General features: G+C 42.2%; 1 protein-coding gene across 1 annotated transcript; it reads right to left on the bottom strand.

Moving 5' to 3' along the window:
* Positions 1 to 8,109: 8,109 nt before the first annotated feature.
* Positions 8,110 to 47,770, bottom strand: dalrd3 (DALR anticodon binding domain containing 3). The gene is given in 14 exon segments (XM_063068333.1): positions 8,110 to 8,709; positions 14,261 to 14,329; positions 19,191 to 19,304; positions 22,710 to 22,768; positions 28,567 to 28,693; positions 31,458 to 31,540; positions 32,864 to 32,922; positions 33,526 to 33,596; positions 33,785 to 33,901; positions 35,590 to 35,642; positions 41,193 to 41,488; positions 41,624 to 41,925; positions 47,205 to 47,594; positions 47,714 to 47,770. Coding segments are annotated over 14 exon segments (1,917 nt in total). The 3' UTR covers positions 8,110 to 8,589.
* Between the last annotated feature and the right edge of the window lie 16,465 nt (positions 47,771 to 64,235).

Below are 64,235 nucleotides of genomic sequence, written 5' to 3' on the forward strand. Positions count from 1 at the left end.
AGGAAGCTGAATAGGCTAAAGGTCGATAAATCTCCTGGACCAGATGGAATGCACCCTCGTGTTCTGAAGGAAGTAGCTGTGGATTGCGGAGGCATTAGCAATGATCTTTCAAAAGTCGATAGATTCTGGCATGGTTCTGTAAGACTGGAAGATTGCAAATGTCACTCCGCTATTTTAGAAGGGGGCAAGGAAGCAAAAGGAAATTATAGACCTGTTAGCTTGACGTCGGTGGTTGGGAAGTTGTTGGAGTCGATTGTCAAGGATGAGGTTACAGAGTACCTGGAGGCATATGACAAGATAGGCAGAACTCAGCATGGATTCCTTAAAGGAAAATCCTGCCTGACAAACCTATTACAATTTTTTGAGGAAATTACCAGTAGGCTAGACAAGGGAGATGCAGTGGATGTTGTATATTTGGGTTTTCAGAAGGCCTTTGACAAGGTGCCACACATGAGGCTACTTAACAAGATAAGAGCCCATGGAATTACAGGAAAGTTACATACGTGGATAGAGCATTGGCTGATTGGCAGGAAACAGAGAGTGGGAATAAAGGGATCCTATTCTGGTTGGCTGCCGGTTACCAGTGGTGTTCCACAGGGATCAGTGTTGGGGCCACTTCTTTTTACATTGTACATCAACGATTTAGATTATGGAATAGATGGCTTTGTGGCTAAGTTTGCTGACGATACGAAGATAGGTGGAGGGGCTGGTAGTGCTGAGGAAACGGAGAGTCTGTAGAGAGACTTGGATAGATTGGAAGAATGGGCAGAGAAGTGGCAAATGAAGTACAATGTTGGAAAGTGTATGGTTATGCACTTCGGCAGAAAAAATAAACGGGCAGACTATTATTTAAATGGGGAAAGAATTCAAAGTTCTGAGATGCAACGGGACTTGGGAGTCTTTGTACAGGATTCCCTTAAAGTTAACCTCCAGGTTGAGTCAGTAGTGAAGAAGGCAAATGCAATGTTGGCATTCATTTCTAGAGGAATAGAGTATAGGAGCAGGGATGTGATGTTGAGGCTCTATAAGGCGCTGGTGAGACCTCACTTGGAGTACTGTGGGCAGTTTTGGTCTCCTTATTTAAGAAAGGATGTGCTGACGTTGGAGAGGGTACAGAGAAGATTCACTAGAATGATTCCGGGAATGAGAGCATTAACATATGAGAAACGTTTGTCCGCTCTTGGACTGTATTCCTTGGAGTTTAGAAGAATGAGGGGAGACCTCATAGAAACATTTCTAATGTTAAAAGGCATGGACAGAGTGGATGTGGCAAAGTTGTTTCCCATGATGGGGGAGTCTAGTACGAAAGGGAATGACCTCAGGATTGAAGGGTGCCCTTTCAGAACAGAAATGTGAAGAAATTTTTTTAGTCAGCGGGTGGTGAATCTATGGAATTTGTTGCCACGGGCAGCAGTGGAGGCCAAGTCATTGGGTGTATTTAAGGCAGAGATTGATAGGTATCTGAGTAGCCAGGGCATCAAAGGTTATGGTGAGAAGGCGGGGCAGTGGGACTAAACAGGATAAAATGGATCAGCTCATGATAAAATGGCAGAGCAGACTCGGTGGGCCGAATGGCCTACTTCTGCTCCTGTGTCTTATGGTCTGTGGTCTTATGGTCTTTATCAGCCCCAGTTGTAATGATGATCCTTTTTTGCTTTTAGCTCCAGAGATCTATTTTTTTTAAATTTTATTTTTATTTGGATAAGGAATTCACAATTATCATGTACTTTTTTCACACATATAACCTTTTCCATTTTTTTATATGTATAAAACTACAATTATTTATACATTCTTAAGTACACATTGAGATGATATAAAAGGAAAATAAACATTTAAATAGATAATTATGTACTGTGGTAAATCTAACCTATTAGGCTAAGTAATGAAATTAGTTGTTAAGAAAAATGGTAATAATAGTTTCCATACAACCCTTCTGGACCATTTCCACTGGTCCAAAATGTTGCATACAAGCCTATATACCAACCATTGTAGGTGTTTATATCCCAATTTGTTCGTGCTTGTTCCTGCCCGCAGACATAATTATCTAATCCCTATGTACTTATTTACTTAATTTTTTCATTTTTTTTTTATCCCTTTCCCAAATCTTTCCCTTTACTTGTGTTAATTCTCTATTTTCCAAAAAAAACAACAAACATTTAGACTAGGGGTGCTTACGTTAGCAATATTACTGTGTTGATGAGAAGAGCAATATAAATCATTAGGAGAGTCATCTAAAGTCTGCTCGCATTGGGGTTATATATTCAATCCATTTATTCCAGATTTGATAAAATGTTTCTTTTTGAGTTCTCAGGGAGTAAGTCAACTTTTCCATTTTAAATATTTCCAAGATAATTTCGTACCAATCTTCTAATGTAGGTGGTATTGGATTTAGCCATTTTCTAGTGATTGATTTCTTACTTGCCGCTAAGAGGGCCTGCAGCAACTTTATATCTTCCTTCTGTTCAAGGAACAATACATGCCCCAAATAGAGCGTCTCAAAGTTCAGAGGTATCTGGGACCTAAGTACCTTAACTAATGTTCTATGAATACCTTCCCAAAATAGACTTAATTTAGGGCAATCCCAGAAAATATGAAAATGATTTGCCTCCTTGGAGCCGCACCTTCTCCAACACATCACATTTGTATCTTTATATTTTTCCTGATATGGGGTCTTGAAGTATCTTATAATGTTTTTCCAACAATGTTCTCTCCAAGTCAAAGAATTAGTCTAGGACCATTGAAAGCTGCAGATTTTCCCCCAAGCCTCCTCTGAAAGTACCAACCCCGCTTCTTTCTCCCACTTCTCTTTAATATACAGTGTATTTACATTTTTAGCATGGGAGAGTGCATTATATAGGCGAGAAACTGATTTACGAGGTATTGAACTGCAAGCCGAATTCAGAATCTTGGAAAATTCTAATTCTACTGTTGATAGGTCTGTATATCTACAACTCTGGTTAACATAGTTTCGTATTTGAAGGTACCTAAAAAAGTCATTATGTTCTAGGCCATGTTTGTCCTGCAGGATTTGGAAACTTTGTAATATTCTTTTATCTATAAATGAGAGGTAGGTTGTAAGACCTTTCTTTATCCATAGCTCAAATCTTTTATCTCCTCTGTTGGGAAGGAATTCGGTATCATATGCACACCATCTAAAGAGTTTTAACATGTTATTAATTCCACATGAATTAACCACCTTCTGCCATACTTTTAATGTAAGATTTATCCAAGCATTATTAAATTTTTCCAACTGGGCCATCAATCCTTTGTCAGCTATTAAGGCCTGAAGAGGAAAACTGTCAACTAATCCAAATTCTATTTCCTTCCATCTAGCCTTATATTCCCTATTACACCAATATAACAGAGGGGTTATCTGTGAGGCATAAAAATAATTTCTCAGGCAAGGAAGAACCATACCTCCTCCTTCCTTCCCTAACTGTAAGGTGTTATATCGAATTCTAGGTTTCCTTCCTTGCCAAATGAAGCGGAAAATCCATTTGTCCCATTCCCTGAATTGATTATCATCCACCTCCACTGGTAAAGTACGGAAAAGATATAATAACCGAGGAAGAATATTCATTTTTATAGTATTTATCCTTGAATTTAAACTTAAAAAGGGGATAAGATTCCATCTATGCATATCTACTTTTATCTCTGAGATTAATGGCCCATAATTTACCTGTGACAGTGTTGAAAGATCCTTCGGCAGGGTTATTCCTAAATATTTTAATGATTTAGCTTCCCACTTAAGATCGTATGTATCCTGCAATTTTTTGGATGGTGTATAATTTAGGGACATAACCTGCGTTTTCTTTACATTTATTTTATAACCTGATATTTTCCCAAAGTCATCCAACAGTGTAAACAATCCTATAAATGATTTTTCTGGTTCACTCAGATAGACCAAAAGATCATCTGCGAATAATGCCACTTTCTGTTCAATCCCTGCCACCTTGATACCTTTTACGATTTCGCTCTGTCTTATTAGTTGGGCAAGCGGTTCAATATATAGCGCAAAAAGGAGAGGAGAAATTGGGCATCCCTGTCTAGTGCCTCTCTCTAAAATGAAGGAGTCAGAGAGGTCCCCATTTATCTTAATTCGGGCTGTAGGGCTGTCATACAGAGTCTGAATTACTTTAATAAACCTTTCTTGAAAGCCAAATCTTCCTAACACTCTGTATAGGAATGCCCAACTAACCGAATCAAAAGCTTTCTCAGCGTCCAATCCTACTACCATTGTCTCTGTCTCGTTCTTATTAACCTGTTCTAATATGTGCAGAGTTCTCCTTATGTTGTCCTGTGTTTGTCTTTGTTGAATAAATCCAGTCTGGTCTAAATGGATTAGGCCAGGTAAAAGCTTTTCCAATCTGCGCGCTAATATAGATGTAAATAGTTTGTAATCTAAATTAAGAACACTAATTGGCCGATAGTTGCCACATTCTAGTTTATCTTTATCCTCTTTAGGAATAACTGAAATAATCGCTTCTCTCCAGGAAGGTGGAGTTTCTCCTCTCTGCAAGATCCAATTTAAGGTGTTAAGTAGTAATGGGGCTAACTGTGTCTTCAGGGACTTGTACCATCCAGAGATATTTTTTACTTGTAGTAGGCCATTCAGCCCATGGGATTCATGCTGGCTCTCAGTAGAGAAACCGCATCACTTTTATACTCTTTAGTTTCCCTGCAAAATATTCTCTAAGTATAAAGGTGCCTTTCCCCCTTCCTTCTCTGTCCTGAAAAAGGTCTCAGCCTGAAACACCGACTGTTAATTCTTTTCCATAGCTGCTGCCTGACCTGCTGAGTTCCTCCAGCATTCTGAGTGTGTTTCTCTGAATTCCCAGTGTCTGCAGAATCTCTTGTGTTTATAATGTACAGAAGCTTGTTAAGCTGGCAGGTGTGGGATCAAACCAGTCACTGTGAACATGCAAACTCCACGCAGACAGCACTCGAGCCATGATTGAATCCAGCTAAGTTAGGATACTTCCACTTGCTGCTGGTCCTGTTGCAGAAATAGCTTATTCCCCCTCTACCATCAGATTTCTGAATGGACATTGAACTCATGAACACTACCTCACTACTTTAAAAAAAAATCAGTATCAGATTCTTTCTTCTCCAGCTCTTGAGCTTTCCCACCCACCTGGCTTCACCCATCACCTTCCAGCTAGCCTCCTTCCTCTCCCCCACCTTTTTATTCTGTCGTCTTCCCCCTCCCTTTTCAGTCCTGAAGGGTCTCAGCCCAAAACTTCGACAGTTTACTCTTTTCCATAGATGCTGTCTAACCGGCTGAATTCCTCCAGTACTTTGTGTGTGTGTGTGTTGCTTTTTTCCCCCCTCTTTCTGCACTACTTATTTAACTAAAAAAAAACGTACGTGTGTGTGTGTGTGTGTGTGTGTGTGTGTGTGTGTGTATACGCGCGGCCAAGTGGTTAAGGCGTTGGGCTAGCTATCTGAAGATCGTGAGTTCGAGCCCCAGCCGAGGGAACGTGTTGTGTCCTTGAGCAAGGCACTCAACCACATGTTGCTCTGCGACGACACCGGTGCCAAGCTGTATGGGTCCTAATGCCCTTCCCTTGGACAACATTGGTGTCGTGGAGAGGGGAGACTTGCAGCATGGGCAACTGCTGGTCTTCCATGCAACCTTGCCCAGGCCTGTGCCCTGGAGAGTGAAGACTTTCCAGGCGCAGATCCATGGTCTCGCAAGACTAACGGATGCCTTTACTTTATATATATATATATAACCCTCAGTCTTGGCCAGTGTTTGTCTAGGGGAAAACGACTGGCCCTGCCAAACTGAGAAATCTCGTTTGTGAGGATGCTGCGTGATGTGTTGCCCGGTTACAAATCCACACTGCAAAATATCTGACAGTACACATATGCAATTAAATGATTGAACTTTATAAATCTTAATCTGAATATAGGGTTAGTAAAGAAAATAAAAAGTAAAAGGGCCCATTTTATGGAAAAAGTCAAAAGTGCACATTGGAGCACTTGTTAAAGGTATGTGTATAAAATTATGAGGAGTATAGATAGGGTTGAGTGGTGGGGTGACGATACATCTTTACCGAAGGTGTAAGGCACTCCTTCCCTCCACTAGCCTGCGGGTCACCCTTGGACAAGGTGTAGCACCTGCTTAGCCCCCTGATCAGGGTCACGTGAAGCCATGGCAGAAGCTGGTGCATATCACAAATCCTGGTTATGCGACCACTGACATCAGGCAGACAATCTCTGAGGAGTATTGATAACGGCTGGGGGTCACCCGTCTTGCAAAGACACTGCCCAGAAGGCAATGGCAAACCACTTCTGTAGAAAAGATTGCCAAGACCATGATCACCTATGCCATATGACAAGGCATGTAATGATGATGATAGGGTAAACACAAGCAAGCATTTTCCACTGAGGTTGGGTGAGTCTAGAACTAGAGGTCATAGGTTGAGGGTGAAAAGTGAAATATTTAAGGGGAACCTGCTCAATCAGGGGGTGGTGTGAGTGTGGAACGAGCTGGCAGCAGAAGTAATCGATGTGAGCTTGATTGCAACACTTAAAAGAAGTCTGGATATGTATGTGGATGGGAGTGGTCCAGGTGGAGGTTGATGGGAGTATGTAGAATAACGGTTTGGCATGGACTAGATGGACTAAAGGGCCTGTTTTTGTGCTATAGTGCTCGATGATATAAGTCTCAAAGGAAACACTGTGGAGAATGGCCAAAGTAGATTCCGATAATGATTGACAACAAAGTCCCAGGACCGGAGAACGGGAAGTTAGGGAAAATATAAGGATAGATTATGTGATGGTGAGAGAAGATGTGGTCAAAACTGTAATTTTTCAACACGTTTTACTTCATGGTGAAAGCAAAACTTAATGAACCAAAAACAGAGGCAGAGGACTTGAATGGGAATGGAAGGGCCAGGCACAGCCAAGACTCATTTGGATCCAATAACACCTTTCATTTGCAGAGACAAATGGAACTGAGTCTTTCTATATCAAAGTGCTGGTACATGGACTGGATATTGATAATGAAAAGGAGAAGGTCAGGGCCTGGAAGTTATGGACATAGTGCAGTGTGTCTGAATGTAGCTGGGCAAAAGATTTGGATGAGGGAAGAAAAATGCTTTATCAGGAATAAATGAGCTCCATAGATAAAATCAAGTAGAAATATCGGGGTCAAGAATTGTAGGCGGTGTTGTGGACTGAGAGACCCTTAATTGTCAGCAGTAATATTTCATATTAGTAATATTTCCTCATCAGTGTAGAGATTCACAGATCCTTGTTTCTTCACTACTGATAATTCAACAGTGATACATGCCATTGCTTACCTTACTTAGAGATGTTCTACTACTACTACGTCGACTCAGGCCTAGGGGACCAGCGTCGGACATGGTGACGGACTCTCCACTTCTCCCTCTCCTTCATCAGTGTGTTCAGTTCATCTACATTAGTCATGCCGCTGTCTTCTAGGAGCGTGTTGAACCATAGTCTTGGGAGGGCGCCCAGGGTTCATCCTCCTATGCTTGGACTCCCATATGATGACTAGGCTGGCAAAGACAGTGCCCCGCTAGTTGCAGTCTTCTCACCTCGATTTTAGTGGTGAGCATCGGTAGGTCGTCATAGAGTTCGACGTTTGTCATGTGCTGTTGCCAACTCACGTCAAGAGCCATTCGGAGCATTCGTGTATAGCAACCATCTAGAGATGCTCTGACTTATGGAAAAGAATATTATTATTTAGAGATGCAATGCAGAACAGGCCCTTGTGGTCCAGCAAGCTGCACTGTCCCCCAAACTAATCACAGGGCAATTTACCGACTGACTTACCAATTAGCCTACTGACTGGTGGGAGGAAACCCAACGGCTCACAGTAAGGTCTTACAGAGGATCTTGGAATTGAACTCCCAATGCCCTGAGCTGCAATAGTGTAGTGCTATTTCATACTTCTCCATAAATGGTCAGGGTAAAGGCCGAGAATATCACGTGCTGCTCTAAATCCACTCCATAGCTGAACACTTGGTTGATGCCGCCTGGAACCAGTCTCCAAGTAAGTGCACTGACAGTCACTCATACCGCATCTGCCATAAGATGCTGTAAAGTATACAACCAAGCAGTCGTTTGTGTGTAAGTGCTTGTGCAGTTATTTTTATTTAAGAAACAGTTGAAATAAATAGGTACAAATAGAATCTGGTCGAGGGTGGTCACAGAGGACAGAACAATGTTCACAAATGATGAAAAATGGATCTCTCTCCCTCTGTTACTGAACCCAGAAAGACAACCTTCATACAGTACCACCCAATTTTCAATACTTGCTTCTGCTAAGTTTTGATACTCAGGATGTCTGGGTGATGGACAGAAAGTGATAGCTAACAGCAACAGTGGACGAAACAGATCTATAATCAGACCTCCACCTTTCATAATCCCATTTGGTAAGGTCACCTATTTATATAGAGGTATTACAGGCAGAGACATGGCACTGACAAACAAATGTCAAAGTTTCTCTGCTTCAGTCCACAGATCAGCAGATGATGAAGGCAGAAGGCCACCTGATTCTTTGTTCCTTTCCTTCAACCCGATGGTGTGGAATGGAGCTCTGGGTGTACCGGATCCTCAGAGCTGGCTGGGTGGTGGGATGTGGAGTGTTCCCAGCGCTGTATGAAAAACCTCTCTCAGTCCTTTCATCAGCTGCAGGCGTGTGAACATCTGGTTGAATAAATGTTCCAGTGGTTCCTGTGGAGTCAAACATCTCCTTTAATAACGAGTAGTACTAAAACAGTAAACCGTACAGTATCAGTGACATCCTCTCTGCAAGACAAACCTTTTTATCTGTATAACACCTATCACATGCCAGCAGTCTGTCTCCTCAGCAAGTCCAATCCGTTTTGCTGGGAGTCACTCTTATAAACTACTTTCCCCAATTCTGTGGCCTGCACAAGACAGAGTAATGGCATTGTTAACAATATATTCATACCATTGTTCTCAACTAAAATCTTGCCTCTCAGTCATAGAGTTGTAAGCACGGATGCAGACCCTTTGGCTCAACTCATCCATACCAACCAAGGTGTCTACTTGACCGAGTCCCATTCACGGGCTTTTGGCTCACATCCTTCCAAACTAGGCGTTTCCAACTTACCATTAACTGCGAGGTCTGCGGACCCCAGGTTTGGAACCCCTGCTCTAAACCTTTTATATTTATGTAGCTGTCCAAGGGATTGTACCTGCCTCTACTAATTCCTCTGGCACCTTGCTCCATACACCCACCTCCATCTGTGGAAAAAGTTGCCCCTTGAGCTCCTTTTAAATCTATTCCCTCTCTATTTTAGATGCCAACCCCGAGAAAAAGATTGTGATCATTCACCTTATCTACCAATCCATCTCTTCAGTGAATCAGGCTATTCCTGCGTTCTATCTTAATGCAGTGTTTGAAAAACTGAGGCAGGCATGATAAACACGGACGTTTTATGAAGGGACATTTTACTTCTTGTGCAGTAGCTGACCCTCAGATACGGCAATTTTTTTTTCGGTTTCTTATTTCAAACACATACTGATCTTCTCAGCAAAACTAAAGAGGCATTTTATTCTGTCTTCTGTGAATTTCTTGGGCCAGGGATGGTGATGCCAAGACCGTAGTAAAGCTGGACTCAGCTATAAAATTCAGTGGGTCACATCTCTAGTGGCACAGTTGGTTAGCATGTAGTACTTATTTGACAGTACCTGGTGCAGAAATGCAGAGGCAATGTATTGGAGCATGTGTGGTTTTGAACATGGCAGTGGTTAGCATAATACTATTACTGTAACCCAAGTTCAATTCCACCGCTGACTGATGTGACTGCATGGGGTTTCCTCCAGATGCTCCAGTTTCCTCTCACGTTCCAAAGACGTACGGGTTAGTAGGTTAATTGGTCACATGGTGTAACTGGGCAGCACGAGCTCATTGGGCTGCATCTCTAAAAACAAATATCTGCTTCAGAACTATTCCCCTGTTGTCAATTTATCTGTTCCTCTGCCTGCTAACCTCAAATATCAATGCCATGTTTGTTTTTAGTTTTCTGGCATTCAAATTTTATTTGGCTGTTAGTTGTAACCTGTCAGCACATTCAGGTTGTATGAATATATCTGACAGATGGTGAACTGATCGGCTAGTCACTGTTTTTACCTTGATGTCAATGAAACATTACTCTCACCTCCAGTGAAGAGTGTAAAGAGATCCTGTTAATGAAGGTTATCTTTTCAACAAGAATATTTAAAGGCATGTGGCAGGTTTAGGCAGCTTTAAGACAATCAGGAATTTAGGAGGACATGTGATATCCCTGACAGACAAGGTGAGAAAGAATCCTAAATAAATAAAGATTAGCTTTATCTGTCACAAGTACACTTAAGCATATGTTGTTTATGTCAACGACCAATGTCATCCAAGTATGTGCTGGGGGCAGCCTGGCATGACATAGGAAGAATGTGATTAAACAAGAGGTGCAGGAAAGGTTAATGAGGATGTTGTCTTCACTGGACGACTCGATTTAAGAGAGAATGGAAAAGCTGGGGCTGTTCTCCCTGGAGTGAAGGAGGCTGAGAGGTGACCTGACAGAGGTTTATAAAATTACAAGGGGCATAGCTGGAGTAGGCAGTCACAGTTTTCCACAGGGTAGGGGAGTCTAATTCAAAAGGGTATAGCTTTAATGTGAGAGCCAGACGTGAGGTTATCAATGCATTGATTAAGATATATTAAGATTAAGAAATATTGTATTTTCCAGCTTGGGTTAGAATGTGGGAGGTGGCAGAGTGGAGGAGTACACATTCACAAGATTCTTGCTCCTGATTGCCGTTGCTACTTTTCCAACATGAAACTGTCCACTTGGATGAGATATTTGAAGGTTTCTGCCTCTCTATGTCACACTGAAAAAGAGGCAGTCCGAAGAGATTCAGGAGTCTAATTTCCAGAATGAGAAAGCTGTCCTATTATGAGCAACTTCAGATGTTGGGTTCCTATTCTTTGGCAGTTAGAAGAATGAGAGGTGATCCGACTGAAATACAAGATCCAAATGACACAGTAGATGCTGAAATGTTTCTAACTGCAGGAAAATCTCAACCAAGGGGGTGGAATTAGTAAGGGTCTGGTCATTCAAAACTGATGTAAGTAGGAATTTCTTTTCACAGAAGGTAGAGATTGTTTTCCAGAGCTTATATCATTAAAGGAAGTGGATACATTTCCAGCAAGATCAGAGATTTGAAAACTATGGAAATTGGTGCAGAAGAATTTGGGCCAGGGGCAGATCAGCCACAGTCAAGGTGTATAAGATGATAAAAAGGCAATCCATAGACCTTGTGTATTGTGTTCAGTTCTGGTCGCCTCATTATAAGAAGGATGTAAAAGCTTTAGAGAGGGTGCAGAGAAGATTTATCAGGATGTTGCCTAGGAAAGGATATCTTATGAGGAGGTTGAGCATTCTAGGGCTTTTCTCTTTGGAGCAAAGGAAGATGAGAGGCAACTTGATAAAAGAGTGCAGCATGATAAGAGACATCGATCAAGTGGATGGCCAGAGTCTTTTTGCCAGGGCAGAAATAGCTAATGCAATTGGCATAATTTTAAGGTGATTGGAGGAAGGTATATGGAGGGGATGTCAGAGGTAAGCTTTTCACAAAGTGTGGTGGGTATGTGGAACGTCCAGCCAGGGTTGGTGGTAGAGGCAAATATATTTCTATCTTACATTGAGTGTATTTCTGATGTTACATTGACTGTTCTATTTATTATAAATTACTATGATTGCACATTGCGACAGAGACGCAACGTAAAGATTTTTACTCTTCATGTATGTGAAGGATGTAAGAAATAAAGTCAATTCAATTCAATTAAAGATATTTAAGAAACTCTTAGATGGACACTTAGATGATACAAAAATGAACACTATCAGAATCAGGTTTATTATCAGTGGCCTGTTACGTGAAATTTGTTAACTTAGCAGCAGCAGTTCAATGCAATACATAATCTAGCAGAGAGAAAAATAAACAAATAAAATAAACAAGTAAATCAATTATGTATATTAAATAGATTTTAAAAAGTGTGAAAACAGAAATACTGTATATTCAGAAAACAAGTGAGATAGTGTCCAAAGATTCAATGTCCATTTAGGAATCGGATGGCAGAGGGGACGAAGCTGTTCCTGAATCGCTGAGTGTGTGCCTTCAGGCTTCTGTATCTCCTACCTGATGGTAACAGTGGGAAAAGGACATGCCCTGGGTGCTGGAGGTCCTTAATAATGGACACTGCCTTTCTGAGACACTGCTTCCTGAAGATGTCCTGGGTACTTTGTAGGCTAGTATGCAAGATGGAGCTGACTAGATTTACAACCTTCTGCAGCTTCTTTCAGTCCTGTGCAGTAGCCCCTCCATACCAGACAGTGATGCAGCCTGTCAGAATGCTCTCCACAGTACAACTATAGAAGTTTTTGAGTGTATTTGTTGACATGCCAAATCTCTTCAAACTCCTAATGAAGTATAGCCGCTGTCTTGCCTTCTTTATAACTACATCGATATGTTGGGACCAGGTTAGATCCTCAGAGATCTTGACACTCAGAAACTTGAAGCTGCTCACTCTCTCCACTTCTGATCCCTCTATGAGGATTGGTATGTGTTCCTTAGCCTTACCCTTCTTGAAGTCCACAATCAGCTCTTTCGTCTTACTCATGTTGAGTGTCAGGTTGTTGCTGCAGCACCACTCTACTAGTTGGCATATCTCACTCCTGTACACCCTCTCATCACCACCTGAGATTCTACTAACAATGGTTGTATCGTCAGCAAATTTATAAATGGTATTAGAGCTATGCCTAACCACACTGTCATGTGTATACCCCCCTGAGGTGCGCCAGTGTTGATCGTCAGCAAGGAGAAGATGTTATCACCAATCCGCACAGACTGTGGTCTTCTAGTTAGGAAGTCAAGGATCCAATTGCAGAGGGAGGTACAGAGGCCCAGGTTTTGCAACTTCTCAATCAGGATTGTGGGAATGATGGTATTAAATGCTGAATAATTTTCGATGAACAGCATCCTGACGTAGGTGTTTGTGTTGTCCAGGTGGTCTAAAGCTGTGTGGAGAGCCATTAAGATTGTGTCTGCCGTTGACCTATTGTGGCGATAGGCAAATTGCAATGGGTCCAGGTCCTTGCTGAGACAGGAGTTTAATCTAGTCATAACCAACCTCTCAAAGCATTCCATCACTGTTGATGTGAGTGCTACCGGCTGATAGTCATTAAGGGAGCCCACATTAATCTTCTTAGGCACTGGTATAATTGTTGCCTTTTTGAAGCAAGTGGGAACTTCCACCCGTAGCAGTGAGAGGTTGAACATGTAGGAGTGAATGTAGGAGGGAAGGGTTAGATTGATCTTAGAGTAGGTTAAAAAGTCAACACAACATCATGGGCCGAGCTGTATGTGCTGTAATGTTCTATATTCAGGCAGAAAAGGTTTGACGGTACAGATGACTGATTCGTACTCATATTTTCTTGTGCATGAAGCAACGGAGTTAGCACCTTCAGTAAGTGGGAACAACTGAGAGGAAGACAGGAGAAGGAAAGTGCAAAATGTAATTTACTAGAAAGAGAATGAAAGAAAAAGTAAATAAAAAGTGATCACAGACATGAGAGAATCTGCAGATACTGGAAATCCATCAAAGCAACTTCGCACAAAATGCTGGAGGAACTCAGCAGGTCAGGCAGCATCTACGGAAATGAATAAACAGTCGATGTTTCGGGCCAAGACCCTTCATCAGGACCAGAAAGGAAGGGAGAAAGAGCCAGACTAAGATGATGGGGAGAGGGCAGGAAGGTGGTGGGTGATAAGTGGAAATGGAAAAGGGGGAGGGAGTGAAGTAAACAACTGGAAAGTTGATAGGTGAAGGAGATAAAGGGCTGGAAGAGGAGCACCTGAAGGGGGTGATGGGCAGGCAAGGAGATAAGGTGAGAGTGGGAAACAGGAATGGGAAATGGTGAAGGGAGGGACCAATACTGGAAGTTTGAGAAATTTATGTTCATACCATTGAGTTGGAGGCTACTCAGACAGAATATAAGGTGTTGCTCCTCTAACCTGAGTATGACCTCATCGTGGCAATGGGGGAGGGTAGAGTGATATTAAAGTTGGGTAAGGAAGAAATGGATAATCCAGAAAGTCAAAAAAGGTTAAAAATGGGCAAGGTTTCAGAAAAAACCAGATCAATATTGAGATTGCAACAGTGAAAATGAGTAAGATGAGACTGGTATTGTTAAATTTGTATTTACACAATGATACTTACTCCCAAGATGTGCACACGGTTATAATAGGAGCTGAAATCCATGCTGAGGTTTACAAGAAACTTGCACACCTATGAAACAGATTATAATAGGAAGAGGGTGTTCAGTTAGTGAGATATCACAACCTCAGATGTCCCAAAGCACTTCACGGGCAATGAAATACATTTGAAGTAACACAGAGTCACCAATTAAAAACAAGGCAGTGAACAGGAAGGTGTCAGAAAGAACAATGTGATGCATCATTTGTTTAGGAGCTGGTTGATGAACAGCTACGAGTGAGGACACTGAAAGAAATGAATTACTCTTCAGACAATGCTGTTGAAGGGCAGAATCAAGCCGCTCGGCCCATCGATATATACATGCATCCAAAATACGGTCTTGGTTCGACATCTCATTTGAAAGGTGGCATTTTCAAGGATTGGAAAGGGGATGAGAAATGGTCTAATTCTGCTCCTGTCTTATGGGTCAAGCTTGAGCACAAGTTCATTCCCTGGAACAGGACATGTGCTGAGAGTGGTACCCATGGTGAAAGTGCAGCCATGGGCAAAAGAAAGGCTAAATTTTCTTTAGTCCGGCTGATAGAGACCACAGAGGAGATGGGAAATTTGGGGGGGACAGGCATAATGATTAGAGGGGTTTTTAAGAAGCTTTACAATGGAAAACAAAAAAAGACAGAAAAGCTTTCAAATGAAATAATCGGAAAATGAGTGTTACAGAAATGATGGTGTGTAATTTTAGATACTGTGATTCATGCACAGAATTTCTTCCCTTCATTCAATGCATCAGTGTATTTACCAACAGCACTTCAATCCACTGAGACCCTGAACTAATCTGGGTACTAATTGTTCCTAGAGGGAATTGTGAATACTACCTTACTATTTTGCTCTGTTTTTACATTATTAATTTATATTTTACATTTACAGTGGATTCCATTTAATTGAGTTATTGGTTAATCGGGGCAGCTGCCTATTTAAGACAGTATGCCACTTAGTTGGGACAGGAGACTGTCGCTGACCAGTTTCTAACCAGTGTCAGTCACATACATTTGTGTGGTCTTTAAACACTACACTGTGGTTAGAAAGAACAGATTTTAACATAGTGTCAGTACTGTTCGTTCAAAAAGCAGTGATATTTGGCACTAATAATTGGCGAGAAATAAGCAGTAAGACAATTCAGAACAGTTTTGCTCACAATGGTTTCAAGCATTCAGGCTTGGAGATTCAAGAAATGCCTGGGAGTGAAAATGAAACGATTTCACTACTTCAGTAATTTAGGAACTACAGCACATTTGAAGGTATCGACTATCATCTTGAATATTACAATGAAAATTAAAATTTGGAGGGTGCAAAGTTTCTAACCAGCTTTAGCTGCATGCACTTGTGTGGCTGTTAGATACTACACCATACTCAGCGCGAACAGTTTTTAAATATCATCAGTTGCACACGCTTCTGTTATGTTATTAATTTAGGCCGACCAATGTTGAATCAAAAAGCAACGATATTTTTACACTGCTTCATGTGGTCAGATCTATCTGTACTACAGTGGAGCAAAGGGAATTACAGAGGTGTGAAAGAGGAGTTAGCCAGAACTGGTTGGAAAAGTACACCAGCAGGGATGACAGCAGAGCAGCAATGGCTGGAATTTCTGGAAGCAATTTGGAAGGTACATGATATATGCCAAAGAGGAAGAAGTACTCTAAAGGAAAGATGGCACAACTGTGGCAGGCAAGAGAAGTCAGAGCCAACATAAAAGCCAAAGAGAGGGCATATAATAGATCAAAAATTAGTGCGCAGTTAGAGAATTAGCTAACTTTTATAAACCAACAGAAGACAACTAAAAAGTAATCAAGAAGGTAAAGATGGAACATGAAAGTAAGCTAGCCAATAATATTAAAGAGGATACCAAAAGTTTCTTCAGATACGTAAATTGTAAAAGAGAGTTGAGAGTGGATAACACATCACTGGAAAACGATGCTGGAGAGGTAGTAATGGGGGACAAGGTAATGATGGACGAACTGAGTAAGTATTTTGCATCAGTCTTCACTGTGGAAGACACTAGCAGTATGGTGAAGTGTGTGAGGTTACCTTAACTAGAGAGAAGGTTCTTGGGAAACAGAGTTCTGAAGGAAGATAAGTTACCTAGATCAGATGGTCTACACCCCAGGGTTCTGAAGGAGGTGGCTGAAGAGATTGTGGAGGCATTAGTAATTATCCTTCAAGAATCACAAGGTTCTGGAATGGTTCCGGGAGACAGGAAAATTGCAAATGTCACTCCATTTTTCAAGAAGGGAATGACGCAGAGGAATGGAAACTATAGGCCAGTTAGTCTGATTTCAGTGGTGGGAAGATGTTGGAGTTGATTATTAAGGATGAAGTCTCAGGGTACTTGGAGGCACATGATAAAATAGGCCGTAGTCAGCATGGTTTCCTCAAGGTAAAATCTTGCCTGACAAATCTGTTGGAATTTCTTGAAGAAATAACAAGCAGGAAAGACAAAGGAGAATTGGTTGATGTTTTGTACTTGGATTTTCAGAAGGCTTTTGACAAGGTGCCACACATGAAGCTGCTTAACAAGCTACGAGCCCGTGGTATTACAGGATAGATTCTAGCATGAATTAAAGCAGAGGCTGATTGGCAGGAAGCAAAGATTGGAAATAAAGGGAACCTCTTCTGGTTAGCTGCTGATGACTAGTGTTGGGACCAATTCTTTTTACTTTATATGTCAGTGACTTGGATGATGGAAGTGATGGCTTTGTTGCAAAGTTTGCAGATGATATGAAGATAGGTGGAGGAACAGGTAGTTTTGAGGAAGTAGAGAGGCCACAGAAGGACAGACAGATTAGGAGAATGGGCGAAGAAATGGCAGGTGGAATACAGTGTCGGGAAGTGTATGGTCATGCACCTTGGTAGAAGAAATGAAAGGGTTGACTTTCTTCTAAACGAAGCGAAAAAATACAAAAATTTGACATGCAAAATGACTTGGGAGTCCTTGTGCATGATTCCCTAAAGGTTAATATTCAGGTTGAGTATGTGGTGAGGAAGGCAACTGCAATATCGAGACTTTATAAGGTACTGCTGAGGCCTCACTTGGAGTATTGTGAGCAGTTTTGGGTCTTAGAAAGGATGTGCTGAAACTGGAGAAGGTTCAAAGGAGGTTCACAAAAATGATTCCAGGATTGAATGGCTCATCACAAGAAGAGTGATTGATGGCTCCTGGCCTGTATTCACTAGAATTCAGAAGAATGAGGGGTGACCTTATTGAGGCCTATTGAATGGTGAAAGGCCTTGATAGAGTGAATGTTTCCTATGGTGGGAGAATCTAAGACCAGAGGACAGAGCCTCAGAATATAGGGGCATCCTTTTAGAATGGAGATGAGGAGAAATTTCTCTAGCCAGAGAGTGGTGAGTCTGTGGAATTCTTTGTCACAGGCAGTTGTGGAGGCCAAGTCTTTATGTACTGTATATTTAACGCACAGGTTGATAGTGTCTTGATTGGTCAGGGCATTAAGGGATACAGGGAGAAGGCAGGAGATTGGGGCTGAGGTGAAAATTAGATCAGCCATGATGAAATGGTGGCACAGACTCGATGGGCCAAAATGGCCTAATTCTGTTCCTATATCTTATGGTCTTCATGCAGGAATGTAATGAAAGTAATTTATTATCTGCACTAGGAGTCTGCTTTGATGTCATTCACTTACAGTTAATCAAAACACAGCAGCATACACTGTATAAATTCCTCTACTGATAACAATTGAGAACTAATACAGGTTGAGTACCCCTTATGTGAAATTCCAAAATCTGAAAACCTCCGATATCCAAATTTATTTTGAGCGCTAACATGGAAAATTCCACAAGGAAGATTCCCAGGTGATGCTCAGGTCTCTTCGCATCACAGGCAGTTCTGAGAAGTGACCTCACATATGTAATGAACAGTAGTTAATGAAAAATAGAAATACACTGTATAGAATGAAAAATGAAGATCTCGATCATGTATCATCAGGGTCAGAGTGAACATACGCTGCTTAATGGCATGCTAATCATGAAATAAGATGCATCCCGACAAACTGAAAATTGAAGGTAATTGTGAATATTCAGCAGGCTGGTTGCAGAAATTTAAGAAGCAGCACGGCATTAAATTTTTAATGCGTCTGCTGATCACAAAAATTTAGCAGAACAAGTCTACCATGCTAATTGTTTTTATACTTTACATTAAAAACTTAAAAAAAGTAAAATACAAATACAGTGTACTATAACCTTTTAATCAAAACATGGAACTGTAAGGTGGAGACTGAAAGCTTGCCATTGTTTATTACTGTTCAACAGCTGATTCAGGTTTTCGCCCGATGCTGCTGTGCTGCTTTTGTTACCTTGCACACATTATATTAATAGTAGGTAATATTTTTTATTGTTAAGTACATATGTGTGATGAACTAGTGTAACAAGTGCTTACTGATAGCACAGAGATTCAGAGTTGGAAATGATGGCGATCCAAAGCTATGTCATTACATATACTGTATATATTCCAAAATCTGAAAAAAAATCCAAAATCCAAAAACACCTCCATCCCAACGTTCCAAGGGGTACTCAACCTGTACATGGTGTTATAGTACTGTAGTAATATTAGTAGTGTTCTGTATTTCATTTAAAGACATGATTTGTTACTCAGTTAAATGGTAGTTGGTCTTTTAAAAACTTATTTCCATAAAACTTCAGCTAATTGGGGCAGCCACTTAATTGGGTCAAAGTGTACTGGTCCCGATAAGTCCCAATAAACCGGAATCCACTGAATTGTTATTGTAACTTATACTGATCTTTTATGTATTGCACTGTATGCTGCTGGAAAACAACAAATTTTACGCCTTATGTCAGTGATTGTAAATCTGATTCTGAAAACATTTTAAGAGAAAGGTTTTCTCTCATCGGTTCTGCTTACTGTTTCTGTGTTCACGCTCAGATGGATCCCTTTAGCTGAGCTCAGGGAATCAGTAATCTGGACCAGAGCTTCTCGGAAAGGAATAATGTAATTATACAGCAACAGCCACTCGCCCTGCAGGTGAACAAAACCAGTTAGTCTTCCAAACAAAACACTAACACCAATGCTAAACAAACATGGGCTTTAAATTAATGAGCTCGGCTTCAGTTTGCCTAACTACCTCTCTCCTTAGACTTTTAACCTCACTTTCCATTTCAATATTGAAACATCAATTGAAGAATATTTAATGATAGTTGGTGCATATGAAATTGTTGCAGCTGCCTGGCCCCATGAACCTGCTTCACAACTCAGTAAAATCATAGCTGATCAGATTTCAATCTTAGCTCCATTTCTGACCTAATCCCTACATTTCTCCTGTAGGCCAAAATTAACCTCAGCTCCTGATGTACTTTATGATACCATTTTCAATGAAACACATGCAGAAAGGCTTGCACACTTTGATACAGGATGGCAAGGTAGCATTAATTCCTGTAAGGAGTTTGTAGAGACTGTGTGAGTTTCTTTCAGGTGCTCTAGTTTCCCTCACATCCTAAAGATGTACAGGTAGGGTCAGTAAGTTGTCGGCATGCTATGCTGGTGCCGGAAACATGGCAACACTGGCAGCTTCCCCCAGCACATCCTTGGACTGTGTTGGTCATTGACAGACGACATATTTCACTGTAAGTTTCTATGTGCATGTGACAAATTAAAAAGATAATCTATCTCATCCAGCAACACCTAAGTTTACCAGAATATCACTGTTTAGTTGGATGTCTATTGTGGTACATGTACGTGTGGTTTGACAATTTCTCCATGTTGCCTGTGTGCATGGTGGGCACAATTAGATTCCAGAATTGTATAGGTGGCCTCATCTCTGAACATGTCTCACGCTTGAACCACCTGAGGTTGGTGCTGTGGCAGCCATCGTTCTCCAAGTTACATGGCAAGTGATCACACTTTGAACTGCAGCCACTAGTAATTACTTGGGGCAGCAATCTATGTGTGGACTAGAGTTCTATCTAGTACTGAGATCCAAGAGGATGATGGAACAAAGAACTGGGATGATTCTGGCAGAGAGAGATCAAATCTTCCACAAGGAATAATAAATATTACACTATGTAATCCAGTCAATGTTCCTTGATTTTATAGTCTATTGTCTGAGATTTTTTATCTTGAACTTTATGCCTCCCCAATTGATATTTTAGCTGTTTCTTAGATATGTGCGGAGTGGAGAATGGAGATTGGTGGTGGAGCACGCCCAGTCAGGATGTTTATACAATCCCTGTTAAATAGTTTCTAGAATGATCTCACGTTGACTGCTGGAATGAGAAGACTGCCCTACGAGGCCAGACTGAGTGGGATTTATTTACAGTCTCTGCAGTTCAGTAGAATGAGAGAGGATCTCATTAAATAGTGACAGAATAGATGCTGAGAAGCCATTTCTCCCCTAGACGCACAGGTAACAGCTTTATTTTCTTTTCCAGTTAACTTTAAGACATTAAGGAGCATTTGATTAAATATATTTAAGGCAAACTTTATATAGAGATACAGCGTGGTGCAGGCCCTCCCAGCCCAACGAGCTGCACCGCCCAGCAAATCCTATTGAACCCCAGCCTAACCATAGGACAATTAACAATGACCAATTAACCTACAAACCAGTACGTGTTTGGAATATGGGGGGAAACTGGAGCACCCGGAGAATACCCATGCACTCATGGGAAAAAAACATACAAACTTTCTTACAGAGAACACGGAATTGAACTTTGGTGCCTCGAGCTGTGATAGCGTTACGCTAACTGTTACGCTCCCTTGGTGTTCCCTTATCATCAAAATCAAGTCCTTTAGCATAAATGATAGCATATTGTCATAACCTATCCTGAGATTCATTTCTTGGAGGTGTTCACAGTAGAACAAAGAAATACAATAGAACCAATAACAGCTACACACAAAGACCAACAAACAACCAATGTGCAAAAGAACACATACAATAAATAAATAAATAAAACTGAGAACGTGAGTTGTAGAGTCCTTGAATAGGAGCCAATCAGTTCAGTGTTGAGGTGAGTGAAGTTATCCACTCTGGTTCAAGAGCTTGATGGTTATTTTCTTGTTCAATTATTTATTTGAAGGTTTATAATCATTTGAACAGTTTTTCTGGTTAGAATTAAGAAAAAGGTTCTGAGGTTATGAAAGCAGTTGGCTCCAAGGACCGGGCCATCAGAGACCTAGATCTCAGCTTGCTCTGCCTTCTGGGCAGAGTGTATCCAGATCAGGCAGGTGGGGACAAAGCAAGCAAGAGGCTTGGGCAGTGATCTGAATTCATGACAATCATTCATTTTCAAATAAAATTTCAATTGCAAGTGGAAGATTTAATTGCACGAGTGAAAACAGATTACAAGCTTCAAAGCCATTTGGTGATCTTGTCAATTGATAATCTTCAGCCATCAGGCTCCTGAACCAGTGTGAATAACTTCACCCAACACTAAAATGATTCCACAATCCATGGACTCACTTTCAGAGACCGTACAACCCATGTTTTCTGTATGTATGTGCGTTTGATTTCTTTGGCACATGTGAAGTTTTTCAATGAAGTATTGCATTCTTTTGTTTTACTGTGAATGCCTGATTTTATAATAGTTATTATTCTATTGTGGATTTATTGAGTATACTCATAAGAAAATGAATCTCAGGGTTATATATGGTGACATAATGCACTTTGATAATAAATTTATCTTTGAACTTTGAATGCCTGTAACAAAAATGAATCTCAGGTTAGTATATAGTGACATATATGGACTTGGATAATAAATTTGTCGTTGACCATTGAGGTTATGACACTGTTTGAAGACTTTTGTTAATCACAACAATTCTGTCAGTCCTTGAGAAGCTAATAGAAGCTCAGTGACCTTGTGTCCAACATTCCTTCACTCCCACCCCACCATCAGTTAATATGCACTGAAAGACTTCCCTTTCCGAGACTTCCCTTTCCGAATCTTTTTTTTATCTAACTTAAATTATATGAATAAAGGAGCGGAGTTGACGACATTACTGAACGTGTCGGATTCAAGATATTGGTCTAGCCCTGTTTTCTGTTTTTTTGGGGTTTTTTTTCTTTTTCTTTTGGGGATTTTTCTTTGTTTATATATTTTTCTCTTTTTTTAAGACTAATTTCATTATGAGTTTGGAAGTCTATTATACCTAAGTTACTTAAAATACTTTTTGTATATGCTGATTAAGATTATTCCAATCTCTTTGTACCAACTTTGTTACCGAGTTTATAATTTTGAAAATTAATAAAAAGATTTAAAAAGAGATAAAGAAAAGAAAGACCTCACTGGGGCAAATGAACTGGATGAAGAAATAACTTGCGGTACACAAGTGTGACTGTTTTTGCATCAATTTTTGCTCCTAACTGCAGTGCCACATTTTAATTCTCACCAGAACAGAATGAATCATGTCAGTTATAAAGAAATATTGTACCTCTTCCTGGAGTGCAGAATAGTTCAACTGGGATGTTTCTGGGAAATGTGGGTACAATCCTGAAAAAGAGAAGAAAATGTGTTTCAGTGTTGAAAGGAAAACTTTTCAGTTACCCCTGGGTGACCGTCAGATTTCTGAATGGTCAGGAGTCCCTAAACGCTGCCTTGGTATTCCTCTTTTGCACTATTTATTGTAACTTACAGTAATTTTTATGGCTGGCACTGTACTGCTGCCACATAGCAGCTAACTTCAGAGCTTATGTCAGTGATAAAAACCCTTATTCTGATTCTGCAGTCAGTAGCTACTTTATCGGGTACCTGTACGTTCATGGTCTTCTGCTGCTGTAGTACATCCACTTCAAGATTTGACGTGCATTCAGAGATGCTCTTCTGCACGCTACTGTTGTAACACGTGGTTATTTGAGTTACTGTCGCCTTCCTATCAGCTTGAATCATTCTCTGACCTCTCCCATTAAAAAGACATGCTGCTCACTGGATGTTTTTTTTATTGCACCATTCTCTGTAAACTCTACACTGTTGTGTGTGAAAATCCCAGGAGATCAGTAGTTTCCTGGGTCACTCAAATCACCCCATCTGGACCAACCATGGTCAAAGTCACTTAGATCACATTTATTCCCCCATTCTGTTGTTTGGTCCGAACAACAACTGAACCTCTTGACCATGACTGCATGCTTTTATGCATTGAGTTGTTGCCACGTGGTTGGCTGATTAGATATTTGTATTAATGTGCAGATGTATCTAATAAAGTGGCCACTGAGTATATGTTCGGTTCTTGTTGAATCTGTGTGTTAAGATCAAAAGGGATGGGTTGTTCTACAGGTAAATTTTATGATAAACATATTTACAAAGCTAATCAGAACTGCTTTTTAATTTGGCACCCACCTATCCTAACCGATATCCCAAATATCTTCACCTGATCGTAACTTCTCCAGCTGCTGAGGCGATGAGCTGGAGGGGAGAGGGTGGGATTTGAAAACTGGTCTGGGTTAACTTGACTCCAGTGCCCTGAGCTGTAAAAGTGTCAAGCTAACCACTATTCTAGCGTGAACCTGCCTAATGCCTGTTGTCAACCATAGGAATCATACGACTGAACACTTCATTAACAACACTTTAAACTGTGGTAAACTATCATCAAAATAAAGAGGTAAGCAAAGGCGAGGCTGACTCGAGGGTCGAGCTGTGTAGGACCGATGTAAAGTCAGAGCGCTTTTGAACGTTGAAACGTTGGCCCAAATAGACTGAAAAGGCAGGGTTTGGCTGACACTGCTTGCTCTTCCGCCATGTTTACTCCTTTTTCTGCAGCGCTGGGGCTATGAGAGTACTCCGGCTGCTCCAGGCTCCGTATCTGTGAGCTTCACGGCGATTTGCCCCACTGTGTGATGAACTGAGGCTGAGGCTATGGGACTGAACCAGGTTTATGGACTCGGTTTGGTTCTGAATGCTGTTGCTTGATTTGTGTTTTTTCCTCTCTCTGCACATTGGGTGTTGGTCTTTTTAAAAAAAATTTGGTTCTTTCAGCTTTCTTACTTCACGGCTGCCTGTAAGCAGACAAATCTCATGGTTGTATAATTTATACATACTTTGATAATAAATGTACTTTGAACTTTAAACTAATTTCAGTTATACATGTGTATAATACTCCAGCATATTAGAGGTAACTGGACAGATGGTCTGGTTTACTTACAGAATTGAGCTTCTACACCCCAGTAAACCAAGGAATGGTGTGTGTTCAGAGGAATGGTCTGTGAAGTGCAAAGGGACTTGGAAATTCTGGTGCAGGGTTCCCCAAAGGTTAACTTGCAGGTTGAATTAGCAGTAAGGAAGGCAAACACAATGTTTGAATTTATTTCGAGAGGACTAGAATATATCCTGAAGTGGGGGGGTGAAGAGCCAGAGGTCCTGGTACATATAGGTACCAATGACATAGGTAGGAAAAGGGATGAGGTCCTGAAAGAAGAATATAGGGAGCTAGGAAGGGAGTTGAGAAAAAGGACCGCAAAGGTAGTAATTTCGGGATTACTGCCTGTGCCACGCGACAGTGAGAGTAGGAATGCGATGAGGTGGAGGATAAATGCGTGGCTGAGGGATTGGAGCAGGGGGCAGGGATTCAAGTTTTTGGATCATTGGGACCTCTTTCGGCGCAGGTGTGACCTGTACAAAAAGGACGGGTTACACTTAAATCCTAGGGGGACCAATATCCTGGCAGGGAGATTAGCGGGGGCTACTGAGGTGACTTTAAACTAGAATGGTTGGGGGGTGGGAATCAAATTAAAGAGGCTAGGTGTGAGGAGGTTAGTTCACAACAGAGGGATGGGAACCAGTGCAGAGAGACAGAGGGGTGTAAAGTGAGCATAGAAGCAAAAAGTACAAAGGGGAAAAGTAAAAGTGGCAGGCCGACAAATCCAGGGCAAGCATTAAAAAGGGCTAAGAGAGTTGTAAAAGAGCGCCTGAAGGCTTTATGTGTCAATGCAAGGAGCATTCGTAATAAGGTGGATGAATTGAAAGTGCAGATTGTTATTAATGATTATGATATAGTTGGGATCACAGAGACATGGCTCCAGGGTGACCAGGGATGGGAGCTCAACGTTCAGGAATATTCAATATTCAGGAGGGATAGACATGAAGGAAGGGGAGGTGGTGTGGCGTTGCTGGTTAAAAAAGAGATTAACGCAATAGAAAGGAAGGACATAAGCCGGGAAGATGTGGAATCGATATGGGTAGAGCTGCGTAACACTAAGGGGCAGAAGACGCTGGTGGGAGTTGTGTACAGGCCACCTAACAGTAGTAGTGAGGTCGGAGATGGTATTAAAGAGGAAATTAGAAATGTGTGCAATAAAGGAACAGCAGTTATAATGGGTGACTTCAATCTACATGTAGACTGGGTGAACCAAATTGGTAAAGGTGCTGAGGAAGAGGATTTCTTGGAATGTATGCGGGATGGTTTTTTGAACCAACATGTCGAGGAACCGACTAGTGAGCAGGCTATTCTGGACTGGGTTTTGAGCAATGAGGAAGGGTTAATTAGCGATCTTGTCGTGAGAGGCCCCTTGGGTAAGAGTGACCATAATATGGTGGAATTCTTCATTAACATGGAGAGTGACATAGTTAATTCAGAAACAAAGGTTCTGAACTTAAAGAGGGGTAACTTTGAAGGTATGAGTCGTGAATTAGCTAAGATAGACTGGCAAATGACACTTAAAGGATTGACGGTGGATATGCAATGGCAGGCATTTAAAGGTTGCATGGATGAACTACAACAATTGTTCATCCCAGTTTGGCAAAAGAATAAATCAAGGAAGGTAGTGCACCCGTGGCTGACAAGAGAAATTAGGGATAGTATCAATTCCAAAGAAGTAGCATACAAATTAGCCAGAGAAAGTGGCTCACCTGAGGACTGGGAGAAATTCAGAGTTCAGCAGAGGAGGACAAAGGGCTTAATTAGGAAGGGGAAAAAAGATTATGAGAGAAAACTGGCAGAGAACATAAAAACGGACTGTAAAAGCTTTTATAGATATGTAAAAAGGAAAAGACTGATAAAGACAAATGTAGGTCCCCTGCAAACAGAAACAGGTGAATTGATTATGGGGAGCAAGGACATGGCAGACCAATTGAATAATTACTTTGGTTCTGTCTTCACTAAGGAGGACATAAATAATCTTCCAGAAATAGTAAGGGACAGAGGGTCCAGTGAGATGGAGGAACTGAGCGAAATACATGTTAGTAGGGAAGTGGTGTTAGGTAAATTGAAGGGATTGAAGGCAGATAAATCCCCAGGGCCAGATGGTCTGCATCCCAGAGTGCTTAAGGAAGTAGCCCAAGAAATAGTGGATGCATTAGTGATAATTTTTCAAAACTCCTTAGATTCTGGACTAGTTCCTGAGGATTGGAGGGTGGCTAATGTAACCCCACTTTTTAAAAAAGGAGGGAGAGAGAAACCGGGGAATTATAGGCCGGTTAGCCTAACGTCGGTGGCGGGGAAACTGCTGGAGTCAGTTATCAAGGATGTGATAACAGCACATTTGGAAAGCGGTGAAATGATTGGACAAAGTCAGCATGGATTTGTGAAAGGAAAATCATGTCTGACGAATCTCATAGAATTTTTTGAGGATGTAACTAGTAGAGTGGATAGGGGAGAACCAGTGGATGTGGTATATTTGGATTTTCAAAAGGCTTTTGACAAGGTCCCACACAGGAGATTAGTGTGCAAACTTAAAGCACACGGTATTGGGGGTAAGGTATTGGTGTGGGTGGAGAATTGGTTAGCAGACAGGAAGCAAAGAGTGGGAATAAACGGGACCTTTTCAGAATGGCAGGCGGTGACTAGTGGGGTACCGCAAGGCTCAGTGCTGGGACCCCAGTTGTTTACAATATATATTAATGACTTGGATGAGGGAATTAAATGCAGCATCTCCAAGTTTGCGGATGACACAAAGCTGGGTGGCAGTGTTAGCAGTGAGGAGGATGCTAAGAGGATGCAGGGTGACTTGGATAGGTTGGGTGAGTGGGCAAACTCATGGCAGATGCAATTTAATGTGGATAAATGTGAAGTTATCCACTTTGGTGGCAAAAATAGGAAAACAGATTATTATCTGAATGGTGGCCGATTAGGAAAAGGGGAGGTGCAACGAGACCTGGGTGTCATTATACACCAGTCATTGAAAGTGGGCATGCAGGTACAGCAGGCGGTGAAAAAGGCGAACGGTATGCTGGCATTTATAGCGAGAGGATTCGAGTACAGGAGCAGGGAGGTACTACTGCAGTTGTACAAGGCCTTGGTGAGACCACACCTGGAGTATTGTGTGCAGTTTTGGTCCCCTAATCTGAGGAAAGACATCTTTGCCATAGAGGGAGTACAAAGAAGGTTCACCAGATTGATTCCTGGGATGGCAGGTCTTTCATATGAAGAAAGACTGGATGAACTGGGCTTGTACTCGTTGGAATTTAGAAGATTGAGGGGGGATCTGATTGAAACGTATAAGATCCTAAAGGGATTGGACAGGCTAGATGCGGGAAGATTGTTCCCGATGTTGGGGAGGTCCAGAACGAGGGGTCACCGTTTGAGGATAGAGGGGAAGCCTTTTAGGACCGAGATTAGGAAAAACTTCTTCACACAGAGAGTGGTGAATCTGTGGAATTCTCTGCCACAGCAAACTGTTGAGGCCAGTTCATTAGCTATGTTTAAAAGGAAGTTAGATATGGCCCTTGTGGCTACAGGGGTCAGGGGGTATGGAGGGAAGGCTGGGTTCTGAGTTGGATGATCAGCCATGATCATAATAAATGGCGGTGCAGGCTCGAAGGGCCGAATGGCCTACTCCTGCACCTATTTTCTATGTTTCTATGTTTCTATAAAAGCAAGAATATAAAGCTGAAGCTTTATAAGGCAATGCTCAGACTGCACTTGAAGTATTGTGAGCAGTTTTGAGGCCCATATCCAAGAAAGAATGTGTCGACATTGTCGACATCTAAAGGAGGTTTACGAGAAAGATCCAGGGAATGAAAGGTATGTGCAGCATTTGATGAATGGGCCTGAACTCACTGGAGGTTAGAAGCAAGAGGACTGATGAAGGGTCTCTTTGGACTGTTAACAGGTGCTACCTGAACTGATGAGTTCCTCCAGCATTTTGTATGTGTTACTCAGTACATTATGCCCAGTTCCACTCCAAGCCCCAGTGCTTTACCTCCGTGATCAGACAATGGCTGTGATGAACTATCAGCTGAATCTCCGTTTTTTTTAAAAACACAAGTTTCCTGATTTTGACAAAGGTACATTTACAATTCTGGGGTAGACGAAATGGGAACATGTTCAGAGATGTATAAAAAAAACGAGCAGCTGTTACCTTTCTCCACAGAACTGTTGAAATGATCGAACAAGGTTGCAAGCCTGGCACAGTTGTACATGACAAATGCTCCACTCCTCGTCCCTTTGGTTGAAATACTGACTCCTTGTGTCAGGTCTAAATTCAGCTAGAGTTCATCAGCAAGTGGGTTGAGAGTTTGAGGAAAGAGAGATGAAGTGAATTTCTGTTACAAATCATCTTTTATTTTACCAATTTGATACTTGGTCTCTACAGATTTGAAATCAAACAGTTCAGAATCAGAATCAGGTTTATTATCACCAGCGTGTGACATGAAATTTGTTAACTTAGCCACAGCAGTTCAATGCAATACATAATCTAGAAAGGAGTGAAAAAAAAACAAGTAAATCAATTATGTATATTGAATAGATTTAAAAAATGTGCAAAAACAGAAATACTGTATATTAAAAAAAGAACTGAGGTAGTGTCCAAGGGTTCAATGTCCATTTAGGAATCAGATGGCAGAGGGGACGAAGCTGTTCCTGAATCGCCAAGTGTGTGCCTTTAGGCTTCTGTACCTCCTACCCGATGGTAACAGTGAGAAAAGGGCATGCTCTGGGTGCTGGAGGTCCCTAACAATGGACGCTGCCTTTCTGAGACACTGCTCCCTGAAGTAGTTTATTCAGTAGTTTAGTTTGCTATTAAAGGAAAATCAAATGGTTGACATTCTGCTAAAGCAAAAGAAGCCCAAATCTCCCAAGAATAACAAAGGAAAATATAGTCGCTGGCTATTGAAAAGGGCATGGCATTAAACAGAAGAATTGGGAAGTGGAAAATGGATATCAAGCCCACTCACCACATAAAACCAATTTCTCAAGTTGTATCTTAAAATAGGTTCAGGACGGTGGCCCCAGATTCAGCCCAACCTCTTTGCCATTCTCTTTTGTCTTGGTCATTCTCCTGCAGTCTATCTTCACACAGACTTGCTCTTTATTTCTTCCTTCTCTAGCCTTCAAAACATTTAACTTTTTTTCAATTTGTTAACCAGAAATGTTAATTCAGCTCCTCTTCCTACATACTGTATGCCTCCTGACCTCCTCAGTACTTGGTTTATTTAATCCATTTGTATTGGATTACTTGTGTAGAGACAATTCGTGATATTAGTGCTGTATTTTTACTGTTTTTTTTACATTTAAGGTGTTGAATTGAACTCCTTTCAATGATAAACACTGTGATGTTAGATCTCCCCTCCTCTGTACCCTCACCTGTGTTTGTGACGGGACCCTTGATGTTTTACCACTGAAGGTTCTGCTAAACAACAGCACAAGGCCTGGGACTTCCCTATGAGAGCTGGTATCAGGTGGCCATCTTAGCTGTGCCATTCTCCAATTGTTTTAAATATAAAGACCTAAAACAATAGTGGCACAAGTGGTGAGGAAGGCAAATGAGATGTTAGCATTCGTTTTAAGGGGACTAGAATATGAAAGCAAAGATGTAACACTGAAGCTTTATAAAGCACTGGGGAGGCCTCACTTGAGTAACGTGAGCAGTTTTGGGCCTCTTATCTAATCTAAGAATGGATGTGCTGACATTAAGACAGGATTCAAAGGAGGTTTACGAAAATGATTCTGGAATTGAAAGCAACACACACAAAAGTTGCTGGTGAATGCAGCAGGCCAGGCAGCATCTCTAGGAAGAGGTGCAGTCGACATTTCAGGCCGAGACCCTTCAACAGTCCTGACGAAGGGTCTCGGCCTGAAACGTCGACTGCACCTCTTCCTAGAGATGCTGCCTGGCCTGCTGCTTTCACCAGCAACTTTTATGTGTGTTGCTTGAACTTCCAGCATCTGCAGAATTCATGTTGTTTGTGCTGGAATTGAAAGGCTCGTCATACGAGGCGTGTTTGATGGCTTTGGGCCTGTACTTAGTGGAATTCAGAAGAATGAGGGGAGACCTCATTGAAACTTATCGAATGTTGAAAGGTCTCAACAGAGTGACTGTGGAGAGGATGTTTCCTATGGAGGGGGAGTCTAAGACCAGAGGACACAGCCTCAGAATAGAGGAGCATCCTTTTAGAACAGAGGTGAGGAGGAATTTCTGTGGAATCTGTTGCCACAGGCAGCTGTGGAAGCCAAGTCATTGGGTATATTTAAGACAGAGGTTGGCAGATTCTTGATTAGTCAGGGCATAAAGAGATACTGGGAGAAGATAGGAGATTGGGACTGAGAAGAAAAATGGATCAGGCACGATGAAGTGATGGAGTAGACCTGATGGGCAAATGGCCTAATTCTGCTCCTGTATCTTATGGTTATAAGTCTTGCCAAAGAAGCAAGGAACGAGAATACAGATGGGAATAAAGAATGTTTTTTTGCCATTTTCTACACTACTTTCATTGCCTTTCCACCACCATCTCCCAGGACACGCCCTCTTCTCATTACTGCCATCATGGTGGAGGTACAGGACACACTCAACATTTAGCAATAACTTCTCCCCTTCACCATCAGATTTCTGAATGTCCATAACACCAACTCATAGTCATACTTTATTGATCCTGAGGGAAATTGGTTTTCCTTACAGTTGCACCATAAATAAATAGTAATAAAACCATAAATAATTAAATAGTAATGTGTTAATTATGCCAGGAAATAAGTCCAGGACCAGCCTATTGGCTCAGGGTGTCTGACCCTCCAAGGGAGGAGTTGTAAAGTTTGATGGCCACAGGCAGGAATGACTTCCTATGACGCTCTGTGTTGCATCTCGGTGGAACTCACTATTTTTGCTCTTTTTTGCACTATTTATTTTTTATATACACTACTTATTGTAATTTATATTTTACATATTGCACTGTACTGCTGCTGCAAAACAAACAAAAAACATCACAACATATTTCAGTGATGGTAAACCTGATTGTTTGGAATATGCCAATTACTTACTGGACTGCGGTGTGTGACTGCCAGCATTTCAAACCTGATGACAGCGGAAGTCATGCTATTGATGATTTCAGTCCATGAACCACCTAGCAAAAGACATGAAAAACCTTGTAAAAACTGGTCAGATGCAGTACAACGTTTTCCTTTTCACAGTGAATATTTCAGTATTGAAATATTAAAGGAGGACCTAGGTACTTCCCTGAAAATGAGGACAAAGTATATTATAGTATATTTTACATTTTGCACTGTACTACTGTTACAGGATGGTGAAGAAAGTTTTTGGCACATTTGCCTCCATCAGTCAGGGCACTGAGTATGAGGAGCATTGAGTACATTTCTGGGTATCTGGGTATTGGAAGGATGTCGTTATACTGGAAAAGGTACAGAAAAGTAATATAGGAATGTTGCCAGGGTTGGAGTTAAGCGGCAAGATTGAACAGCAACACACATAAAAATTGCTGGTGAACACAGCAGGCCAGGCAGCATCTCTAGGAAGAGGTACAGTCAACGTTTCGGGCCGAGACCCTTCGTCAGGACTAACTGAAAGAAGAGATAGTAAGACTGAACAGGCTGGAAATTTCTTTCCTGGAGCGTAGGAGGCTAAGGGGTGGGTGACCTGAGAGCAGGGGTTCCCAACCTGTGGTCCACAGACCCCTTGCTTAATGGTATTGGTCCACGGCATAAAAATAGGTTGGGAACCCCTGCCTTAGCTGTATAAAATCACGACACGCATAAAGTGATGAGTGGTCATGATCTTTTTCAGGCTAGGGAAATTTTTAGAGGGCACAAGTTTGAGGTGAGGCGAGAGAGGAAAGGAATCTGAGAGGTAACCTTTTCCACCCAGAGTGAGCAGAGTATACAGAATGAGCTGCTAGAGGTGTAGAGAGAATTACTACATTTAAACGACATTTAGACAGGTAAATGGAGAGGAAAGGTTAAATATACTTCAAAAAGGCTGTACACAAGAAAAACTGATACTGTGAAAATTGCTGTGAATTCCACAGATTCACCATCCTCTGGCTAAATAAATTCCTCCTCATCTCTGTTCTAAAGGGATATCTTTGTATTCTGAAGCTGTGCCCCCTGGTCCTAGACTTCCCCCCACTATAGGAAACATCCTTGTCACGGCCACTCATCGAGGCCTTTCAATATTCAATAGGTTTCAATGAGATTCCCTCCTGCACCTCATTTTTCTAAATTCCAGCGAGTACAGACATGCTACCTACAGCCGTAACCAGCTGAAGACTTTTAAATTATGCTGCATAATTTTAATCAATCCCCACAAACAAACTTAATCTTTGTTCCCAGCAGTAGTCCAGTAAGAATAACATTGAGACATCTTGTTGCCAAAGCCTCTGATGATGTGAACAAAAGTTACCGGATAACATACTTGACTACTGGATCCATACCTTGCACCACGTCTCCATACTTCATCACAGACGCTTCTTCCATTTGAGACCTTCGAAATCTAGACAAAAAGTTTACAATTGTAAGGGTAGATCTATAAAGAAAATCATTGAATTTTACAATTTAATTTTCCTTCAAATTATTAATGGATTTATGATTGAAATAATTACATTTTACTGCAAACAAGGAATTTATACAGGGCTAGAACTTTATTATGTGAGGTAAACCAAGATTAATGAAAATGAAAAGAAGAAATGCTTTAATGGTGATGAGATAGCCACTGATCATATTTGTTGATATTTGTTGCTTATCTTTTATTATTTCTTTCTTTTTGTATTTACAATTTGTTGTCACTCTGGTTGAATGCACAAGTTGAGTGGATTTTCTTTAATTCTGTTATGCTTATTATTCTATAGATTTATTGAGTATGCCCATGAGAAAACATATCTCAGGAATGTATAAGGTGACATATATGTACTTTGATAATAAATTTACTTTGAACTTTTAATGTGTCTCACACAGAGGTTGTTTATCTCAGATGCATTGTGAACTACGTCAAACTTTATTGTGGAAAATATCTGTATTAAAAGACTTTTGATAACAAATTAGAAAGTATGACAGAAGACAGACTAAAGAATGACATTCATTTGCAGAGGCGACTTACTTAAAATACTGAACAGCACTGATATGTGAATGTTCCCCAGTTGTTCTCACTGGGCCACACACAAGGTGTCGCTGTGGAGAAATGAAAACTACACTATAAATATTTTAGCTGCATGTGGTAAATCCATTAATTACAGATTAAATACATATTCAAACTGCTTTTGCACACACCAGGTTAGAACAGCAGAGTGCCTTACACTTTTAAGATCATTTCACAATGCTCATCGTTAAGGACCCCCGTCACCCAGGAGTGAACTGACCTGAGTTACTTGATTGATCTCAGGATTCAGAATCCGCCAGAGCACATCGATCTTTTGCTGCTGAAATTCTTCCTCACAGCCCACCACATGAATCACCATACATTGGTCCAGATCCTCCTGAGATTTCAAACACATATTAGTTACTTTAAAAAAAGATTGTAAATTTGATTTTATTTTAATCATAGCACGATACAACATCACTTGGTGTGTGGTCCATCTTTGAAAAAGTTATCTCAAATCCCCAATCTCTGACACACAGTGCGAGAAATTTATCCCCTTCCAATCCTCTATATTACTGCCAAAGCTATCTCCACTACCCTTTTAGGAGTCATGTTTGCAGCTTTATAAAACTCTCGTTAGGTTGTGTCTGGAGTATTGCATACAGCTCTGGTGCCCCTTAAGACAGAGGTTGACAGGTTCTTGATTAATTAGGGCCTGACGGGATACAGGGAGAAAGCAAGAGATTGGGGCTATGAGGGAAACAGCGGAGCAGACTCAATGGGCCAAATAGTCTAATTCTGCTCCTATTATCTTCATCTGTCGATGGAGAGGGTGCAGAAGGGGTTTACCAGGATACCGCCTAGATTACAGGGCTTGTGCTCCACTGAGAGGTTGGATAAACGTGATGTTTTCTCTGGAGCAGCGGAGGCTGAGGTTTGTTCTGATAGAGGTTTATAAGATTATGAGAGGCATAGACAGACAGACAGTATCTTTTTCCAAGGGTTGAAATGTCTAATGCCAAAGGGCATGCATTTAAGGTGAGAGGGGACAAGTTCAAAAAAGAAGTGTTCCCACCCCACCCCACAGAGAGTGGTGGGTGCCTGGAATGGACTGCCTGCGAGGTGTAGGAGGCAGATACGTTAGGGATTTTTAAGAGACATTAATATCAGCATTTTATATTAATGTCTGATGGTGAGGGAAATGGAAGATTGGCAAAAAGGATTAGTTTAGTTGGCCATTTGATTACTAATTGGTTTGGCACAATATTATGGGACGAAAGATCAGTCCCTGTGCTGTACTATATTCCAAAATCCCAACAATTCATTATACTTATATTGATTAAAAGTCTAATTTCCCCCTTGGCTCTTCCCCAGTGTTCATCACTGATCATTAAAATCCAAAAATAATGTTTTACTCTACCATATCTATTCTGCAGGTCTGGAGTGCAAGGTATCGTATCAGTTGACAGGTCTGTCATCACCAATGTCATCTCTGGTGGCACTCTCTTCCTATGGAGATCTTCCACCCTACTGTGTATCAGGCTGAGATCTAAAATGGTTTGAGTATTGTTGCTCTGCCCAGTTTACTAGAAGCTGCTAAATTGTTGTTCCTTTTCATGCTTTGTGGCACACCGGGCAGCATTTGACTGTTTTTTTGATACACAATCCAGCACAGATGGAAAGCATGCAAGGAAACGGCTGGATTTGAACCCGTGACCATTTGCCTCGGAGTCTGGTGCTGATGCCACTATGCCACCAGCCCGGGTGGCTATGGTGTTAAATCTGGTAGCATTAATGCTTAGGTACATCTGCTAAGGTTTTGAAGATAGCATTGTCGAATTCACCAAGTTTAATTTACAAGATAACACTAACCGCATTTTAGTACTGATGGGCTGGGACACTCAGGTACCCAGAGGGATTTGGTGCAGCATAAAGAGATGACACAGTGATGCAGTTACTGTCATAACTGTCTCACTGCCTTCCTTCAGGCATGAATTTCTAGATTTTAATCAAGTATCAAAGGGGAGCATGTCATTTTGAAACATGTTGCTTTTTATTTAGAAAGTAAGCTTTGCTTACACTGACCTGTGAGACTGTGTGCTGAAGCTCTGCTATCTGTCTCAGGGTTTCCTCTTTCACTGTATAAAGCAGAAGCAATTATTCTGGTTTAACATCTGATAATGCCAAACAGCAAATACCTACCCTCATTCCTAGAAACAATATTTTCCCTCAGCTTGCTACCTTGAAAGAATCAACCTAAAATCATTATGAACAACACACACAAGATGCTGGAGGCACTCAACAGGTCAGGCAGCATCTGTGGAAATGAATAAACAGTTGAAGTTTCAGGCTGAGACCCTTCTTTCAGGACTGTGTTTATGACCTTTATCATTATTCCAACTTAAATCCAGATTTGATGTGCAACTATTCTGGATGATAAAATTCAACTTTTATTCTTGTTGTGGTTGCAATGGGAAGGTAAACGTTGCATTACAAATGCACACTACCTGTCTTTATGAAGGTCTTGAAAATCAAAAATTGGCAATGGTGGGAAAATATTGGAAATACTCAGGCAGCATTTGCAGACAGAGAGAGGTTAGTATTTTATTTAGAGATACACCATGGGTACATGTTCTTCTAGTTCAACAAGCTCGTGCTGCCTAATTACCCCCATGTGACCAATATACCTACTAGCCTGTATGTCTTTGGAATGTGGGAGGAAAATGGAGGAGCTGGCAGAAACCCATGTGATTACAGACAGTGGTGGAGTTAAACCTGAGTCCCTATAGCGAGGGTGCTTAGGACTTTTTACATAGTACTATATTTGTTAATGTGGAGCGGAGACCCAGTTTCTACAGTTTCTAATTCTGGCGGGAGCAAAGGATATCGAGAATGGCAAGAGTTGAGTTGAGGGAAGAGTACAGGACAGGTGGCAGAGAAGGAGTGCTGGGGTGGGGTATAGAGTGGGTGCAGATACACTCAGCCCTAAGACACCAGGCAAGATCATTTGATTCCAAGCAATTGGTTTATTGATCATCTCAGAATGTTTCCCAGGTGCTTCCCGCTCCCTACTCTCTCCCTTCTCCTTTTCCCAACCATGATTCTCCTGTTCCTGGCCCCCTTCCCACTCTCAATTCACAATATCAGAATCACTGAAATGTCATGAAACTTGTTGTTTTTTGTCGCAGCAGCACAGCGCAATACATAAAATTACTACAGTTCTGTGCAAAAGTCTTAAGCACCCTTGCTATATATATGTGCCTAAGACTTTTGCATAATATTCTACAATGAAACAGAGTGAAATGCATCATTTGTGTCCATGACCAAAATAGGGGATTTACTGGAGAAAGCCCACAAGTGTCACCATGCTTCCGGCACCAACATAGCATGCCCACAACTCAATAATCCTAACCGCACATCTTTGGAACGTGAGTGGAGCCACAGCACCTGGCTTCACACTGTCACAGGGAGAATGTGCAGACCCCTTACATTCAGCAGCAGAACTGAACCCGGCTTGCTGACGACGTAGTAATTTTACGCTAACCGCTATGCACTGTAGCGCCCCTAAAGTTTTATGCCTAAGATCCCAAAGAAGGGGTTCCTAACCTAGGGAACATGAACCCTTTGCTTAATGGTATTGGTCCACAGCATTAAAAAGGTCGGTTAAAAAAGTAACCTGCCCTGGAGGGTTTTTCCTTCCACATCTACTACTACTACTACATCGTCTCAGGCCTAGGGAGCCGGCGTCGGGCACGATGACGGACTCTCCACTTCTCCCTCTCCCTCATCAGTGTGTTCAGTTCATCTGATGAACTGATGTAGATATAGATGAATGATTCCACATCTGCTGAGTGCGAAAGACTTGTTTTCTGATAATCTCTCAACTCCAGCATCTTCCTACTGCAGCCAACTACTTTTCTTTGGTTCTTGGAACCTTTTATTTCCCATAGATAATCCCAAAAATGTGCTGGAGACAAAAGAGACCACCAATGCTGAAATTTGCAGCAAGAGAAAAAGACTGCTGAAAGAACTCTGCAGATTAAGCAGCATCTGTGGTGTCAAAGAGATAACTGACATCTTGGGGTGCGATCCTGCATCAGGAATGTCCTGACGGAAGGTCACAATTTGAAATATCAGGCACTCCTTTGCCCCTACAGATGCTGCTTGATCCACTGAGTTCCACCAGCTGCTTATTGCTCTCAAACTCAACGACACTCTTCACATCAAAACTTTTCATGCTTTTTCCCAGGACCTAAAATTCTGAAACTGCTTGCCCTCGTCTTAATAGCTCTGGACCACACCTACACATTAATGTGTAACACACATTAAAGTCAATTTTCTTTTCAACCTTGGTGGTGCTTTGCATCAGGATTTAAGTCCTGTCGTCTGCAATCCTTAAAGTTTATATCTGAGCCAAATTAAAGAAATTACTTCAGTCTGATGCAAACAAAATTCATTTTTAACAGATACAGTAATATCAATGGGATTTAAGATAGCCATTCCATAATATGAGGTAAGTACATATTAATATTCCATGGAGTGTGAATCTATCAAACCTTACCAATCGAATATTGAAAGGCCTAGATAGAGTGGACAGGGACAGGATGTTTCCTATTGTGGGGGTGTCTAGGACTAGAAGGCAAGGCCTCAGAACAGAAGGGCATCCCTTTAAGACAGAAGTGAGGAGGAATTTATTTCGAGAGGGTGGTGCACCTGTGGAATTCATTGCCACAGATGGATTTGGAGACCAGTCAATGGGTATATTTAAAGCAGAGGTCAATAGGTTATTGATTAGGGTGTCAAAGGTTACGGGGAGAAGGCAGGAGAATGGGGTTGAGGAGGATAATAAATCAGCCCTGATAGAATGGCAGAATAGATACGATGGGCCAAATGGCCTAATTTGCTCCTACATCTTATGGAGAAAAATAGGAAATTTAGTTACAAGGTATCTTTCATAAGATCTCCAATTATTTTGGTGAATCCAAACTGTGGCTCACTGTTGCAAAGAATGGAAACAGTTTGGGAACATCAAGAAAGTAACCGATCAGATACTTTGTTTCAGTGACATTGGCATGGGATAAATGCTGTCCAGGAAAAGGCTTCTGTTCTTCCTCTAAATGTCATGACATAACTAACTGATACATACAACAGCAGGAAATAAGCAGGAAAGACAAATAAGAGCAATACTTATGGCTGAATCAATTTACTAAACAGCATCGTGTGCAATCCTCTGCTCATTTATTCTACCACATCTCATCGAGTTAATTCCCCTTTATTTTACTTTTTTGACTTTATTTTAATGGATTGCACTAGGGAAAAAAACCTGTCCATTTAAATGAATTATGTCAGATTTCTTCCTTTAAGTCCCACTAACAGCCCATCTGTGTTACATACTCTTGTGTATTTAAAGTAGTGCCACGAGAGCCCGGCTCACTGGGGTTGGACCTCTGTGCGAATCTGGAAGTTGAGGCCCAAAGGTCAAACCTGTGATCAGCAAGTCCCAGGGTTTACCCTTGAAGGTGAAACTTGTGATCCAAGTTCAAAGTTCAAAGTAAATTTATTCTCTAAGTACATATATGTCACCATATACAACCCTGACATTCATTTTCTAGTGGGCATACTCAATAAATCTATAGATTAATAATAGTGCTGGCGCAAGGCCAAGTGGTTAAGGTGTTCGTCTAGTGATCTGAAGGTCGCTAGTTCGAGCCTTGGCTGAGGCAACGTGTTGTGTCCTTGAGCAAGGCACAACCACACATTGCTCTGCGATGACACCAGTGCCAAGCTGTATGGGTCCTAATGCCCTTCCCTTGGACAACATCGGTGGCATGGAGGGGGGAGACTTGCAGCATGGGCAACTGCTGGTCCTCCATACAACCTTACCCAGGCCTGCGCCCTGGAAAGCTTCCAAGGCGCAAATCCATGGTCTCATGAGACTAATGGATGCCTATAGAATAATCAGCATAACAGAATCAATAATCGGCAAGTCTGAGAATCCAGGCCTAAGGATGAGAGGCCAAGAAGTGACCTGCCTTGGGGTTGGAAGTCTGTCAGTGTGTGAGTGGATGGAGGGGTGAGAAGGGACTTCTTTTCACAAACCCAAGAAAATCTGCAGATGCTGGAAACCCAGAGCCACACACACAAAATGCGGGAGGAACTCAGCAAGTCAAGCGCTGTCTACAGAAAAGAGTCGACGTTTTGGGCCGAGACCCTTCATCAGGACTGGAAAGGAAGAGAAGTTGGAGTAAGAAAGCGGTGGGTGGGGAGAAAGAGGTACAAGATGGCAGGTGATAGGTGAAACCAGGAGAGGGGGAGGGGTGAAGTAAAGAGCCAGGAAGTTGATTGGTTAGAGAGATAAAGGGCTGGAGAGGCGTAATCTGACAGGATAGGACAGAAGGCCATGGAAGATGGGGAAGGGGGACGAGCACCAAGAGGAGTTGATGGGCAGGTGAGGAGATAAGGTGAGACAGGGGAATGGGAATGGGGAATGGTGAAGGGGAGGGGGCAATTACCTGAAGTTTCAGAAATCATGACTGTGTCACAGGATTTAGCTCAAACCATTATTATTGTTTGTGGATGATACAAGTGGTTGGCCTCATCAACAACGATGACGAGATGGAGTAGAGAGAGGAAGTGGAGTGGCTGATGGATTGGAAGTCATTGTGGACTTCGGGAAGATGTAGATGAACCATCCCCCCGCGAATATATGGCTCCTCCATAGATAGATAGAGATAGAGATAGAGATAGATAGATAGATAGATGTGCACCAAGTTCCTGGGAGTTTCCATCTCGGATGACCTCACCAGGTCCCTGAACAAGGCGGCACAGCTGCGCCTCCACTTCCTAAGTAGATTGCACCAAGCGAAGCTCTCCCTCTCCCCATCTTAATTGCTTTTTACAGGAGCACCACTGACAGCATCCTGATAAGTACCTCCATTTGGTATGGAAGCAGCTGAGCATCAGATCGGAATTCCCTGCGAAGGACCGTGAGGACAGCTGAGAGGATCATAGGCGTCTCACTATCATCCATCGGGGACATTTGTCGGGAGCGCTACATACGTAGAGTCTTCAGTATTATTAAGGATCCCACCCACCCATCCATCCAGCATCCTCTTTGACTTTCTACCATCAGACAGGAGACTCCGATGCATAAAAACAAGAATGGTCAGGGTGAGAAACAGTTTGGCTTCTGAACTGCCAGCTGCATCGTATTCAAAGTGTCACTGGTTAATCTGTTCCGTTCCTTACAATATTTAATTTACGGACTTTAGTTTGATATTTATGTGAGATCCATCTATAGGTTTTATCCTTACCTTCATAAGTTACTGTGTGTTATGTGTACTACTGTGCTTTACACCCTGGTTCAGAGAAACGTTGTCTCAATTCTATATACATTATATGGTTATATATGTTATATACATCTATATAGTTAAATGACAATATTTTCTATGTATTGCACTGTACTGTTGCTGCAAAACAACAAATTTCATGACATATGTCAGTGAAAATAAACCTGATTCTAATCTCTTAGGCATCTTTGTTTGAAAGTAAAAATAATGTTCCAATATACCTCCCCAGTACTTCCATGCCTTGAAATAGGAAAATATTTCTGCCTTAGACACCACCTGAACAACTTAACGCAAGAGTAAAAGAAAGCACAGATGCCTGGCTTCGTAATGCAGACCTACCCAGAGCCACATCCAAATTTGCATCATAACCTTCTAGCGCCTTCTCCTTCACGAACTGACTTAGGTGCACCTTGCAGTGCACACCTTTTGGCAGCACGTTACGTGTCTGATCTGGAGCGGCCTCCAACTGCCCATGCTGCGTGTAAGTTGACTCTGAAAGAATCTTCTCCAAGTCAGAAACTCTTCCATTGTCCAAAGCAGTTTGTTGGGATGAAGTCCAGTTGACACCTAGCGATTTCAGGAAGTTGCAGGCTGCAGCATTTTGCCGAAGATTTGGCACTGTGTGCACGACATAACTGAAGCCAAAAAGTAAAACTCAAACCAGTAAATTGTTCGTAAGTGTACAGTGAATGCAAGGGCATTGACTCCAATTCATAGAACTGATTTTCTTAAAGGAAAATACTCATATAGTTAGCTCAAGTAAAACTTACCCTTGTTGCCTTAACACTTCAGCTAAATGGTCTGCCAGGAGGATAGCTCGCAAGTGATTAATTGTCAGTGATTCAGGGCCCCTACTGCCCTGCAAAGCTGCACAGTTCAGAATCACACATTTCTTCTTTGGCAGTACGTTCTTCAGAGGCTTTGTGTAGAGCGGAAGATTGTTCAGAACCTGCTTAAAAAGGGCAGGATGGTCCAAGTGAATTATAGCCCCAGCTCCTGTCTGTGCACAGCTGTGTATGTACAGGCGACGACCATACTCAGACAGCAGTCTTTCTATGACATCTTCAGGAACCTAAAAGAATTTAAAAACATCGGTTGTTTACAATTTTATTTTGTACGTGTAAGGGATTATTTATTTATTTTTTATTCTGCGATACAGCAGGGTAACAGGCCCTTTGGGCTCAATGAGGCCATGCCACCCAATTAACCTACCAACCTGTACATAGTTGGAATGTAGGAGGAAACTCTAGCACCCAGAGGAAACCCATGTGGTCACGGAGAGAATGTACAAACTCCTTAAAGATAGTGACAAAATTGAACTGTGGTCACTGGCTGTCTGTCGTATCCAGCAGGAGACCTTTACGGGAGAGCTTTTAAAGTGGAAAAGCTGTTGCACTGTGGCATTTCCACTCTCTTGGCCTCGGAAATCCGGGTCTGGTGGTACAATGGTCATCATGAACTGGGGTTCTCTTCGGTTGTAGCAGATGACCATGATTTGCTTCATCACTGTCTGGTATGGGGGGGGGTGGGGGGCTACTGCACAGGACCAAAAGGAGCTGCAGAGGGCTGTAAATTTACTTGGCTCCATCTTGGGTACTAGCCTACAAAGTACCCAGGACATCTTTAGGGAGCGGTGTCTGAGAAAGGCAGCATCCATTATTAAGGACCTCCAGCACCCAGGGCATGCCCTTTTCTCACTGTTACCATCAGGTAGGAGGTACAGAAGCCTGAAGGCACACACTCAGCGATTCAGGAACAGCTTTTTCCCCTCTGCTGTCTGATTCCTAAATGGACATTGAACCTGTAAACACTACCTCACTTTTTAAATACATATTATTTTATGTTTTTGCATGATTTTTAATCCATTCAATATATGTACACTCTAACTGATTTATTTATTATTTTATTCTTTTTTTTCTTCCATATTATGTATTGCATTGAACTGCTGCTGTAAATTAACAAATTTCACGACTCATGCTGGTGATAATAAACCTGATTTTGATTCCTTCTGCGCCTCATCATGTCCCTTGACCTCCACAAAGCCAAGTGGTATACCAACAAGGTATGACCGCTGTCACATGCAAACATCTACCTGGAGCCACAGGTGAGAGCTGAGTGTCCTGTGAGGGCCAAAGGTGAGTGAGCTATCCCTGAATGGACACAAGAAGCCCCTTCACCAGAGGTGCTACCCCTCCCTGGATTCCCCACACACCCCTGCCGCAATAGCGTTACACTAACCGCTATACTACCACGCCACCTCAGAATGCACACCCATGCTGCCGAAACCCAAGACTGAATTAGATTTCAGTCTAATGTCCCAACAGCTGATTATTAATTTTTAAAACAAAACTTTAATCATTCAGAACAGCGATTGTACCAAACGGAATATATTTTTACACCTGAACCCAAACGTATGCACCACTTCTCATTTACTTTTTCGACCCCTCCACTTGTTTGGGAGCAGGTAATGTGCTTCAAACTAACCCTAAAACGTGCTTGAGATTGCTATCAGATAATAAGGCTAATTTCAAAGGAGCAAATGTTTCAAAATAATCAGAAATCTCAAATACCAATGAGGTTGGAGTACAGGAAGGAGATAGAGAGCTTAGTGACATGGTGTCTCCTCAACTAAAGAGCTCGTCCTTGACTTCAGAAAGGGGGATGGTGCACATGCTTCCGTTTACAACAATGGTGTTGAGGTTGAGAGATTCAACGTCCTTGGGGTGAACATCACCAATAGCTTGGCTGAGTCCAACTACTTCACTATGAAGAAAGATCACCAAAACTTCCATTTCCTCAGAAGATGAAAGAAATTCAGCATGTCCCCATTGACTCGTCCCAATTTTTAATCAATTCGCCACATTAAGCATTCTGTCTGGATAAATAATGGCTTGGTATGGCAACTGCTATGCACGTTGACTGCTAGAAGCTGCAGAGTTTTGGACACAGCTCAGCACATCACAGGAACCAACCTCCTTTCTTTTGACTCTGTCTATACTTCTTGCTGCTTCAGTAAAGCAGCCAGCATAATCAAAGTCTCCACTCAGCCTAGACATTCTCTCTTCTCCCTCTCACATCTGGCAGAAAATACGAAAACCTGAAAGACCATAAGACAAAGGAGCAGAAGTCGGCCATTCGGTCCATCAGGTCTGCTCTGCCACTTTATCATGAGCTGATCCATTCTCCCACTTAGTCCCACTCCCCCGCCTTCTCACCATAACCTCTGATGCCCTGGCTACTCAGATACCTATCAATCTCTGCCTTAAATACACCCAATGACTTGGCCTCCACTGCCGCCCATGGCAATAAATTCCATAGATTCACCACCCTCTGGCTAAAAAAATTTCTTTGCATCTGTTCTGAATGGGCGTCCTTCAATCCTTAAGTCATGCGCTCTCGTACTAGACTCCCCCATCATGGGAAACAACTTTGCCACATCCACTCTGTCCATGCCTTTCAACACTCGAAATGTTTCTATGAGATCCCCCCTCATTCTTCTAAACTCCAAGGAATACAGTCCAAGAGCGGACAAACGTTTCTCATATGTTAATGCTCTCATTCCCGAAATCATTCTAGTGAATCTTCTCTGTACCCTCTCCAACGTCAGCACATCCTTTCCTAAATAAGGAGCCCAAAACTGCACACAGTACTCCAAGTGAGGTCTTACCAGTGCCTTATAGAGCCTCAACATCACATCCCTGCTCCTATACTCTATTCCTCTAGAAATGAATGCCAACATTGCATTCGCCTTCTTCACCACCGACTCAACCTGGAGGTTAACCTTAAGGGTATCCTGCACGAGGACTCCCAAGTCCTGTTGCATCTCAGAACTTTGAATTCTCTCCCCATTTAAATAATAGTCTGCCCGTTTATTTCTTCTGCCAAAGTGCATAACCATACACTTTCCAACATTGTGTTTCATTTGCCACTTCTTTGCCCGTTCTTCTAATCTATCCAAGTCTCTCTGCAGACTCTCTGATTCCTCAGCACTACCGGCCCCTCCACCTATCTTTGTACTACCAGGCTCAAGGACAGCTTCCATCCCACTTATCAGATTCTTGAACGATAAGATGGACTCTTTGCCTCTCAAATTATGATCTTGCACTTTATCGTGCACTGCATTTTTTTCAGTAGCTTTTACACTTCATTCTGCATTGTTATTGTTTTACCTTAGTCTAGATCGATGCACTGTATAATGGCTTATTCTGTATGAACATCATGCACGACAAACTTTTCACCATATCTTGGTCCACACGACAATAATAAACCAGAGCTTCACCGTTTGGCGGATTTGGTAAGTCTGCTTCACAGCATACATCAAATCGGTTTGACGGGGAGCCAGCAAATGAAATAGAGTCACCTAGTTTGAAGTAACCAGGAAAGGTTTTGTCTGCATGGGCAGGGATTATAGAACCATAGAACCATAGAAACTACAGCACAGAAACAGGCCCTTTGGCCCTTCTTGGCTGTGCCGAACCATTTTCTGCCTAGTCCCACTGACCTGCACACGGACCATATCCCTCCATACACCTCCCATCCATGTATCTGTCCAATTTATTCTTAAATGTTAAAAAAGAACCCGCATTTACCACCTCGTCTGGCAGCTCATTCCATACTCCCACCACTCTCTGTGTGAAGAAGCCCCCCCAATGTTCCCTTTAAACTTTTCCCCCCTCACCCTTAACCCATGTCCTCTGGTTTTTTTCTCCCCTTGCCTCAGTGGAAAAAGCCTGCTTGCATTCACTCTATCTATACCCATCATAATTTTATATACCTCTATCAAATCTCCCCTCATTCTTCTACGCTCCAGGGAATAAAGTCCTAACCTATTCAACCTTTCTCTGTGACTGAGTTTCTCAAGTCCCGGCAACATCCTTGTAAACCTTCTCTGCACTCTTTCAACCTTATTTATATCTTCCTGTAATTTGGTGACCAAAACTGAACACAATACTCCAGATTCGGCCTCACCAATGCCTTATACAACCTCATCATAACATTCCAGCTCTTATACTCAATACTTCGATTAATAAAGGCCAATGTACCAAAAGCTCTCTTTACGACCCTATCTACCTGTGATGACACTTTTAGGGAATTTTGTATCTGTATTCCCAGATCCCTCTGTTCCACTGCACTCCTCAGTGCCTTACCATTAACCCTGTATGTTCTACCTTGGTTTGTCCTTCCAATGTGCAATACCTCACACTTGTCAGTATTAAAACTCCATCTGCCATTTTTCAGCCCATTTTTCCAGCTGGTCCAAGTCCCTCTGCAGGCTCTGAAAATCTTCCTCACTGTTTACTACACCTCCAATCTTTGTATCATCAGCAAACTTGCCGATCCAATTTACCACATTATCATCCAGATCATTGATATAGATGTCAAATAACAATGGACCCAGCACTGATCCCTGTGGCACACCACTAGTCACAGGCCTCCACTCAGAGAAGCAATTCTCTACCACCACTCTCTGGCTTCTTCCATCGAGCCAATGTCTAATCCAATTTACCACCTCTCCATGTATACCTAGTGACTAAATTTTCCTAACTAACCTCCCATGCGGGACCTTGTCAAAGGCCTTACTGAAGTCCATGTAGACAATATCCACTGCCTTCCCTTCATCCACTTCCCTGGTAACCTCTTCGAAAAACTCCAACAGATTGGTCAAACATGACCTACCACGCACAAAGCCATGTTGACTCTCCCTAATAAGCCCCTGTCTATCCAAATGCTTGTAGATTCTGTCTCTTAGTACTCCCTCCAATAACTTACCTACTACTGACGTTAAACTCACCGGCCTATAATTTCCCGGATTACTTTTCAATCCTTTTTTAAACAACGGAACAACATGAGCCACTCTCCAATCCTCCGGCACTTCACCCGTAGACAGCGACATTTTAAATATTTCTGCCAGGGCCCCTGCAATTTCAACACTAGTCTCCTTCAAGGTCCGAGGGAACACCCTGTCAGGTCCGAGGGAACACCCTGTCCAGGTCCCGGGGATTTATCCACTTTAATTTTCCTCAAGACTGCAAGCACCTCCTCCTTTTCAATCTGTACAGTTTCCATGGTCTCACTACTTGATTCCCTCAATTCCATAGATTTTATGCCAGCTTCCTTAGTAAATACAGACGCAAAAAACCTATTTAAGATCTCCCCCATTTGCTTTGGTTCCGCACAAATTATGCAGGAAGATACCCCACCCCAAGTCACCATGTATCCCCAAAACCCCAACGGAATCTCTGTTCCTTTCGCGACCCATACCTTATTCTCATATGGGACCCCCACCACCGCCGCCGCCGCCTGCCCCGGCCCCGGCCCCGGCCTCGCGTGTCCCCCGATCTAATCGCCCACCTGACCCTGCGGATAGAGTTTGCGTAGGGCCCCTCGGGGGGCGATCCAGTCGCGGGACCTCAGGTTGCGCCCCTTGCTCTCCTTGAACCAGATGGAGCCGGCCTCTCCGCCGCCCAGTGCCACTTCCAGTGCCGCCGCGCATCCAGCCAGGTTGAACTCCGGGTCGGCATCAACACGGCAAAGATCGCCACCGGCCTGCGCCATGGCGACCGGAGCAGATCATTTCCGGGTCACAGGGCCATGGATTACCACGGCAACAGGAACGCTCGCTGAATGGAGGAATGGTGTGGAAAACCGGCTCCTGTGAGTATCCTGAAGGCTGTTCTAGAACATCTCCGTCCCAAACACAATATATAATGGGTCTCGCTCATGAATCCAGCCCCGCGCCTTCTTTCACACTGGGATCCGTGGAATCTTTCCAAATAGGATTTGGAAACGTGGCTACTGATTGTCATTGATAATTGTTTTTTGATTGTCAGATGTGCCGAGGTACAGTGGAATGCTGTTGCCTGCGTGCCATCCAGACAGATCTTTGTACAGTCAGGTGTACTGTTGAAAGTGTCCATCGTGGTCTGGTAGGGCAATTCGAAAGAAGTGAGCGGTGGACTCAGCCCAAGACATTGCAGGCATGTCCCTCCCCACCATCAGTAGCATCTGCAGGAGAAATTCCATCAAGAAATTCCATCATCCCCAGCATCTGGACCATGCCATCTCCTCACAGCAACCATGGGGTAGGAGGAGCAGAAACCTGGTCTATATCACCAGGTTCAGGAACTGGCACTTCCCGTCAACCATTTGGTTCTGGACCCGACCAGCACAACCCTAATCACTACAGTTTAGTAACAACTATAACCACTTTACACTAAAATGGACGTACCTGCTTTGTGTTCGTTCTTCTATATTATGTTAAATTTATGTTTTTCTTGTCTCTGATGCTATGTGTCTGTGATACTGCTGCAAGTGTTTGCTGATTACATCTGCGTACGTGACAATAAACTTAACTTTGAGTCTGAACATAAGTACATCATGCAAAATGAAAAAAAAACACAGAATATGTTATAGTACCGAGAACCTGCCGTGCAGGTTGACAACTAAGGTTCAAGATGAAATAGATTGGGAGATTTAAGAGTTCACTGTTATTGTAGAAGAGGTTCTTTCAGTCGTCTTATATCAACAGGATAGAAGCTGTCCTTGAGCCAGGTGATAAATGTTTTCAAACTTTTGTATCTTCTGCCCACATCATCATTATCATCATCCTCATCATGTGCCATGTTGTATGACATGGGCGATCATGGTCTTTCTACCATTGCCTTCTTCTGGGCAGTGTCTTTATAAGATGGGTGACCCCAGCCATTACCAATATTCTTCAGAGATTGTCTGCCTGGCGTCAGTGGTCACATAACCAGGACCTGTGATATGCATTGGCCACTTCCATGGCTTCACGTGACCCTGATCGGGGTGTGTGGGGGGGGGGAGGCAAGGGGCGAAGGGCTAATCAGGTGCTACACCTTGCCCAAGGGTGACCTACAGCCTAGTGGAGGGAAGGAATGCCTTACACCTCCTTTGGTAGAGTCGTATCTCCACCCGGCACAAGCTTAAAGAAAGAGCAGCATGCTAATGATCAGATAATATGTTTTAATGACATTGACAGAAGGGTGAAATGGGCAAGAAACCCAAAGGGGAATTCCCCTGTTGTTTTTTGATGCAGGGTCAAGGGACGTTTTATCTCCTCTCGAGTCAGGGTTCAGGTTGTTGGGGGACATAGACGCTGTGCTATTTCAGGGAGTATTGAAGACCAGACAGATCTTGGTGTACAAGTTCAAGGGTACCTGAAGATGGCAGCATAACAGAGGTATGCGGGTGAAGAAGGCAGGAGGGATATTTAAACACACGAGATTCTGCTGATGCGGGCAAGCTCGAGCAACACACACAAAATGCTGGAGGAACTCAGTAAAGTAGACAGCATCCATGGAAGGGGATAAATGGTTGACATTTTGGGCCAAGCACAGTCGAGGCCCTATCGTATTAGCCATTTCCATACTGGGGAAAGGTACTGGCTGACCACTCCATCTGAATTGAATTGAATTGACTTTATTTCTTACACCCTTCATATACAAGAGGAGTAAAAAATCTCTACGTTATGTCTCCGTCTAAATGTGCAATTTATAGTAATTTATAATAAATAGTATGTACAACAGGATAGTCAATCTAACATAGAAATACAATTGTATCAGCATGAATTAATCGGTCTGATGGCCTGGTGGAAGAAGCTGTCCCGGACCCTGTTGGTCCTGGCTTTTATGCTGATGGTAGCAGCTGGAACGGTTTGTGGTTGGGGTGACTTGGGTCCCCAATGATCCTTCTTTTACACACCTGTCTTTGTAAATGTTCTGAATAGTGGGAAGTTCACACCTACAGATGCGCTGGGCTGTCTGCACCACTCTCTGCAGGGTCCTGTGATTGAGGGAAATACAGTTCCCATACCAGGCAGTGATGCAGCCTGTCAGGATGTTCTCAATTGTGCCCCTGTAGAGAGTTCTTAGGATCTGGGGGCCCATATCAAACTTCTTCAACTGTCTGAGGTAAAAGGGGCACTGTTGTGCCTTTTTCACCACACAGCCAGTACGTACAGACCACGTAGGATGTGTATGCCAAGGAACTTAAAGCTTTTATCATCTATGCCTCTTATCATCTTATATACCTCTATCAAGTCACCTCTCATCCTCCTTCACTCCAAAGAGAAACTCCATCATTGTGGACAGAGTCCATTTATTTCTGTCCTTCTGTCCTCACCTCTTTTCCTGCTGATCAGAGCAAAAGAGGGCTTCCCTGACTTTCCACACATCTAAGCTTTTCATTCAGTGGATCATTTTTCACAATTTTTGGTAGCTCCAACAAGATTTCACTACCAGGTACACATTTCCTTCCCTTCTCTATTCAGCTTTTCAGTTGCTTTCCTTACAAAACCCGGTCTGCACTTATGTCCTCAGCTATTACCCACACCACCAAGTTATCAAATTTCACGACACATACTGGTGATAATAAACCTGATTTTGACCTAGCAATTTTCCATGAAATGCTATCCTTCCTACCACTAAAGGGACACAAACGATCCTTCCAAGTAAGACAGTGATTCACTTGCCTCTCTTCCTATCCAGTGTCCGAAGTGTAGCGGTTAGCGAAACGCTTTATAGTGCCAAATGTAAGATTAGGGTTCAATTCCTGTCACTGTCTGCAAGCAGTTTGTATGTTCTCCCCATGAGCGTGGAATTCCTCAGGTTGCTCCGGTTTCCTTCTACATTCGAAAGACATACGGTTAAGGTTCGTGAGTTGCGAGCGCGCTATTTTGATGCCGTGGTGGTGACACTTGTGGGCTGCCTAGGACAGTTCTCACTGATTTGATTTGATGCAAACAACTCATTTCACTCTGTTTCAATGTTTCGATGTACATGTGAGACATAAAGCTAATCTAAATCAATCTGTGTTCACAATGTGATCTCCTTTATGTCAGAGAAACCTAACGGAGATTGGGTGATAACCCAAACCTTAAGCTTTGGGTTGCTTGCCACTTTAATTCACTATCCTATATCCAATCTGAATTTTCTGACTGTGTGTGACCTCTTGCATTGTTACAATGAGGCCTAATGCAAACTCAAGGAAGAGTGCCTCATCTTTCAACTGGGCACGCTGTAGCCTACAGCCCTCAATATTGAATATCCTCCGACTTCAGATCATTCACCTTTCTGTTTGTATCAGGACTGGCCATTTTTCCTGTCACCCGTCCCTTTTTCTTTCATTTGTATATTGTGCCCTCCACTTGTTTGGGTGTCAACAATTTTTATGAAGTTTGTCACTATCCGCAATCAGCGGTGGGAAGGGAGAGCAGTTTCAAGCTCCTGAGCGTCAACATCTCTGAGGATTTATCCTGGGCCCAACATATTGACGCAATTACAAAGAAGGCACAACATCAGCTATAATTCATTAGGAGTTTGAGTATACTTCATACGTCACCGAAGACACTCGCAAATTTCTAAAGGTGTCCTGTGGAGAGCATTCTAACTGGTTGCATCGCCATCTTGTATGGTCGGGCCACGGCAGGGGACTGGAAAAAGCTGCAGTGGGCTGTAAGCGCTGTCTGCTCCATCATGGGCACTGTCCTCCCACGTTCAACAAGTGACGTGTCAGGAAGCTGGCATCCATCATTTAGGGTCCCCATCACCTGGGACGTGCCCTCTTCTCATTGTTACCATCAGGGAGGAGGTACAGGAGCCTGAAGGCACACACTCAATGTTTCAGGAACAATTCTTCCTCTCTGCCATCAGATTTCTGAATGGACATTGTGCCCATGAACTCTACCTCTTGTTTTTTTTTTGCTCTCTGTTTGCACTAAAGTTCAAAGTAAATTTACAATCAAAGTACATATATATCACCATATGTAATTTTCCTGTGGGCATACTCAATAAATCTATAGAATAATAACCATAATAGAATCAATGAAAGACTGCACCAACTTGAGTGATCACCCAGTGTGCAAAAGTGTGTAACTACTTACTTAATTTAGGTTTTATACATATATTCCTTATTGTAATTTATCACTTTTTATTATTATGTATTGCACTGTACTGCTGCTGCAAAACAACAAATTTCATGCCATAGGCCAGTCACATGCACTGAGGTACACTGGCTTATCACTGCCAAAAGCCAGTGATACTTCATCTGATTCTGACCAGCTCTGATAAAGCAGCCCACTTGATTGGCCCCATCAACTATCCTAAATATTTTTTTCTTAACTGTGGATGCACAATTGTTCAAGCCATGCCAGTAGTATCTCCCAAACAAGAGACCTGGAATGTCATCATGGAGTTTTGCACTCAGGCCTATAAAGCAGAGGTTTCCAACCTTGGGTCCACAGACCCCTTGTTTAATGGTAGTGGAACATGGCATAAAAGGGGTTGGGAACCCCTGCTCTAGAGAGAAATACTGGAATCAGTGTGTTTCTAATTCAATATCGGAATTGGAATTGTTTTATTATTGTCACATGCACTGAGGTAGAGTGAAAAGCTTGTTTTACATACAGCTCAAATCATAAACACAAGAGGTTCTGCAGATGCTGGAAATCCAGAGTAACGCACACAGAATGCTGGAGCAACTCAGCAGGTCAGACACATTTTGGAGAGGAATAACCAGTTGACCTTTCAGGCCGAGACCCTTCATCAGGACTGGAAAGGAAAGGGGAAGAAGCCAGAATAAGGTTGGAGGAGAGGTAGGAGTACAAGCTGGCAGGTGATAGGTGGAAAAGGTAAAGGGCTGAACAAGAAGGAATCTGGTAGGAAAATAGAGGCGACCTAATAGGGTCTGATCTCACACGGTGCACGGAAGTAGTACAAAGTAAAACGAGAACAGAATGCAGAATAAAGTGGAACAGCTAAAGAGAAAACTGTAGTGCAGGTAAACAGTAAAGTCCAAGACGATAGTGAGTAGATAGAGGTCAGGAGTCTATCTACTAGGGAACCATTCAATACTCTTATAACAGCAGCGTAGAAGCTGTATTTGAGCCTGGTGGCATGTGGTTTCAGGTTTAAAGTATGTATATGATATACAACATTGAGATTCTTCTTCGTGCAGCCAGCCACAAAACAAAGAAGCCCAATAAAAACCAAGCCAAGGCTGTCAAATATCCAATGTCGGAAAAAAAAGAACAAATCATACAAACAGTAAAAAAGGAAACGTACAATACGTCGAGTATGAACTGCAGAGTCCCTGAAACCAAGTCTGCAGCCATGGAAGCAGTTCAGTGCTGAGGTTCGTGAAGCTTCACCAAGTAGTGAGCTCAACACTGGTTCGTCCTTTGCCCTTGGACTTGATGCCTAATTTTTTAAATCTGGCTCAGTGCTTGAATTGCTAAGCATCGGTTTGTTTTTTTTTACTCTCAGGCCATGGACCTGCCGCTTCATTTTAGTCCAAAGTTTCAATACAACCCCAAGTCTGCTCCAGCAATGGCTCTACCTGCATTCTTGAGAATCCAGTTTGACAAATCCTTCACAATACCACAAAAACACCAGATCGTACGGACAGTTCAAGAGCACAGTTCTCAAAGGGAAATTGCAGGCTGCTGATTTCATTGATTATAGTCCAGAAAAGGTATAGTTAGTAGAATAGTTAGTAGTTTTGTTAGCTGCCCGCAAAGCATTGCCGTATCTCACCAGTTCCATCTTGCTATCTTCTGCCTGATTGAAAGGGAGGAAAGATTGATCAGGGTGGATGATGGATTTGATTATGCTGTCTGCTTCAAGCTCAATTTTTAACCACCAAACCGCTGCTGGCACTTTTCTACTGATATCCAGTTGCGAATTCATAACACAACACTACCTAACAACGCTGTACTAGGAAATTCAGCTGGAAATCCTAGCCCTGCGTCCCTTGGATAAATCAACTCAAGTGAGCTTAGAATGAGGGTACAAAACAAGCATCTTTGGAATGGACAGCTCTTGTTCCTGTGTAACTAGGTTTTCCGGCTTTCTATTAAAATCATATGCTTTTACTATTTGGAAAACTAGTCTGACTATGCAGTGACTTTGTGACAGAATGCTCTGTAATCACCCATTGTCTGTTTTTGCCTGAAATTTTTAACCTAGATTAAGATGCACTATTATGAGTGCAGATTCAGTAGTAACTTTCAAAGGACAATTGGACACGCACTAGAAAGCTCAATATATATCTGGCTTTTCAGAAAGGATGGTAGACAAGAATTAAATGAGCTCTTTCAAAAGAGTTGACATGTGCAGAAGAACTAAATGAACTTTGATATGAATCTCAGAGAAATGACTCATGGGGAGCAAGTATCCAGGATGAAGTTAATCAAGATTAAGGTTAGCTTTATTTGTCACATATACAAGAGGGTGTGTGCAAGAGGGAAGAAAAGAAAAATAAAAAAAAATGATGAGACCTGGGTCACAAAGGGGAAGAATTTGAAGAGAGCTCCATTGCAGCCATGTTCCCAGACAGACAGAGCTAAGAGTAAACTAGAACCAAGAATGAACAAGTATGGTGCTTGATCCATGGGTGGAGATATTTGACAATTTAGAACGAATGCGTTCAAGGCTAAGAGACCAAAATTAGGGTGGTAAGTAGTTTAAGTTCTGATTGTTATCGGTGACTTGTCAGGTTGATTCTTCCTGTTTAACCTGTACAATTGTGTAACCTTGCATTGTGCAATCCACTTGACCTAACTGATTATACTATCCCTGAAACAAGGCTGACAGGAAGACTTTATTCTGAGAACCACTTCTTAGATTCAGTACATTCTAGAGTACCTTTGTATGCTAATCTTGTTTTAAATGACATTCCATTTCTGATGTCTTTCAAAACTGGTTAAGCTGGTCCTTGCCAGTGTTATTTATAATTTTCTGCTTATTTTACTGGTGTCTACATCCAATATCTGTTAGTAGTCATGGATTAAAATATTTGCGTCTGAGGTATTTGAATGTTCTTTGAACGCCTTACTAAAAACTATGAAAATCCAAATAAAATCCATACAACCTCCACCACTCTATATTGATTGACTATTTTCAACACCTCCTCGTAAAACTCATTGAAGTTAGTAAGACATGACTGCCCTAGACAAAGCCATGCTGACTGTCCTGAATTAGGCCATGATTTTCTAAATGCTCATACATTCTAACCCTTCTTTATTTTATGATCTGAGCATTTAGTGAATTAACTTAAAGCTCTACATAAAGTGTATTTTTTAGATTGACGGAGTTCTTCTCAAAGCGATCTTCCTTGTATGGTCGTATTTTCATTCCCACTTTTCCTAGCCTTTTCTAAAAAGAAGTTTAATTCCTTGAGGCATTCTCTAGATAATAGATTTTCTCTGACAATTGAACAATTGCTTTGATATTTTTGGATCGAATGCTAGGTCTAGGGCAGGGTGTAGCACCTTCTTAGATTCCCCCCCACCCCCACCCGGTCAGGGTCACGTGAAGCCATGGGATCAGGTGGTGGATGGTGCAGCTGGTGCATATCACAAGTCCTGGCTATGTGGCCACTAACACCAAGCAGACAATCTCTGAAGAGTATTGATAATGGCTGGGGTCACCCGTCTTGTAAAGACACTCCCCAGAAGATGGCAATGGCAAGCCACTTCTGTAGAAAATCTGCCAAGGTCAATCATGGTCATGGAAAGATCATAATTGCCTACATCATATGACACGGCACATAATGAACGAATCTTCCTTTTCAGGTGGGTGCAAAATAAAAGCAGAGGAATTCTTTATTTATCTACAAGTCAGCATTAGAAAAAAATTATCATAATGCTGCTCATGGGAGCTTTCTGTGCAATATAACAGTGAGTGGACTTCAAAAAATATTTCATTGCCTGTAGCGTAGTTTTAGTCATTCTGATGTGGTGCAAGTTGCTGTAGAAAGACTTTTATTTTCCTCAGTTACAACGTGTTTTCTGGCTCATTAGATCTTTTAAATTTAATTTGCTTTCTCTACAGATTTAACCAGCACCTTTCAAGTTCTGTTACTTCAACATGCAGGAGTTTAAAAAGTATGGCACTCAGTGAGTTTGACATTACTAGTGCTGGCGTCTTTGGAAATTGTCAAGACAGAATACTGGAGGGCAGTCATTACCTTCCAAGAATGTCTTAGTGTAGCAAAAAGCAAAAGGGTTAATTGTCAAATGACATTGACATTGTTGACCTAACAGCTCAGAGCAAACTGCTCATGTGTAATTCAAGACGTAACCAATTTACATCCTGGAGGAACCAAGTTCCTCTTGGAACTTATCCCAGAAGTGCAACACCTGTTCATTCACCTCCTCCCTCACCTCCATTCAGGGCCCTAAACAGTCCTTCCAGATGATGCAACACTTCAGCTGCGAATTTGTTGGAGTTGTCTTCTGTATCTGGTGCTCCTGATGTGGCGTCCTTTATAATCGTGAGACCTGACGTAGATTGGGGGACCACTAGGTTGATCACCTTTGCTCCATCCACAAATCACAGGATTTCCTGATGACCAACCATTTCAGTTCCAATCCCCATTCCCATTCTGGCATGGTGAGGCCACTCACAGATTGGAGGACTAACACCTTATATTCTGTCTAGGTAGCCTCCAATGTGATGGCACAAACTTTGATTTCTCTAACTTACAGCCCCCCCCCCACTTCTTCATTTATCCACTCTGACCCGCCCCCCCAACTCATTTCTTCACCTGCATATCACCTCCCCTGGTTCCCCTTCATTTTCCCTTTCTTCCATGGTCCATTCTCCTCTATCAGATTCCTTCCTCTCTAGCACTTTACCTTTTCCATCTATCACCTCCCAACTTCTTACTTCATTCCCCCTCCTCCACCCACCTGGCTTCACCTATCTCCTTCCAGCTCGTCCCCTTTCCCCCTCCCCTCACCTGCTTATTCTGACATCTTATCCCTTCCTTTCCAGTCCTGAAAAAGGGTCTCTGCCTGAAATATTGGCTGTTTATTTATTTCCATAGATGCTGCCTAACCTGCTGAGTTTCTCCAGCAATTTGTGTGAGTTGCTCTGGATCTCCAGCATCTGCAGAATCCCTTGTGTTTAAAATAAAAATTAGCTTTAGTTGTCACATGTACATTGAAACATATGGTGAAATGCACTGTTTGCATCGAATCAAACCAGCCAGGATGTGCATGGAGCACCCCACATAGCCTGCCCAGACTTATTACCCCTTGCCCCAATGGTGCATCTTTGAAATGTGAGAGGAAACCCGCGTGGGAGAAGGTGCTTTACAGAAAATGGGGGAATCGAACCCCAACTGGTGATTGCTGGCGTTATAAAGCAATTGTGCTAAATGCTATGCTACAGAAGATGTTTAGAAGAACAGCCTGGGTAGTCTACAAATTATTGAATTGAACGTTGAATTCTCCAATTTCCAGTAACACACTCCCCTTCTGTCCCTGTCACTCTCCTTCCTCCCACTAGGTCCCTCACCCAATTGTTAACATCTGCCCACCTCACCTCACATATCTGGTTCCGTTTCACCCACCCTTCTTATCAGATTCCATAATCTGTAGCCTTTTGTTGTCTCCAACTTCTACCCTTCATCCTTTCCTCCCTTCGTCTGACTCATTCTGCCAATCAGCCTCTCCTCACCTGCATCCATTTATCACTTACCATCTCTTGCTCCACCCTTCCTGTTCACCTTTCAATACTGGCTATCTCCCCTCTGTTCTTCCAGTCCAGGTGAAGGGTCTCGACCCAAAATGTTTCCATCTACAGATATTTCCCGACCAGCTGAATTCCTCTCATAGCTCGGTTATTTTGCTCCAGATTCCAGCATCTGTCTCTTATGTCTGTTTCTCTTAAAATGATGGTACTGTAATTCATCCATGAATAAAGCGATAATGACCTAGGCAGATGCGTCAATGACAAACTGACAGCCAATGATTGAGAACCTTGTTTGGTACTGGGTAAACTTGTTCCTTTGGCAAGATTTCAGCCTATGTCAGAAAGTCAGGTATGCACGAGCCACAGCAATGAGAGGTAAAACTTGTTGCAATAAGTGCGCTAAGCAGCATTCAGAGGTTAACTTAAGAGATAATGGTTCTTTCTGGATGGAAGCAGATCAGGTTGTTTATCACTGTCTAATATGACGTGAGTTAGGGGTGTCCAGAGAGTGAAGGGCTTGTCATGTCCATTCTGGGGCAGCTCACTCATCCTTTGGTCCCACCAGGCACTCAGCTCTCACCTGTGGCTCCAAGTAGCTGTCTGCATGCGACAGGGGCCACACCCTGGTACACCGCTTCGACAGGTGGGCTAAACCAGGTGAGGGTAGGTGGCGGGTTTCACACACAGGTGAGATTATGGACGTGCCTGTCCTATCATGTGAAGTCAGCTCCAGTGGACTGGGTGGATAAGGTGGATAGGGTGACATGCAACGGACAAGAAGATGGTTCTGCAATGCTCTATGGAGAGGAAAGGTCATGACCAGGCACAGAAGTCATGGTCGTCCATTGAAATCAAGGAAGACCTCAGATGTGACGACTACTTGTACTGGTGTACCTGGACTTCTGAGGTCGAAAGAGTGGAATCGTCCTTGTGCAATGGCTTTTCCACTTAAAAAACCCTCCCACACAGGATTCCCGTCATTGTCGGATACGATGGACAGGCACCAATGTGACATTAAAATACTTGGTTTGCAATAGCACCACTGTGCAAAGACATAAAATTATTATAAATGACAAATAAATAATTTTAAAACAAAGGGCATAATGAAGTAACACACATCAAATTTGCTGGCGAATGCAGCAGGCCAGGCAGCATCTCTAGGAAGAGGTACAGTCGATGTTTCGGACCGAGACCCTTCGTCAGGACTAACTGAAGGAAGAGCTAAGGTGATGCCTACACTGAAGAAGTTTAAATCTTCTCTTCTAGCTCTTCCTTCAGTTAGTCCTGACGAAGGGTCTCGGCCCGAAACGTCGACTGTACCTCTTCCTAGAGATGCTGCCTGGCCTGCTGCGTTCACCAGCAAATTTGATGTGTGTTGCTTGAATTTCCAGCATCTGCAGAATTCCTCGTGTTTACAGCATAATGAAGTATTGTTCAAGGGTGCATGGACCTTTCTGAAATCTGATGGTGTCAGGCTCCTGCATGCTACCATGATGATGGTAGCAAGAAGAGGGCATGAAACAGAAGGTGAGGATCTTTAGTGATGGATGTCGACTTCTTGAGCCACTCTGTCTTGAAGATGTCCTCTTTGGTAGGGAGCCATCTGAGTCTACTGCTGTCTCTTGTTATCCTGTGCACTGGAGCTTCCGTACCAAACAAGGATGCAACCAGTCAGAATGCTCTTCACTGTACGTCTATTGAAATTTGACATAACAAATCTCCTCAAACTCCTAACAAAGTAGAGCTGGAGACAGGCATTCCTTGTGGTTGCATCAATATGTTGGGCCCAGGATAGATGTTAACATCCATGAATTTGAAGCTGCACACCTTTCCCCTGCTGACCTCTTGCTAAGGTCTGGTGTATGCTCCCACACCTTCCCCTTCCTGAAGACCACGTCAGTTCCTTGGTCTGGCTGCCATTCAGTGCAAAGCTGTTTTTGCAAAACCACTCAACTATCCTATTTATCTAACTCCTGTACACCTCCTCGGTGACATCTGAGATTTCGGTGGTGTCATCTGCAAATTTCTAAATGCCGATTGAGCTGTGCTTAGCCACACAATCATGTAGAGCAGTGGGCAAAGCATGCATCTTTGAGCTGTGCCTGTGGTTGATTGTCAGCGAGGAGGAGATGTTATCACCGATTTGTACTGACTGTGGTCTCCTGATAAGGAAGTCCAGTTTCAGCTGCAGATGGAGATTCCGAAGAGTAGGTTTAGAAGCTTGGTGATTAATACTGATAGTATTGAATGCTGAATTATAATTGGTTTTCAGTACTGGCCAGGTACACTGGGGCCTGATGCTTTGCAACGTTCACCTTCTTGAGGGATACATGTGTGCTGAGCAGCCGCAGTGGTTAAAACATTGCCATCACTTTTTTTGGTATGTATGTTAATACAATGATGCCGAATTTGCAAATGCATTCATAAAATTCAACTGTTCCTAAGTGCATTTGATTACCCAGTTTGTAATGCAGTGGATTGTGGTTAACTGGGTCACATTTGGACCAGTACATTTTGACCCAATTAAATGGCTGCCTCACTTAGCCGAAGTTTCATGGAAATAGTTAAAAAGGTACAAAAACAACAAACTACCTTTTAACTGAGTAATGAGTTATGTATTTAAATGAAATACAGAACAAATTAGAACACTATCAATACTACAATTATAATATAATACTATGTATTAGCTCCCAATACAGTTTGAGTACCCCTTATCCGAAATGTTTGGAGCTGAAAGTGTTTTGGGTTTTGGATTTCTTTGGATTTTGGAATATATTAATGAGGTAGCTTGGGTTCGCGATCATTTCTGACTCTGAATTTAAATGCCACCAGTAAGCAATCTTTGTCTTACACTTGTTCATCACACATATGTACTGAACAGTAAAAGTTATTACATATCACTAATATGATCAAAATATAATGTGTGAAAGGTAACAAAAGCAGCACAGCAGCATCAGGAGAATTCCTGAGTGAGCTGTTGAACAATACAAACAATGGCAGGCTTTCAGCCTTCACCTATAATGCCACATTTTGATTAAAAGGTTACAGTACACTGTATTTGTATTTTACTTTGTTTTTGGTTTTACATGAGGTATAAAAACAGTTAGCCTTGTAGACTCGTTCTGGTGTTAGATTTTCATCAGCGGTGATCATCTCAAACTCATCAATGAAATTCTCTGCTGCCTCGTGATCAGAAGATGCTTTTAAGATTTAATGCTGTGCCTTTTCTTAAACTTCTGCAACCAGTCTGCTGAATATTCACTATTACCTTCAATTTTCAATTTGCCGTGATAGACCTGCGCTTGTTTCGTGATCAGCATACTATTAAACAGTATATGTTTACTCCGACGCTGACAAATACACTCTTCCAATACATGCTCGAGATTTTCGTTTTTTGCTTTATGCAGATTTTTAAATTTTTCATTAACCTCTGTTCATCACAAATGTGAGGTTTCCTCTCAGAAATGTCTGTGATGTGCAGAGACTTGCACATCGCCTGGGAATCTTCCCAGCACCTTGCGAAATTTTCCATTTGTGACGTCGTGTCAGTGCTTAAAAAATTTTTGCATTTCAGAGGTTTTTGGATTTTGTGTTTTCAGATAAGGGGTACTCAATCTGTAGTTATCGACAGAGGAATTCATCCAATCTACGGTGGCGTGTTCTTTTGATTGACTGTAAATGAAGAAAATCAGTGCAGGCACCTCACGTAGATTATGGACTTCCTTCATACAATGCTATTGATGATTGCTTCCTCCAAATCTTCATTTTCATTGTAACATTCAAGATGATTGTTGATGCTTTCAAATTCAAAGTTCAACTTTAATTGTCGCTCAAACAAACATGAGTACCCATGAATACAGCCAATGAAACAATGTTGCTCCGGGGCCAAGGTGAAAAACGTAGTACCAACAGTCACACACAGCACGGACACATGTAGCACATATAAGATAGCAAGCACATATATGATATCAGTGAAATACAGTCACACAAAAAAATATAGTCCAGGACCCCGAGTCTATGAATGTTGCAGAAATCTACGGTCGAACACAATACTTTCATATGAAGAAAGACTGGATTGACTAGGCTTACACTTGCTGGAATTTAGAAGACTGAGGGGGGATCTTATTGAAACGTATAAAATTCTAAAGGGGTTAGACAGGCTAGATGCAGGAAGATTGTTCCTGATGTTGGGGAAGTCCAGAACGAGGGGTCACAGTTTGAGGATAAAGGGGAAGTCTTTTAGGACCGAGATGAGGAAAAACTTCTTCACACAGAGAGTGGTGAATCTATGGATTTTCTGCCACAGGAAACAGTTGAGGCCAGTTCATTGGCTATATTTAAGAGGGAGTTAGCTATGGCCCTTATGGCTAAAGGGATCAGGGGGTATGGAGAGAAGGCAGGTGCAGGGTTCTGAGTTGGATGATCAGTCATGATCATACCGAATGGCGGTGCAGGCTCGAAGGGCCAAATGGCCTACTCCTGCACCTATTTTCTATGTTTCTATGATCCATCTTCAGGAGAGTAAACAGTACGGGGCAGCACCTTCTCACTGTGTCCCACCACCTCTGGTGTAAATAGGTGACACCACAGCTTGAGGCCTAATCCTTACTTTAATTGAGGCCACACAGCTCCTCTGCTGTCTGCCAATAAATCAGTGAATCAGATTTGCAGCATTCCACATTAACAATACCCAACAGGGTCTTGCGACTAAGATGATCACTCACTATTAGACTGCATGCCTCCTTCGTGCATCAGCTCCCCCGATCCATCCAACGCAGGCTGCAGCATGATCTGTAACAAGCCCAGCTCCTTCAGTTCCTCTGCCAATGAAAAACTTGCTGATGGGGCAGATCTGCAGTACTTCTAAGTTCTCAATGTTCTCAATGTCTTGTGATTGTAAAAATTACTTTTAAAAAGGATAATGCCACCTTTGGCCGACCCCACAGAAGCCACTATGATCAAACGTGTGCCAGCTTACTGGAAATACTTAATAGTTCCTAACTTGTTGAAAGCAGTGAAATCATTTTATTTGCACTCCTGGCCATTTCTGGCATCTCCAAGCCTCAGTACTTGAAACCACAGAAAGCAAAACAATTCTGAATTGTCTTACTGCTTATTTCTTGCCAGCTGTCAGAGATGAAAATGACTGCTGTTTGAACACAAGCACATGAAGCTGACGCTATTTCAAAATTATTCACTCTTAAGTGCAATGTCTAATGGCCACACAAGGGCATGCATCTGATGATAGTTAGGAACTGTTCAGCAGCAGCCTCCTGCCCCAGTTAAGCACCACAGCGTACCAAATAAACAATGGGAGTCAAAGGTTCAAAAGTTTGAAGTTTCATTTATTAGCAAAGTATACAACTCTGAAAATTTTCTTCTCCAGATAGCCACGAAGCCAAGAAAAAAAAAACGGCAGCACGATCAGCAATCTCCAAGTCTTTCCTCCCCATACCAAAAAATGAACAAAAATGGAACAGGGACATCAACCCCCAAATCCCCCTCCCCTGCACACAAAACAAATGAGAAAGAGTGGGTGAAAAACACAGAATACAAGAAAACTGTATGACTGAAAAAAAAAGTTCACAGTCCAAGTCCAAAATGCCAAGAACCTGGGCAGCATTCTCCCTCTCTATAGTAAAGCAATATCACCAGCAATGAAAAGGCAGTCTCCCCTCTCTGTAGCAGGGCAATCTCATCAGTGATAAAGTGCTTTTGGCAGAGCAATCCCCCAGTGATAATAAAGCGGGCAGCCGGCATTTCAATCTCCCTGGTCGCTATAATCGATGAACAATGGAAGCTTTAATCGGCAAAATGGAGTCTAAAGTTGGCTCATAGCCTTCTCGCCACGAGGTTCCCACACACTGCCTCTGCCTCCTGGAATCCCCTCGGAGACTACAGAACGCTGAAACATCCGAATGATCTCCAAATGGCAAATCACAGGCTCCAACAGTTCCAGAATCACATTCAAGATGAAAAGCAAACGTAAAAGACATAAAAGAAGTGAAATATATGGTTTCGTGATCTATCCAGAAGATGTCGATAGAAGGAGCATTGTATGCAGGTGCTATCTTGATTGGAAAAGCTCTCTTCCTGGCTACGAGTTAGTTTTTGTTCTTTAAGAGTTGTCCCAAATAAGCACTTCCCTAATTACCCGAAGGCCCAATTAACTGGAATGCACTGTATTTACCTAAAGTCATGAACTCAGACACAGGGTGGAGATATGCCTCTACCAAAGGTTGTGTAAGGTACTCCTTTCCTCCACAGATCACCCTTGGGCAAGGTGTTGCACCTGCTTAGCCCCCCGATCAGGATCATGTGAAGTCATAGGACTAATTGTATGAGTCGCTGGTTCATATCACAAGTCCTGGTTATGTGACCACTGATGTCAGGCAGACAATCTCTGAAGAGCATTGATAATGGCTGGGGTCACCCATCTTATAAAGACACTGTCGAGGAGAAGGCAATGGCAAACCACTTCTGTAGAAAAATTTGCCAAGAACAGTCATGATTGTGGGAAGATCATGTTCGCCCACATCACACGACACAGGACATAACGAATGAATGAACATGAACTTAAATTAGCAAATACCAACCTTGGGGTTAACTGCTTTTTTGACCAATCTGTTTGCCTAAGTCTTACATATCTTGTAGGCAAATTAGCTCAGTCCATGAGCTTGATTGATTTAGGCTGCTCTTAATAGTGTCAAAGCAGGGAATTGATCATCAAATGAACTCAGTATCCACTCCAAAGTTTGCAGCCTATTTGCAGGAATGACTGACCTTTCTCTCACAGTAACCCTTGCACCTGTCATTGATCAGTTAATTAAAGATAATCCATTTTAGTGAACTCATTCAATTTTTTCATCTTATTATGACTGTA

This window comes from Mobula hypostoma, chromosome 15 (genome assembly GCF_963921235.1).
Source record: "Mobula hypostoma chromosome 15, sMobHyp1.1, whole genome shotgun sequence".
NCBI lineage: Eukaryota > Metazoa > Chordata > Chondrichthyes > Myliobatiformes > Myliobatidae > Mobula > Mobula hypostoma.